The sequence below is a fragment of the Lytechinus pictus genome, chromosome 2 (assembly GCF_037042905.1).
Source record: "Lytechinus pictus isolate F3 Inbred chromosome 2, Lp3.0, whole genome shotgun sequence".
Classification (NCBI taxonomy): Eukaryota; Metazoa; Echinodermata; class Echinoidea; order Temnopleuroida; family Toxopneustidae; genus Lytechinus; species Lytechinus pictus.
Genome location: NC_087246.1, coordinates 50,326,554 through 50,398,642, shown reverse-complemented (window position 1 = coordinate 50,398,642; position 72,089 = coordinate 50,326,554). Strand labels below are relative to the sequence as shown.

General features: G+C 37.3%; 4 protein-coding genes across 6 annotated transcripts; 1 reads left to right on the top strand and 3 right to left on the bottom strand.

Moving 5' to 3' along the window:
- Window positions 1–1,052: 1,052 nt before the first annotated feature.
- On the bottom strand, window positions 1,053–13,858 carry LOC129254071 (tubulin beta chain-like). Its single transcript, XM_054892526.2, has 5 exons — window positions 13,654–13,858; window positions 11,135–11,198; window positions 7,404–7,512; window positions 3,285–3,511; window positions 1,053–3,128 (listed from the first exon to the last, which is right to left on the bottom strand). Exons 2-5 carry the CDS (start codon window positions 11,189–11,191, stop codon window positions 2,181–2,183), a joined length of 1,341 nt encoding a protein of 446 aa, XP_054748501.1. The 5' UTR covers window positions 11,192–11,198; window positions 13,654–13,858; the 3' UTR covers window positions 1,053–2,180.
- A 4,324-nt stretch (window positions 13,859–18,182) lies between these two features.
- On the top strand, window positions 18,183–45,611 carry LOC129270958 (proteasome assembly chaperone 4-like). 2 transcript variants are annotated; one of them, XM_064095050.1, is made up of 4 exons: window positions 18,183–18,288; window positions 40,620–41,000; window positions 42,320–42,395; window positions 43,299–45,611. In XM_064095050.1, the coding sequence occupies exons 2-4, from the start codon at window positions 40,797–40,799 to the stop codon at window positions 43,418–43,420; spliced, it is 402 nt and encodes a 133-aa protein (XP_063951120.1). In that variant the 5' UTR covers window positions 18,183–18,288; window positions 40,620–40,796; the 3' UTR covers window positions 43,421–45,611. The 2 variants fall into 2 exon arrangements, with proteins under 2 accessions (XP_063951120.1, XP_063951121.1); XM_064095051.1 differs by having other exon boundaries at window positions 18,183–18,296.
- On the bottom strand, window positions 43,962–55,696 carry LOC129254072 (uncharacterized). Of its 2 annotated transcripts, none has more exons than XM_054892527.2 (3): window positions 55,564–55,696; window positions 50,748–52,117; window positions 43,962–49,036 (listed from the first exon to the last, which is right to left on the bottom strand). In XM_054892527.2, exons 2-3 carry the CDS (start codon window positions 52,090–52,092, stop codon window positions 48,471–48,473), a joined length of 1,911 nt encoding a protein of 636 aa, XP_054748502.2. In that variant the 5' UTR covers window positions 52,093–52,117; window positions 55,564–55,696; the 3' UTR covers window positions 43,962–48,470. The 2 variants fall into 2 exon arrangements, with proteins under 2 accessions (XP_054748502.2, XP_063951119.1); XM_064095049.1 differs by having other exon boundaries at window positions 55,542–55,661.
- A 4,441-nt stretch (window positions 55,697–60,137) lies between these two features.
- On the bottom strand, window positions 60,138–65,265 carry LOC129278140 (uncharacterized). The gene is made up of 4 exons (XM_064095048.1): window positions 65,127–65,265; window positions 64,450–64,666; window positions 63,729–63,854; window positions 60,138–63,437 (listed from the first exon to the last, which is right to left on the bottom strand). The coding sequence occupies exons 1-4, from the start codon at window positions 65,262–65,264 to the stop codon at window positions 61,792–61,794; spliced, it is 2,127 nt and encodes a 708-aa protein (XP_063951118.1). The 5' UTR covers window position 65,265; the 3' UTR covers window positions 60,138–61,791.
- Window positions 65,266–72,089: the final 6,824 nt, after the last annotated feature.

The window sequence follows — 72,089 nt, the reverse complement described above, 5'->3', positions numbered from 1 at the left end:
GTAGTTTGTCCTGAAAATTTAATATTCTGGGCAATGTTATGTGTGATCCTGAACAAGATTCGTATGTAACTAGATAGTTACTGCGAACGCCAAGCGAGCAAAAATTTTTATTAACTGTTCTAGCATTATCGAAAAGGGACCTGTTAAGGACTGCTCACAGTTACCCACGAAGACGGTATATATTTCAATAATGCGAGCGCGAAGCGCGAGCAAATTTTTTTAAAACATTCCGACATAAAAATGGTCATTCTAAGCACTTTTTGTATTAATAAATGGGATAGGTGTGTAACTAAACAATTGTTTAATGGAACATTATGGAATACACATATTAAACAATATGAACTTGGCAAATCAAACAATGTGACCACGCAGCGTGAGCTTAAAATGCTGATATGTAGACCATAAAACGGACATTTTACAGAGCTAAAATATGTTTTGTATATTGACTTCAAAACTTGCTCCATATCAGCCTATTGAGCAAGATATGAATCTCATCGAACAGGCAATTCTGGCGCGAAGCGCAAGCAAAACTTTTATATGGAAACATGAAAGATTTTTTTTTTGCTAATCTTCCCCTCACATTATTTCATTCACTCGTCTTCCTCCTCTTATTTTTTTTTCTTCTGTCTTTCTTCTTTTTTTCTTTTCTTCTTTCTTCCTTTTTTCTTTTTTTTTGCTCTGCCAATTTTTTTCAGGGGAGCACCTGGGGGGGGGGCACACCAAATCTCAGGGGGGGGGGGCACATGCCCCCCCCCCCCGTAGCTACGCCACTGCTTCCATTCCCATTTAACGTAATATGTCTCGTTTCATGAAAGCGACTTATTTCCAGTGCGGTGCCATCTCTATGGAAAGCCAAGCTGGATAATGATCATCTCTGAACATAATACATCAGCTTTCCATAGAGATGGCCTCGAGCTGAAGTGGGTAGCTGGAGTGATGACGATAATTATCTTAAAACGGGTCCCTGCATGGCAGCGCAACTGGTTTCATCTACTTTCTAGATTTCACTTTTATAACAACAACGGAATAATGAGGTCTGTTTTTATTTCACATTTATCTTCTAATCTATGTATTTATTCATTTTATTTATTTATTTTTTACAAATGAAACATCACCAATACCGTTGCATGAGACCCGTTTAGAATTTCATTAAAAACACAAGACGACACTACTTTCAAGTAACAAAAGAGATTTGAAGGTTCCCAAATCGGTGCTTTTACTATGTCCAGCGAGGTACCATAATACAAAGTAGATAAAATTAACTTTTAAAAAATGCCGAACTTAATTCAGTAATACCCATAAATGTAACAAAATTAAGAGAAACTTTTATGGAAAGATAATGGAGAAGGGGATGACACTATAAGATAAAGAAAAAAAAAGGCGATGGAGTAGGGAAAAAAGATAATAAATTATAACATTATCAATAATACAAACATGTTATAATAGCATATCACTGTAAAATGAGTCCCTATATATATGCGCTGGATTGGATATACCCTGACTTTAGCCCCGCAGCCTTTAACAGCGCGGTGGCATTTCGAGGAATAAATTCCTGCCAGGTACCCATTTACCTCACCTGGGTTGAGTGCAGCACAATGTGGATAAATTTCTTGCCGATTGAAATTGCATGGTTGGGATTCGAACCCCCGTCCATCTGTTTCAATGTCAAATTACTATTCCACTGGACCACAACGCTCCACGACTCTCGTTTAATCCCCCATAGTGTTCCGGCACTACCACTTCTGGTTCAGGAAACATTAAAATGATTATAAAATGGATTATTGGTAAAAAAAAAAAAAGGGATCTATGAATACAAAGTAAAAATATCTGTAAGAATAGTAATCACGTGTCGGTTGGTTGGATGGGCATTCTTCCTACATCTCTCTTCCTTTCTTTTCATTGTTTCTCCTCTATCCCCGCTTTTCACTAACCACCCCTGCCTTTCCGGGGTTCCTCTGGCGTACCGCCCATGCGGAGCATTACTAATGTTACGTGCAGTGATACGTATCTAACTTCCACACTCTTCCTACTGACGACATGCATTCAGTAATAATAAAAAAATCCAACACTTCTGAGCTTCAACTTTCTCATCAAAGTGTGATATCGTAATATTGCACAGTAAAATTAAGTTTTAAATTGTCATTGCTATAAAAGTAACGAATAGGCCTATTGCGTGAAACTCATGCAAGGTCCTCCTCTTCCTCCTCTTCGTCGAAATCGCCATCGTCATCCACGGAGACATCCTGGTACTGTTGGTACTCAGAAACCAGGTCATTCATGTTGCTCTCAGCCTCAGTGAACTCCATCTCGTCCATACCCTCACCAGTGTACCAATGAAGGAAAGCCTTTCTCCTGAACATAGCGGTGAACTGCTCAGAGATACGTTTGAAGAGCTCCTGAATGGCGGTGCTGTTGCCGATGAAGGTGGAAGACATTTTTAGTCCACGTGGTGGGATGTCACAGACGGCAGTCTTGACGTTGTTGGGGATCCATTCGACGAAGTAGCTACTGTTCTTGTTCTGTACGTTGAGCATCTGTTCATCGACCTCCTTCATGGACATACGGCCACGGAAGATGGCGGCGACGGTGAGGTAACGACCATGACGAGGATCACAGGCAGCCATCATGTTCTTGGCATCGAACATCTGTTGGGTGAGCTCTGGAACGGTCAAGGCACGGTATTGTTTGCTTCCTCGACTCGTCAGAGGAGCAAAGCCAGGCATGAAGAAGTGAAGACGTGGGAAGGGAACCATGTTGACAGCAAGTTTGCGGAGATCAGCGTTGAGTTGGCCAGGGAATCGGAGGCAGGTGGTGACACCACTCATGGTGGCAGAGACCAGATGGTTCAGATCTCCGTAAGTGGGTGTGGTCAGCTTGAGGGTACGGAAGCAGATATCGTAGAGGGCTTCATTGTCAATGCAATAGGTCTCGTCTGTGTTCTCAACCAACTGATGGACTGAGAGTGTGGCGTTGTATGGTTCAACAACAGTGTCTGATACTTTGGGTGATGGCACAACGCTGAATGTGTTCATGATGCGGTCTGGGTACTCTTCACGGATCTTGCTGATGAGGAGGGTTCCCATTCCAGAGCCGGTACCACCACCAAGGGAGTGTGTAAGTTGGAAGCCCTGTCAAAAACGGATCACACAAATGATTAGTTTACAACAAACATTATGGACAATGAATGGTGCAGATCGATTGACCACTGATAAAAATATCTAGTCAATGAGCTTTCATTATTAAAGAAATGATAATCTGGAAATCATCAGGATAGGCTCTCTTACCTGTAGACAATCACAATCCTCAGCTTCTTTCCTCAAGACGTCCATGACAACATCAACAAGTTCTGCTCCTTCAGTGTAATGCCCTTTGGCCCAGTTGTTTCCAGCTCCGCTCTGTCCGAATACAAAGTTATCAGGTCGGAAGAGTCGCCCAAAATTGCCAGACCGGACTGAGTCCATGGTACCCGGCTCTAAGTCCACCAAGATGGCGCGAGGAACATACTTCTTTTCTAGAAAGAAGATTAAAAAAGTGAAAATTATATGTGAATCGGTCGGTCTCTGAATATTTTTATTACACTCGGACTTATTATTGGTCGCTAACATTTACAGTGAGGTGTTCTAGACTTCGTCAAACTCCCATCAAATGGTTCCCAGGTGGAGGAGGGCAGGAAGGTTGTAACAAGCCAAACTGAAGGAACTCGTTCGTCATCCAGTCTATGCCATGCCCAATAGTTGAAAACAAGACTCGAAAATACATGCGTTAAGTCATCAATACTACTAGAAAACCATTTTCTATTTGCCAACTTTGCGGAAAAAGTAAGGTGAAAAATCATTATTATGGCCTTATCATAAACGTTCGTCACCCGTCTTGTAACCAGTGGCGATTCAAGGAAATTCGGCGCCCGTGGCACGCATCCTTTGCTACCTCTGACGCCGGAAGCGAATGCAGAAATCGCGTCATTCCAACTTTTGACGCTTCTCTATCTTGTTGAGTTGAACTTTCTATTTTCCCACCCACCTCAGTGACTTTCCCATATTTTTCAATCTTTTTAGCCCCTGAAATAGGATTGTCTGGGACACGTGCCATATTGCCAACAATTCCCAGATACGAGGCTCGAGTCTGATAATGATTGTGTCCAAGAATTTTTCAAACAATCGTTCATAATAATTTTATGTTAATAATACTGGAAATGCATGGAGGCACATCGTTTCATTTATAGGTTTCTCTGGACCCTCTCATTTCATTCATAAGAGGCACGCTCGTCTATGTTGGATCCATTGTCGTCAACCAACTCGGAGACTGCAGATGGGCCGAGATGGGTGACGAATTTTGACTTTGTGAGAAAGTTTGGGAGTTAGGTACACGATTTCTAAAGACAGTGAGACACGTTTAGTTTAATTGTAAATAGTGCGGGTGATCCGAGTTTGGTGGTGAATTCGTACTCTATGAACTGGTGAGCCGTTTTAAAACCTGTTTCAGAAGACATGTAGTGGGAAAGGATTTACTGGTTTGATTTGATATAATACGGAGTGCCTCACAACCAAGGTTTGGTAACCCCCTGACATCAGCCATAATAAGGATAAATTGCCACTTGGCCTACACCCTTTGTCTACTTTCCGTTTGGTTTAAATCCCATATTATAGTATAATCCTAGTTCGTCTTCAACCAGTTCGTCTACTAGCCATTTGGTCTTATTTCCAGTTAGCCCGCAACCACATTGTCTAATCTCAAGTTAGGCTATAGACCCATTCCGTATGATATCCACTTCATATGACGCCATGTTTATGACCTACATTTTTTTTACTATAGGCAGAGTGTAAAATGATAATTATACGAACGTGATGAAGTGGAAATCAGACCATCTCATCATTGGACTAAAATGTCAGTTAGACCAGGGGCCGGTCTTACAAAGAATTGCGATTGATCCGATCAATTGCAACTATGGAAAGCCAGCAAAGTCAACATATAAAATGCATGTTTGTTAAATTTTTTTATAGATATGAATGTATATCCATAAATTCATTGATTTATTGACAATTTGGTGTGTTCTCCTTTGTTTACAGAGGACATTTTGCAAATTTCCTATAGAAAAAATTATGACACTGATGGATTTCCATAGAGTTACTATTGATTGGATCAATCGTAACTCTTTGTAAGACGTGGCCCATGTGAGTATTAGACTAAAATGATGATTGAACAAATCGTTGATTGATTGTAGACCAAGTGGGCCAAGCCACATTGGCGGCGGAAGCTAAACATTTTAGGGGGGCCAACACACAATTTTTTGACAAGCAAAAAAAAAAAAAGGTTACCATCAAAAAATTAAGGGGGGGATCGTCCCCCACCTAAAATTAAGGGGGGGGACACGTCCCCCCCGCTTCCGCCGCCTATATACCAAGCCATAATAGTGTTAGACGCCCGATCATAGAATTGGACCATCTGTTATACAAGTTGATATAAACCCCCCAAAAAGGGGGAATCATGACAGAACTCAATCGACATTGTATATAAATCAGAACTTCACACTGCATGCACTGACCTCTGACACTTTCTCGACTAGTTCAAACCATGGACCTACAAACTAAATATTTACAGTGAGAAATGTCTTCGTCTCCTTTCTGGCATGGACCTACTACTCTAGGTCCATGTTTCTGATAAAGAATAGTTAATATCCAATACCAACGTGGTTAAAATGAGTCTTAAAATTCTCATAATGGATGCCTCACACGGTTTTCTGAATTATCCATCGATTTTCTTTTATTGTTTGGGAAAGGGAGGAAAACTCATATTGGAAAGATGAAGTTCTAAGAACATCCGAACAGTTATGTCAAGTTTATTTTCCGCCCGTAATAGGTATCGACCATACTGGATGTATAGAAAACAAACATGACAAAGGTTCATCTCATTGCTTATGGATATTGTTTGTGCTGCTTGAGCATGGGGGGTGCACATCCTGGAGGAAGTAAAGTGGTATGGGGTGCACATCTTGGGGAGGAGGAACTAAAGTCCCGACTAAAGTTTGGAAAATCAGCTATTGAAAGCAGAAGAAGGGTTATACAAATATCGTTTTGTTTGCCGGTGTTGGAACTCCTCTGCCACAGCGGGAGGGTGCATGTGCACCCATTGCACCCCAGCCTACGCCCTTGTGCATGGTGTGAAATGAGAAGATTCACTTTTACGATTAGAAATATTTTTTTAAATAGACAGAAGGAAATTATAGTAAAAAATACACTCAGATTACATATTTATGTTTTGTTTGTTTTTCTAACGAAATCATTGGGCTTTGGAGAAATGGCCCAGATAATTTTGTCCACTGTCAACCCCTCCGAAACTATCATAAAAGAGAGCCTTATTAAGATGAATAAATCATAAATGCTAACATACTAGACCGAATAATGAACACTGATGAGTATATTCTTTATCAATCATGTCAATGAAAGAAATCAAATTGAGTGCTAATTCCTACCCAATCCTTGCATGGCATCAGTAGAATGTGTGATTATGAAAAAACGCCCCTAGAAACAACCCAATAATTTCGAAATCTTGTATGATTGACAGGAGCGGAACTACTTTTCATAACGATTTTTCTTATCAGTCCTTAACGCCATTCGCCAGTTTCCCGCTTCATAATCTGAGATCAGGGTATAATCACGATATGAAAACGAGTGTTTCCATATCAACGGCTTTGCATGGGGTTGTCACGTTTTGTAGATTTAAGAAGGTATCAATCTGAGTTCATGAATTGTACCTGTATACCCCATAGAGGATGCATGCACTCTTGTGAATACAAAGAGAGAGAGAGAGAAAAAAAAATGCCAATGGTGACGGTACATTGAACGATTGTTTTGTGCAAGGCTAGGCCATAGTCGAGGTTCACAACGGACTCGATCAAAGTTCATTGTCGATATCATTTTGTGTAAACAGTCGTATAGCAACCGCATGAAGTTCCACAATGGTATTAAGATATCAATCTTACTAGCCATGTATTAAGTATACAACGAAATTTGATATTACGTTTTTCATATGAATAATATCATATGCATTCGAAGTTTTGAGAGAGAAAAAAAAGAAAATTACTAGGGGTAGTTTTTTCATCAGTCAGATAGAATTTAGTAGGTTTTTTTTACAAATAAATACACGCAACATTGAAAAAATTAAAAATATAGAATGCTAATAATCCAAATATGCTTATCCATAATTATCAATCTTTATGGAAGCAAATGGTTTTATTTTGGCATGCCTTATTGTTGTGGCAACATTATTGAATGCATGCAATCATTGAGAACAACCAAAACAGTTTGATTTTTTTCACCTCATCTGTGTGGCGTGAAACACAGTCTTTCTCATCACTAATTGATAAATTATTTCCTCGACCAATTAACCTCATTTTAACTACTTACCGGATGCCACTCCATAATAAACGTTGATTTTGTCCAGTTGTAAGGCACTGTCCCCGATGTATGCCCCGCTAGGATCGACTCCATGTTCGTCAGATATCACTTCCCAAAACTATGAGAGGAGAAGAAGAAGAAGAAAATGAAGAAGAAGATGGAGAAGGAGAAGAAGAAGAAGAAGAAAAAGAAAAGAAAAAGAAGGAGGAGGAGGAGAAAAAAAGAAGAAACAGAAGAAGTTATAGAAGGATAAGAAATTATACTTATCATTGGTTAAGATATGCATGCATTAATTTTTTTAGATTTTTTTTTGGGGGGAAGGGGGTTAAAATAGAGCGAATATCAACGATTATAAACTGTAAAGGAAAGAGGAAAAGATATTGTCTATATCAATCAATGGTTCAACCTGAACCCTTTTATCATAATAAATAATAATGATACATAATATAGCGTTTTTCCATTTTGATTAAATTAATGCTCAAGGCGCTTAGAAGAGAACAAAACGTAAAAGTAAAGAGAACTAAGAGAAGTAAAAGAAATGGTAAATTACAAATTGTAAATAAATTACAAATGTATTGTGATTATTAGCAGTAGCGGTACCAATGGGGGCAGGGGAATGGAAGCATTTGCCCCCCCCCCCCCTCCCCCGAAATTTTGAAATATGAAGATTGAAATGTTCTAAAATATATATATATCTATAAAAAAAAAAACAGAGTTCCATCCCTCCCCACCTTCTACAGCTGATAATGCTCACCATAAGCAGATATTAGATTATAGGTGGGCAGATCTGGGATTCTCACGGGGGGGGGGGGGGCATGGCATGAAATAATTTAAAAGAAATTAGGGATCGATAATTCGGTAGATCTCTTCCTGTCTGTAATAATTACTGAGGGTAAAATACAATTATTGCGTATTTGCGTGGTACTCGATCTATGAAGTGTGTAAGATCTCTTTTGCAAGGGTACAAGCTTCCCCAGATCCTTGTTCTGAGATCAACGACATAACGATACGTGCAGTTATTGCCCTTTAACCCCATTTAACGGAATTTATAGTGATTAGAAATTCCAGCGGTATTTAGCAATAGATATATGATATGAATTTCTTTACAATGGCAAGATAAAATACAAGCATGTCTCCATATTAATCTCCCGATTTTGTTCCAAGGATAAGGAAATCCCACATAAGAATGTTTCCTTTCTTGTCGGAAATTGCATGACAGACATCTTTATGCTTTATGAATTTCCTGCTATGATCAAAATAATATCTTGATATTTCCACACAAGAAGATGGTTGAAAATGTTTTGTGCAGTAGGCTATATTAATCATATTCCGATCAATAAACGAATATTATTCACTAAATAAATTCAGTATTTTTCTTCAAAATATGAACGAGTTTGATAATTACAGGACTACTTTCTCACACTGTCAAACAACTTTAAATTGTTCAAGAGTATAGTTGCGGCATGCGTTGTATTTTCTTTAATAATTGTTCAATCGATGGCGCACGTTCGAAATTAAAATAGAGAATACATTAGAATATCATAATATGTTCTATATTACTTTATTTCAAACCATTAAATTGCGTAACCAGCAGCAATATTTATAAAAAATTGTTAATAAAAGTCAAGTCCACCCCAGAAATATGTTGAATTTAATAAATAGAGAAAAAATCAAATTAGCATAACACTGAAAATTTCATCAAAATCGGATGTTAAATAAGAAAGTTATGACATTTTAAAGTTTCGCTTATTTAAAAAAAAAAACAGCGATATGCACAACTCAGTGATATGCAAATGAGACAGACGATGATGTCCCTCACTCACTATTTCTTTGTTTTTTATTGTTTGAATTATACAATATTTCACTTTTCACAAATTTGACAATAAGGACCAACTTGACTGAACCATATAGTATTAAACAATACTAATTCCACATGATCAAGGAGGAATTAACCCTTGTATCACTTGACAGAGAGGAGAAAATTATAATATTTCAGATTTCAGATGATAAAATACAAAAGAAATAGTGAGTGGATGACGCCATCAGTCTCCTCATTTGCATAATATACTGACCAGTATGTGTATATAACTGTTTTGTGAAATCAAGCGAAACTTTAAAATGTCATAACTTTCTTATTTTTCATTCATTTTTTATGAAATTTTCAGTGTAATGCTTGTTAGATTTTGACCTTTTTATTCAAATAAACTTTTTGTTGGGGTGGATTTCTTAGTTTGCTGTTGGAAATGACGAAATATAAATATAATATTAAATCCATATTTTGTATACATGCAATTCCTGTCGTTGTATAAAGGCCTGCATTTGCTCTCTAAAAATATTGAAATATCAAAATTTCATCCCTAAATTACATAGTGCATTTACAAGAAAATTGTCGACATAACGATGTGATGCTCAGACAGAATACAATCCGAAGTCTTTGACATGTTTGAGTTCAAACAGCACTTGACTTGATTTGCTTGTCGAGCTGTATATCAATAGAGCTTTAGAGGTTCTTTTGAATCTACACAATAATGTAATCACAAAGAAACGAACGAACAAAGTTCAATTGAATAAAATTGGGTCAAACTCCAAAACTTTTATGATTATCAGGGGGAGATTTATTGGTTGCTATTGAACTAGAGTGCACCTATCTGCAATGATCTGGAAAATTCAGTTGATCGACTTTTGACACCCCCCTCCCCATATACACAAACGCTCTCTTTTAGCATGTTCAGGTCAATGATTGACATTTGATAATGCAATTTTAATTATTACTTTTTTTTCAAAGCTGAAAACTATTTTTGCTTGTTATTTTCATGTTTTGATTAAGAAACAGCATTCTGTTTTCAGGTAATAATCATTTTAAAATTATTTTAGATAAAATCTTGAGCAGAGAAACCCTGTCCATTGCTTTATAGCGTCTTTCAGCTATACAAAAATCAATATGGTTTAAATTGTATCTTATCAGCTTATATTAATGGCCATGATTTTAATTAGGATTTTTTTCAAGGTCTTTAAAAATTAGTGATAATTAGAGCAGATGTTCATCATTTTTCTCAAACAGAAAATGATGAATAATATGCCTATTGCAGAATTATCATAATGATCGATTTTGGTTGATATTTGTTACCACGTCTCTGACTGGTTTTGTCTGTTAAAATCTTATTTTGAATTAAGTTGGACTAAGTTTCATATATTTTCTCAAACCGAAATGTTCACATATAAAAAGAAACATAGAATTCAAAAGAAGGTTGAAGAATGAAACTGTAGAGGGCGGACTTTCAGATAGCAAATAGGGAGAGAATGACCCTCAAAGACAATGAGTTCTGATGACCAATTGCTGTGCCTATATAAACACGAATTATCATTCCCAACTAAGTGAGACGAAAACAGGTCTAAAAAGTCTTCAAGTGGAAGAAATAATGAGGTATGAGGTAGCATCCTCGAAGCAAAATATAGTTTAACAAAGAAATTGAAATATATATATAAGGATTTAAAGGTCGAACTATTTTTAGAGGGCGCTCTTTTAGATAAGAAAAAGTAGAGAACGACTCCTTAGACACAATTCCACCCCCAGTTTCCACCCCAAACAAGAGAATAACAAAATGCTATGACTGTCATTGTGAGAAACGCATTCTAAAGAAATTATATTGAACTGGTGATATTTTCATTCATACACGTTTTACCATCTATATATCAAAGGGTTTGGGGTGGTTTTTTAAAAAGAGTGACCGAGAACTTACCTTGGCGCCAATTTGGTTGCCGCACTGACCAGCTTGGATATGCACTATCTCACGCATGGTTGTTCTGAAATAAACATTAACGAAACGATAAGATTTCTCAAACAAACAGGAGAAAAATGGTAGCAGCTTGATATCGAGGTATTTTCAAACTTCGACCTTGATGTATAGTGCGTCTATTTTGCACCTAAGTTTTGATGATGATGATGATGATGAAAATAATAATGATAAAAAAATAAATGTAATAATATTAATAATAATAGTAATAATAATGATGATGATGATAATAATAATAAAAATGAAAATTTTGATAATAACACTGATTAACAACAATAATAATTTACTATTATTAATAATCATTACTATTATAATAGTAATAATAATAATGATAATAATAATAATAATAATAATTTATGTTGTCATATTTCACCCAGGCCCTGGGGTGCCACTTTAGTTCCGAAAACTGCTCTCCCAGCGGGCAGAAGATAATGCTAAGAAAAAAAGAGGATAATATAGCAAGGTGTATAAAAAAAAATCACTAATCAATCTATATCTATTAATATATCAATCTTTTCATCCAGTTCTAAATAAATATGTCAGGTTTCAAGATTTATTTCATTTCAACTCTATATCAAAGCAAATTTTTACACAGTAAAACAAGATGAAAACCATCGTGACCATAAGATTCATACATTATACTTTTTTTTCATCTATCATATTAATTTTTGTAAAAGTAAAACTGAGGAAATGGAGGGATCCGCAATAACATCAAGGCCTATTATAAGTCATGCAGGGTTTACTAGGTGCATGTGGATGCCACAAAAAAAAGCAAGAGGTCTCTCTATCAGTCATTATACCTATAGATCTATACCCATAACTGCAAAGAACACAGTGTCCCACAGGGGGTGCATAGTGTGTTCACATTGTGGAACAAAATGTGACATCATAGCACCTTCACACTGTTAAATTTGAGCACTTCAACTATGTACCTCACATAATCACATATAGTGGACCAAGTGGACATGCTGTAAACAGTTACACTGTCGAGGTGTCCACAGTGTGAAAACTTTATATCTTCACACTGTAGAATTTGAGCATTTTAAACAGTGTGAATAATATTTTCACATAGTCCACACTGTGATTACACTGTGTGACACTGTTCCTTCCAGCAGGGACCGCAGTCTGCTGGGCAAACCCTTCACTCGAGTTAAGGGTCTGAATGTGCAGCCTACTCATGCCTTGTGTACTGAAGGCTCCTGTATTGCATGGAACAGCAAGTTTTGTATGTGCTAGTCTTTGCGTGGAGGCACACTTGTTGATCAAATTTCCAATCAGGGTCTGTGCCTGCAGACTACAGGGACCGTGCTAATGCACATGCAGATGATGGATGGGGGGGGGGGGGAGGGGTGGGGCTGGAGAAGGAGAAGGAAAGTGTAATTATGATAATCTCATTTGAGCCCAGCTGATAATCGTGTTTTTGTTTTTTTTTACATTGAAAGAAGATGCCAACATATAAAAGCTACTTTAAAAGCTGCTTCAAGGGTAGAGGTTTAACCGATATAGAACGATAGAATATTCGGCAGCTTATATATGGTTATGAGCTACAATTTATGCCATAACTCCTCTTGTGAGAGGGGAAATAGAGATTTTCGAGAGAGTCGGAGCATAATTCAAATTTCCGTGCATGACGTATGGGGTTTTACAGATGGCAATGGCGATAAGAAAAGTTCAACTTCGAAGAAAATATTTTGGTGTTTTTCAAAAATCAATGTCCAAAATGGCGGGCATGCTGGCTAGGCCTACAAAATACATGATACCAATATAAAATATACCAAATAAAATATTGACATGAATAATTTGAACTTAAAACGAGTATTTTATGAGAAAAAAACGTTAGGCCTACATTAGCCTATATAGCCTATACCTAAATTACCTATAGCCTAAATAGTAAATACTTAAATTATCTTTAATACCTAAATAATGCCTAAATACCTAAATTAGCCTATACCTACATCAGCCTATAGCCTATGAATAGTCTATACCTAAAAAAATCGGCACATATAGTGAATATTTTGAAGGACTGAAACATAATACAATGGTAAAATAATGGTTTATACTGATCGAAAAAGTTGCAAGATTTTCAATTAAAGTTTTCAATTACAGCCTTGACGAATTTTCTTTTAATACAAAATAAACTGTTATATGAATTTGTAAATTTATACAGAAAAAATGAATACATACATACATGAAAATAGTATTTTCCATTTTAAAATACTGTGGAATATGTTTGCCGTAATATACGCACTCCCCCACCCCGAACTGTAAACATTTTGCGGACGGGAGACTAAAAACAAAAATATCATCGCCTTCTCAAATTTACTCAATCCAATGCTTCATGAAGATTTCATGAAAATGTCAAGTATTTAATCACACTCAAATATTGACCTGTATTACTTTGGTCTGGGTAAAAGCAAAATTATTGCAAGCAAGTCATTTAAGAAAATGAAAATTTGCAGACTTACCAAGTTGTTATCCTCTAGAAATAATGTACCGAATCGTTATTTTGAAGCAATCCAGTTTGCTGAATGCCAAGTCACTGCAGTGCATGCATCAACCTGCTCTAACATCCAGGCACTCGAATGAAACCCCTTCCCGATTAGCACATCCTTTTCTACTTAGGAGAAAGATCAGTGTTGTCATCCACTTGTTTCATGCGTCATTTGTTATAATTCGACGAACTGAGTTCTTGCATGAGTTCAGAGAAAAGATGACTGCATGGTTACGGATGCAAGGAGGAGATGAGTTCAACATGACTTTGCGTTTTCTTCCTTGCTTGTCTTGCTCCCGCCCCTCCCCCTCTCTCCCTTCCACTTGCCCCATTTCCCTCCATCTTATTCCCGTTTCTCTCTTCTCATTTGCAGTACGCAGGATTTTTCCTCTCTTTCATGTCTTTCGTTGAAGTGGGGGTATAGGTAAGAATGTTTAATCGTTAAGAACATACTAAGGTGAGTAGGGGGCGGTAGGGGGTTCAAATCGCAATCGAATATTTTTTTCTCCATTTTTCAAAAATATCATTTTTCAATATTGGTACGAAGTTTGGATATAATTTTGTTATTTTTTAGTTTATATAGATTTTCACTTTGAGGGATATCGCTGGAATTAAATTGTGGTAACTTTATCTTTAACTTGAACATCGAATTGATAGAGGTGTTAACATCATAGGCTCATGAAATCCCCGGATTAAATATTCCAGTAGAATGATAAATGCAAATTAACATTATTAACGAACATAATAATATATGTTTTAAGATCAAAAGTTTGGCTGAAATGGTATAAGGGAGTATAGGGGAAAAGGAATTTTCTAAATAAATAAATATTAATTTTCAAAGCTTGGCCAGGATCGTAATATTGTGATTTGGAGCAGGGGCGTTTCGTTTGGGGTCTTGGGGGCAAAGCCAAAATGGGCACCTTTAAATTTGTCAAAATGGCCATTTTGGTGCAACGGATATTTTCACCATGAAATTATCATCTGTGTGAGTCAGATGTGTGTTTTGTACTAAATAAGTTGAGGAAAGCGTTTTAAAAGTGATTTCTGGTTGATAAGATATCGTATATTGTGGCTTTATTCTTTCCGCAAGAGAGTGTAGCGAGCGAGCGCTTTTTCAAAAATTTACAAATCTGAAGATGTAAAACTCGCTTTTTGGTCAATAATGGCGCTAATAACTGTTAAAAGGGTATTCTCACAAGATGTTGCGAGCGCGAACCGCGAGCTCAAACTTTGGGATATTTCAATAAGACATGAAAATTAAAAATTCCAAACAGTTTTTGTAATCATGAAAATCTAACTAAATAATTAACGCGAGCTGAATGTTTTTTATATACCGACCAGAAAAGGAACCTGTTAAAGACTGCATTTAGTGACTCATGAATAGGATACATATCTCATCAATCGAATAATGCAAGCGCGAAGCGCGAGCTGAAAATTTGTGACATTCCAACCTGAAAACTAGACATTCCAAGCATTTTTATAACCAGAAACAGAGTACTTTACAAAACAATAATTTATGCGAGCACGAAACACGAGCCCCGAAATTGTGATATTCCAACCCGACAACTGAACATTCTATATAAGCATTTTTGTTACCATGAACAGGCTGCGAGTACCTTACTAAACAATAACTGATGCGAGCGCGAAGCGCGAGCTAAAATTTCCGATTTTCTAACCTAAAATGTATTATGTTTAACTTCAAAAAGGGTATTTCATTTCGAAAAGGGAACATGTTATTTAAAAAAAGGGATTTTTTCCTACTACGATTTTTTGGGGAGGGGGGGGGGGGGGCAAGTGCCGCCAGCCCCCTGGTTCCGCCGCCCCTGATTTGGAGCATAATTCATCAAGAAGTTTGGATATATGGTTCGTTTTTATCGCTCTTTCTATGACTCTCGAGTCCCTATTAAGGTGTGACAGAGGTATATCCAAGCCACACTGTCAACAGCCCTACCGCTAGACCGGTACTAACTAATATGATGATTCAAACAGCTGATTACACGCGCAGGAAACAAACAGGAAGCCCAGGACCTCCTGCCAAAAGGAGAATGACCTCCATCAACAGGTGCCTATCTAGGCAGAAAATGAGGATGATGCTCAGCATCTAGGCCTATAAGTGTAAGGGCATATCGAGTGGGGGAGGGGACATTTTTGTCAATGGTTGGGCCTACCATAGTTACGGGCAAACATAAAAAAAATACAATACAATAATTCAACCCCTCCCCAAGTCAATGATTCGAACATTGAGGTACTATCCAAGGGGGTGAGGAACTGGGAGTTGCAGCCCCTGCACTTTTCAAGGAATGAGTAGTAAAAGTAATAACGACCATCTGATTTTCTTCTTTTTTTTGCATAGCCAGCCGCCCCGCCCCCTCCTCACTTTCAAAACCGTTCTGCGGTCCACTACCGGCTTTGGGAGTTTGAAGGGCGTAATTTTAATGCTCGCATCGACATTTTTATATGATTTATACTTGCATCGACTTTCAAGTATATGAACATGATATGCGGATGGTGATGAGGGGGGGGGGGGGGGCTAGCTAGCTGTGCCACTTGTTTCAATTGAAAACGGAGTGGATAAAGCCCAGGAGGCTGGAGGGTGGGCTAGTCGCCGGATGGGCTGACTCATATACTAAGGGTGCTAATTTTCCCCGGTAATTTCTCCCAATTTGATTAGCCTGGATGATTCAATGATAATAGAATGTAAAAACTGGAGAATTTTTGGGCTTTTACTGCGAGTGTGTGTGGGGAGAGATAGATGAAGAGAGAGAGGGGGTGGGGTAGAGGGGGTGGGTGAGAGGGAGTTGGGGGTATAAGGGGAATCGGGTTGGGGTGCAGGGATTCAGGGATTCAGGGATATATATATATATATATATATAGGTTCAAACAAAGAAAAGTATAAAAACTCCGTGGACAGTAATATTTTAACGAATTTTCGCCCATAGGGCTTTGTCAAGTTATGACAAATTTATTAGATTGCGTCAAAATAATGCATCATAAAAATGCGCGGTATCCAAGCAGTGAGCAAAAGCGCACAAAGGATGACGAAAAGGATACGTCATAAAGGGGAAACGAAAGAAGACAGTAGGAGGAGTAGATAGAGAGCGCGTGAGAGAAAGAAGAAGAGAGAGTGGGTGAGAAGGAGGGAGATAAGGAAGAAAGAAAAAAAGAGAAGAAAAAAGAAAAGGAAAGAGAACAGGAAAGAAAGACAAGGAAGAGAAGGTAAAATAAAAATAAAAAAAAGAAGAAAACAAATATCCACGTCAAACGAAATGAGTGGAAAGAAACATTGAGAGAGAAAGAAAGAAAGAAAGAAAGAGCGGGTGAGAAGGAGGGAGATAGGGGAGAAAGAAAGAAAAAAGAGAAGGAAAAAGAAAAGGAAAGAAAGGAAGAGTGGGTAAAAGAAAAAAAAATAATAATAATAATAATAATAATAAAAAGAAAGAAAAAGAAGAAGAAAAGAAATATCTACGTCAGACGAAATGAGTGGAAAGAAACATTGAGTCCATTGGGTTGGAGACATCCAAGGCGATGGATAATCTTCTCTTCCAAAAGCTTTCTGTCCTCATCACTTCCTTTGCAAGATAGAATTCCGAAGATCTTCATATCATCTATGGTGTGCCCAGGCAAATTGAAGTGACGGGCCACAGGAAGACCTTGAGTGTTGAGTCTAACGGACCTTAGGTGTTCAGTAGCTCTGTCGGCCATCCTACGCTTGGTTTCCCCGATATAGATCAAGTCACAGCGAGAGCAGACGATGGCATAAATCAGGTTGGTGGTGGTACAGGTAAAATCTTCCCTTATTTCCCACGTGCCATTCGGCCCCTTCAGCAAAGTGCAATCAGAAACAAAACGGCACGTGTTGCACCTACGTCTCCTGCAAGATGTTGTTCCTTGCCGCTGGGATTGATTGACTGCAAGTGGTTTCATTCTGGAGTGAACGAGTAAGTCCCTCAAACTCTTGTCCCTCAAACTCTTGTCTTGCCGTTTTTTATTATTTTGGTTTAGTACCGGCGGCCCCAGTCCACACCTCGCGCAAATCGGACTCTAAACACGTAGTGTTGGGGCAAAAAGGACATCCTTTATAAAACATTTTGATTTTGTTTTATCATCCCCGCATATTTGACCCTAAACACGTATATTTTTCAAAGCGAAATAGATACCCTTTTTTCAATATTTTTGTGTTTTTGACACCCTTATCACGTTACGTACGTAACGTGCCCTATCTTGAAAAAGACATCCTTTTTACGTGTTTTTTTTGGTCGCGCACGGTATCCACTCGTCAATGTAAGTGGCCCCCGGCCCCCGGCCGCCCCCCTGGATCCGCCTATGTATGTATTCGACGTGCCTGCAAGCATGTTCATCCTCGACTCGTCGATCATTTATCTTGTCATCTTGACAAGTCGCGAGTCGATGTCACCGTCTTCGGTAATCAACTCACAAATCTAGCATATTGATATGTAGCTGTCGTCTATATAGATCTGGAAGAAATATATCTCATTCTTGAACAAAGGCTAATTGAGAGTCATCGAGGTATGTCATGCAAGTAAGAAGGGATTTTAAAATCGTGAGATTGTGAGTAGAAAAATAACCAGATATTTAAGTCATATACCAAGTAAGTATGTAAGTATATTAGGTATAAACATGACGTCTTCGATTTTCTTTAGAATACGTAATCATTTGTGAAAGTAGAAATTCCGACTTCATATTTTTCTCGTGATCAAACGAGTGCCCCACGTATTCATAATTGTGTTATGTTTGTCATGTCAAATTTTACAATAATGAATGTGCATGATCATGAATAATTTGTTTGAATTTGGATATGGTTTATCATGGGTAGCAATATGTTCAGTCTTTGTTGATTCTATTCCTAAGTTACAATACACTTCAGAACAAAAGATCATCTTTAAGATATCACCTAGCTTAGGAAGTACAAAGTCAAAGAAGACAAATTGGGCAATTTGTGACAATGTCAATGATTGATTGGTGTCTGCAATGACTGCAACTTGCAAGCTTCATTGGGGAATGGGGATTATATTTTTTTTAATTCACCAAACATTATAGTCTAGTAAATTAAAACAAATATAATCCCCAATATTTCTATAATGAAAAACAGATTATCAGTGAATGGAATGAAGTCTTAAGTTTTAGTTTTTGTTAAAAGTGACATACCAGAATGTTCAAAAACTGATTTTGATTAGTACTGACTTGCACTCCTAGTACCAATGAGGTCCAAACATTAACATGTATGGACCTCATAGGCGACAATGCGTTAAAAACAGGTTAGAAGTCCTGCACCCAAGTATTTTTATGATATTAGTGATTATTACTCGAAAAATGCAAGCTTTGAGCCTTTGTCCTCATTTGTTTAGCATTTATTAAAAAATTACCCATTAACTATAATCCTACTCATATTCTAAATGTTATAAAATAAAGGGAAACTTACATTTGAGTCCTTTTTCGATCTTTTCTTGGCAGTCAGTCCGGTCCCGTCGAGTGCGATCAAAGCGGTACGAAGCTGATTTTCAGATCACGTGATACGAGTAGTCATCACCTGATCGATCGACTATCCTTTTTTAAAGACCGCAACAATTATAAATTTTATTATAAAATATATATAGAATAAATAATTGCATGATATTATATATATTTCTACAATTAAAAATATTTTGTGAGATGAATTTAATATTTGACGTAAAAATCGCTATTCAACAAAATATTTATTAAAAAATAAAAATCAAACAAAATAAAAACGCCTTGGACACAGTGCAAAAAACCTAACAATTTGGCCGCGTTCTTAACAACTATCGTAAGGGGCGCTCTATTTATAAATAAAGTTGCATATGTAGCTGTCTACCGCGACAGGAACAGCCGCAGAATTGAAGCCAGAAGCGTGGGAAATTGCCAGAAAATTCAAGAAAAGAACCGGTGAGTACCGATTTAACAGTACTAATTTATTAAGTAACATTTATTGAATCATTACAAGATTTATTTTTTAGTAAAACAAAGCTTAGTTCTAAGCTAGGGCGGCCCAAATGCGCGTGAGTGGAGTCCCAGTTTATTAGCACGGGTAAGTATTGGGGTGTCGCCTAGAGTGGTGACTTGGTACATATTCGAGTCTTTTGAGAGGCCCTAGCCTTCCACTCATTTAATAAACAAAGTTGCGATAGGCCTTGTTCTCTGTTGTTAGGAATCTCTGTGTGGGGGAAATATGGTTGGCAATGTTTGGATTATTTTATCTTGTTCTTGCCTTTTTGGGGATCAGCAAATGCTTGATTTTGTTTTACAGTCAGTTTCCACTACAACTACTGTATTCATCATATAACTTGGCTCTGAAGTAAATTGAGTTCTTTTAATATTTCATATGAATTAAAAATAGAGATTGTTAAATGACAATTTTCTTGCAATTTTACTTTACACAATTAGAGGCCGAGACAAAAAATGCTCAAAATTAGTTTTTGAGCGCTTTTGTGAATGAAAAAAAATTATCCCCAAGTTACTAATGAAAAATAAATCACAACCATATGGAAAGTTTTTTGGGTTACAAAAGTGATATTTTTAATTTTGTTAAATTTTTAAATTAAATAGGTAGGGTGGTTGCAGTGAACAAGTGTAGCCTTCATGCTATCGGTGGAAAGTAAAATAAAGTAGCACACAAATTTTTTTAATTACAAACAAAGAATTCAATGTAAAGGCATGCAATGAACTTCGAAACCATCTGTGCCAAAAATCAAGAGAAAATAAGCACTATTTGTAATATTACAATTGGAAGAAAAGTTACTGAGTTGTTCCATGAAACCTGTCCTGTAGTATTTTTTTGGGGGGGAAAGCAGTACAAATACTGTAAAAGATGACTAACAGTCAGGATCTCTGTACGGGTACAAATACAATACACTATCTGCATAATTGAAGTCAAAATACATCACACTATTTATTACCTTGAAGCACCACACTTCCATCTTCATGGAGATAGATAATAGTGTGGCAGGGTTTGGGGGCTTTGTAGTCCATTAATAACCCAATTTTGATAGTCTTTGTTTAAAGGTGAGGAGTGTGGATGACTTGATGGCTTCTCCTGGGAGTTTATTCCAGCTGTCAATGACTCTTTTATTGAAGAATTTAAATTGAATATAAATCCTAAAGACAGAAATATATCTTTGACAAAAGCAGGTCTTTATCACTAGTGGTTCAACTGTTATTGGGAATGTAAACAAAGGAATGGATCCACTGGTCAACGGATCTTTGTTAAGTCGCCATTTGCTCATTGCACGAGAGATGCTGAAAATATCTATACCACAATTTCAATTTATTTGGCAAAATAGTGCACTTACAAAATGATGTGCTTCCTAACACATCCTGCCACATACATGTAAAGTTAATGCAGGATGTGATCATGAAATTCTTATGGCTCATTGAGTAGCTTCACAAACTTCTGCAATGCCTTGGTTATGAAGTGCTGCTGTCAGGTTTGGTACAACAAATTCTCTTTCGTGGTTATTTTGAAGAATTGCCTACTTAAACTGCAATGCAATACTAGGGTTGTTGTTCCATCCACCGCTTCATCAAATGTGACAAAAACATTTTAAGATGGTCTTACGTAAACAGGCATATATGCAAATGGATCTGTCAAAGCAGACAAAAGAAAAGATTCTGGCATATTTGTACAACAGACTCAATGGTGGTCATGAAGGCCAACCAGGCAGTTTCCATTGACTCTTTGTGAGAGGGTTTCCTGATTTATCTCTTAACTCTGTTAGGTAGGATTTGGTCTCCATCAGCTAATTCCTTCTAAAAGTTAGATTGGATATCTTTTAGCCTTTTTGCCTTACATGACTTACAGTTCATGAAGTTGTATACATGTAGCTTCTCAACGTTTCAGATGAAATCTGTTGTCTTTGGCTTCCAGGAAATTGTTGCATGTACACGTATGTTTGCCTTCTTAAAGAAGAGTGTATTGCATCAGCTACTGGTGAGCTCAAATCCTGGGCTGCCACCTCAACATTCATTTTGTGTTTTTTCCACTGAACATCCTTTGCCTTCAGTCTGATGTAAAGATTTTGTTGTACCTCATGAAATTATTTGATGTATGACCAACATATTGCCTATCATCTATTTTCTGAATATCAAAATCTTACAGAAACTGAGATTTTCATTGTGAAAAGGTAAAAGTTCTTTCACTTTTAATGGAAATTTTGCCCTACATGTTTATCTAATGTTGGTTTATCTAACGGTCAGTCAAATTGGGTTCGTCCTAGCCACTAATCTGTCTCTGTGGTCTAGTCGAAGCTGGGGGGCCTGGTTTGATTCCTGGCAGAGACATTTTTTTGAGTCTCACCAAGATTTTCAAAATGGATATCTTTTACAAAAGCAGGTCTTTATCACTAGTGGTTCAACTGATATTGGGAATGTAAACAAAGGAATGGATCAACTGATCAAGGGATCTTTGTGAGATAGCCATTTGCTTATTGCACGAGAGATGCTGAAAATATCTATACCACAATTTCAATTTATTTGGCAAATTAACACAATCAAGTTACAAAGTAAAAAAACGGATACATATAAATGAGCCAGGACCTCTGGAAAGCAGCCTGTGCTTTTATATGAGGCCCTAAACAAGAAGGACTTGATCCTACCCAATGATATTCTCATCACCGGCATGATGAAATGTGGTCTGAGATCGCACTAGATGTATCGTGAGTTTTTGTGGAGAACGACACAATATTGAATGCGCTTACAATCACCCACGATGTGCTTCCTAACATATCCTGCCACATACATGTAAAGTTAATGTAGGATGTGATCATGAAATTCTTATGGCACATTGAGTAGCTTCACAAACTTCTTCTATGCCTTGGTTATAAAGTGCTGCAGTCAGGTTTTGTACAGCAAACTCTCTTCCGTGGTTATTTGGAAGAATTGCCTACTTAAACTGCAATACATTAGGGTTGTTGTTCCATCCACCGCTTCATCAAACACGACAGAAAACCATTTTAAGATGGTCTCACGTAAACAGACATATATGCAAATGGATCTGTCAAAGCAGACAAAAGATTCTGACATATTTGTACAACAGACTCAATGGTGGTCTTTGTGAGAGGGTTTCCTGATTTATCTCTCAACTCTGTTAGGTAGGATTTGGTCTCCACCGGCTAATTCCTTCTAAAAGTTGGAATGGATAGATTCATGGGTATCTTTTAGCCTTTTTGCCTTACATGACTTGGAGTTCATGAAGTCGTATACATGTAGCTTATCAACGTTTCAGATGAAATCTGTTGTCTTTTGGCTTCAAGGAAATTGTTGCATGTACATGTATGTTTGCCTTCTCAAAGAAAAGTGTATTGCATCAGCTACTGACGAGCTCAAATCCTGGGCTGCCACTTTAGCATTCATTTTGTGTTTTTCCCACTGAACATCATTTGCCTTCAGTATAATGTATAGATTTTGTTGTACCTCATGAAATTCTTTGATGTATGATATTGCCTATCATCTTGGTAGATTGTGCCAATTGTTGCCAAGCAATTTCTCTTTAACTTCACGAGACGACATGCATAAAAGAAAAAGTGGAAATTCTCTTTGGGAAGCAGCAGGTGACTTAAATAGGGAGTCAGTTATTCTGCTTACATTGTAGATGATGCATCACAATGATGATGCTGTTGATTGATATGCATATCACCCATCACACACTATACCATGTACTTCCGTTCCCACTTCATCGAGAGAGCAAATCAGCTGATTGATGATCTCTTTGCTTGCATTGTTCAAGGTATGTGATCTACAAGAAGTATGCAATATGGAATGTCCAACGATTGGTCAATATAACCACCATAAAGACCAGTCTCCATAGCAAGTTTATTATCGATGGAAGAAAATTGCCAGTTGATAAATCTACCTTATTTGCCCGTCTTCTGTTCAAAAGCAGATTCTTTCTTGATGGCCATCAAGCATTAGCATACTGTATATGGTATTATTTTCTTAATATCAAAATCTTACACAAACTGAGATTTTCATTGTGAAAAGGTAAAGATTCTTTCACTTTTTATGAAAATTTTGCCCTACATGCCATGTCCTGCACCCTGCAAAATTTTGAGTGCATGTAGCTCTCTCATTCGCAACTACAATTATCGTCAAACACAGTTCACATTATTTTAGTTATTAGTAAGTTAAAAGAAATTAATAAAATAATCACACAATTTCACATTCATATAAAATATTTATTTCATCAATTCAAAAGCACATTTACTTCTACTCACCAGTAAGCCGTTGTAAAACTTTCTTTTTCCAACATAACAATTCAAATAATATTCAGATGATAAAAGGTCGGTGATCAGCACAAGAAAATAAGTTGCACCTGCTTTCGAGAGGAAATCTATTTCTCTGACAAAACAAGCTTGAAAAAGAAAATATGTTGACATCGCAATGCATCTAACAACACGTTGCAGGTTGATGCAAAAGGCGCGCAACTCTATGCAACCAGTGATGTCACGTAAAAATAAGTTTCGTAACAATCGCATTTACCACATTACAATTGGAAGAAAAGTTACTGAGTTTTTCCATGGAATCTGTAGTAGTTGTTTGGGGAAAAAGCAGTACAAATACTGTAAAAGATGACTAACAGTCAGGATCTCTGTACGGGCACAAATACAATACACTATCTGCATAATTGAAGTCAAAATACATCACACTATCTAGTATTACCTTGAAGCACCACACTTCCATCTTCATGGAGATAGATAACAGTGTGGCAGGGTTTGGGCGGCTTTGTAGCCCATTAATAACCCAATATTGATAGTCTTTGTTTAAAATTAAGGAGTGTGGATGACTTGATGACTTCTCTTGGGAGTTTATTCCAGCTATCAATGACTCTTTTATTGAAGAAATTAAATTGAATATAAATCCTAAAGACAGAAATATATCTTTTACAAAAGCAGGTCTTTATCAATAGTGGTTCGACTGATATTGGAAATGTAAACAAAGGAATGGACCCACTGGTCAAGGGATCTTTGTTAAGCAGCCATTTGCTTATTGCACGACAGATGCTGAAAATATCTATACCACAATTTTAATTTATTTGGCAAAATAACACAATCAAGTTACAAAGTAAAAAAAAACGATACATATAAATGAGCCAGGACCTCTGGAAAGCAGCCTGTGCTTATATTTGAGGCCCTAAACAAGAAAGACTTGATCCTACCCAATGATATTCTCATCACCGGCATGATGAAATGTGTAAATGTGGTCCGAGATGGCACTAGATGTATCTGAGTTTTTGTGGAGAGCCACAAAATATCGAGTGCACTTACAATCACCCATGATGTGCTTCCTAAGGTATCCTGCCACATACATGTAAAGTTAATGCAGGATGTGATCTTGAAATTCTTATGGCTCATTGAGTAGCTTCACAAACTTCTGCAATGCCTTGGTTATAGAGTGCTGCTGTCAGGTTTGGTTCAACAAACCCTTTCGTTGTTATTTTGTAGAATTGCCTACTTAAACTGCAATACATTAGGGTTGTTGTTTCATCCACCGCTTCATCAAACGCGCCAGAAAAACATTTTAAGATGGTCTTACATAAACAGACATACATGCAAATGGATCTGTCAAAGTAGACAAAAGAAAAGATTCTGACATATTTGTACAACAGACTCAATGGTGGTTATGAAGGCCAACCAGGCAGTTTCCATTGACTCTTTGTGAGAGGGTTTCCTGATTTATCTCTCAACTCTGTTAGGTAGGATTTGATCTCCATCAGCTAAATCCTTCTAAAAGTTGGATTGGATGTCTTTCAGCCTTTTTGCTTTACATGACTTGGAGTTCATGAAGTCATATACATGTAGCTTATCAACGTTTCAGATGAAATCTGTTGTCTTCTGTCTTCAAGGAAATTGTTGCATGTACATGTATGTTTGCCTTCTCAAAGAAAAGTGTTTTGCATCAGCTACTGACGAGCTCAAATCCTTGGCTGCCACTTTAGCATTCATTTTGTGTTTTTCCCACTGAACATCCTTTGCCTTCAGTTTGATGTAAAGATTTTGTTGTACCTCGTGAAATTCTTTGATGTATGACCAAGATATTGCCTATCATCTTGGTAGATTGTGCCCATTGTTGCCAAGCAATTTCTCTCTAACTTCACGAGATGACATGCATAGAAGTAAAAGTGGAAATTCTCTTTGGGAAGCAGCAGGTGACTTAAATAGGGAGTCAGTTATTCTGCTTACATTGTAGATGATGCATCACAATGATGGTGTTGACTGATATGCATATCACCCATCACACACTATACCATGTCCCTCCATCCCCACTTCATCGAGAGAGCAAATCCGATGATTGATGATCTCTTTGGTTGCATTGTTCCAGGTATGTGATTTACAAGAAGTATGCAATATGGAATGTCCAACGATTGGTCAATATAACCACCATAAAGACCAGGGTCTCCATAGCAAGTTTATTATCGTTTGTTGGAAGGAAATTGCCAGTCGATAAATCTACCTTATTTGCCCGTCTTCTGTTCAAAAGCAGCTGTTTTCTTGATGGCCATCAAGCATTAGCCAACTGTATATGATATTATTTTCTGAATATCAAAATCTTACAGAAACTGAGATTTTCATTGTGAAAAGGTAATAATCCTTTCACTTTTAATGGAAATTTTGCCCTACATGTTTATCTAATATTGGTTTATCTAACGGTCAGTCAAATTGGGTTCGTCCTAGCCACTAACCTGTCTCTGTTGTCTTGTCGAAGCTGGGGGCCCTGGTTTGATTCCTGGCAGAGACATTTTTTGGCCTCACCAAGATTTTCAAAATGGATATCTTTTACAAAAGCAGGTCTTTATCAATAGTGGTTCGACTGATATTGGGAATGTAAACAAAGGAATGGATCCACTGTTCAAGGGATCTTTGTAAAGTAGCCATCTGCTCATTGCACGAGAGATGCTGAAAATATCTATACCACAATTTCAATTTATTTGGCAAAATAACACAATCAAGTTACAAAGTAAAAAACAATATATAATGAATGAGCTAGGATCTCTGGAAAGCAGCCTATGCTTATATTTGAGGCCCTAAACAAAAAGGACTTGATCCTACCAATATAATATTCTCATCACCAGCATGATGTAAATGTAAATGTGGTCTGAGATCGTTCTAGGTGTATCTGAGTTTTTGTGGAGAGCCACACAATATCGAGTGCACTTACAATCACCCATGATGTGCTTCCTAAGATATCCTGCCACATACATGTAAAGTTAATGCAGGATGTGATCTTGAAATTCTTATGGCTCATTGAGTAGCTTCACAAACTTCTGCAATGCCTTGGTTATAGAGTGCTGCTGTCAGGTTTGGTTCAACAAACCCTTTCATTGTTATTTTGAAGAATTGCCTACTTAAACTGCAATACATTAGGGTTGTTGTTTCATCCACCGCTTCATCAAACGCGACAGAAAAATATTTAAAGATGGTCTTACATAAACAGACATACATGCAAATGGATCTGTCAAAGTAGACAAAAGAAAAGATTCTGACATATTTGTACAACAGACTCAGTGGTGGTCATGAAGGCCAACCAGGCAGTTTCCATTGACTCTTTGTGAGAGAGTTTCCTGATTTATCTCTCAAATCTGTTAGGTAGGATTTGGTCTCCATCGGCTAATTCCTTCTAAAAGTTGGATTGGATAGATTCACGGGTATCTTTTAGCCTTTTTGCCTTTACATGACTTGGAGTTCATGAAGTCGTATATGTGTAGCTTATCAACGTTTCAGATGAAATCTGTTGTCTTTTGGCTTCAAGGAAATTGTTGCATGTATATGTATGTTTGCCTTCTCAAAGTAAAGTCTATTTTATCAGCTACTGACTAGCTCAAATCCTGGGCTGCCACTTTGACATTCATTTTGTGTTTTTTCCACTGAACATCCTTTGCCTTCAGTTTGATGTAAAGATTTTGTTGTACCTCATGAAATTCTCTGATGTTTGCCCAAGATATTGCTTATCATCTTGGTAGATTGTGTCCATTGTTGCTAAGCAATTTCTCTTTAACTTCACAAGATGACATGCATAGAAGAAAAAGTGCAAATTCTCTTAAATGGGAAGCAGTAGGTGACTTAAATAAAGAGTCAGTGATTCTGCTTTGATGATGCATCACAATGGTGATGCTGTTGACTGATATGCATATCACCCATCACACACTATACCATGTACTTCCATTCCTGCTTCATCGAGAGAGCAAATCAGCTGATTGATGATCTCTTTGCTTGCATTGTTACTGGGGCCCGTTGCATAAAACTTTTTACCTGAGAAAACTCTGGTAAAAACTGAAAACTAAGGTTAGTCTGATTTCTGCCATTGACTTTAACACAGGGCAAAAACTCTGGTAAAAACTACCTGAGTTTTCTCAGGTAAAAAGTTTTATGCAACGGGCCCCAGGTATGTGATTTACAAGAAGTATGCAATATGGAATGTCCAACGATTGGTCAATATAACCACCATAAAGACCAGGGTCTCCATAGCAAGTTTATTATCGTTTGTTGGAAGAAAATTGCCAGTCGATAAATAATAATAGATGCTTATATAGCGCGTAATATTCGACAGAATCTCTATGTGCTTTACAAAAGAGGTAATTAAGTCTAATACAGGTATACTTAGAATAAAATAGATAAATACTAAATGTATCTACCTTATTTGCCCATCTTCTGTTCATAAGCAACTTCTTTCTTGATGGCCATCAAGCATTAGCATAATGTATAAGATATTACTTTCTGAATATCAAAGTCTTTATACACAAACAGATTTTCATTGTGAAAAGGTAAAATTCCTTTCACTTTTAATGGAAATTTTGCCCTACATGCCATGTCCTGCACCCTGCAAAATGTTGAGTGCATTTATGTTTATCTAATGGTCAGTCAGATTGGGTTCGTCCTAGCCACTAACCCGTCTCTGTTCTCTTGTCGAGGCTGGGGGCCCTGGTTTGATTCCTGGCAGAGACATTTTTTTGGCCTTACCAAGATTTTCAAAATGGATATCTTTTACAAAAGTAGGTCTTTATTATTAGTGGTTCAACTGATATTGGAAATGTAAACAAAGGAATGAATCCACTGTTCAAGGGATCTTTGTTAAGTAGCCATTTGCTCATTGCACGAGAGATGCTGAAAATATCTATACCACAATTTCAATTTATTTGGCAAAATAATACAAGTTACAAAGTAAAAAACCGGATACATATGAATGAGCCAGGACCTCTGGAAAGCAGCCTGTGCTTTTATTTGAGGCCCTAAACAAGAAGGACTTGATCCTACCCAATGATATTCTCATCACTGGCATGAAGAAATGTGTAAATGTGGTCTGAGATCGCACTAGATGTATCTGAGTTTTTGTGGAGAGCCACACGATATTTAGTGCACTTACAATCACCCATGGTGTGCTTCCTAACATATCCTGCCACATACATGTAAAGTTAATGCAGGATGTGATCATGAAATTCTTATGGCTCATTGAGTAGCTTCACAAACTTCTGCAATGCCTTGGTTATAAAGTGCTGCTGTCAGGTTTGGTTGAACAAACCCTCTTCCATGGTTATTTTGTAGAATTGCCTACATAAACAGCAATACATTAGGGTTGGTCCATCCACCACTTTATCAAACGCGACAGAAAAACATTTTTAAGATGGTCTTATGTAAACAGACATATATGCAAAATGGATCTGTCAAAGCAGACAAAAGAAAAGATTCTGACATATTTGTACAACAGATTCAATGGTAGTCATGAAGGCCAACCAGGCAGTTTCCATCGACTCTTTGTGAGAGGGTTTCCTGATTTGTCTCTCAATTCTGTTTGGTTGGATTTGGTCTCCATCAGCTAATTCCTTCTAAAAGTTGGATTGGATATCTTTTAGCCTTTTTGCCTTACATGACTTGGAGTTCATGAAGTCATATACGTGTAGCTTATCAACGTTTCAGATGAAATCTGTTGTCTTCTTGCTTCAAGGAAATTGTTGCATGTACATGAGTGTTTACCTTCTCAAAGAAAAGTGTATTGCATCGGCTACTGAGAAGGTCAAATCCTTGGCTGCCACTTTAACATTCATTTTGTGTTTTTCCCACTGAACATCCTTGGCCTTCAGTATAATGTAAAGATTTTGTTGTACCTCATGAAATTCTTTGATGTATGATATTGCCTATCATCTTGGTAGATTGTGCCAATTGTTGCCAAGCAATTTCTCTTTAACTTCACGAGACGACATGCATAAAGAAAAAGTGCAAATTCTCTTTGGGAAGCAGCAGGTGACTTAAATAGGGAGTCAGTTATTCTGCTTACATTGTAGATGATGCATCACAATGATGCTGCTGTTGACTGATATGCATATCACCCATCAAACACTATACCATGTACTTCCATTCCCACTTCATCAAGAGAGCAAATCAGCTGATTGATGATCTCTTTGGTTGCATTGTTCCAGGTATGTGATCTACAAGTATGCAATATGGAATGTCCAACAATTGGTCAATATAACCACCATAAAGACCAGGGTCTCCATAGCAAGCGTATTATCATTTGTTGGAAGAATATTGCCAGTCGATAAATCTACCTTTTGCCCGTCTTCTGTTCAAAAGCAACTTCTTTCTTGGCCATCAAGCATTACCATACTTTATATAGTATTATTTTCTGAATATCAGAATCTTTCACAAACTGAGATTCTAATTGTGAAAAGGTAAAAATTCTTTCACTTTTTATGAAAATTTGCCCTACATGCCATGTCCTGTATCCTGCAAAATGTTGAGTGCATTTATGTTTATCTAACGGTCAGTCAGATTGGGTTCGTCCTAGCCACTAACCTGTCTCTGTAGACTTGTCGAAGCTGGGGGGCCTTGTTTGATTCCTGGCAGAGATATTTTTTGGGCCTCACCAAGATTTTCAAAATGGATATCTTTTACAAAAGCAGGTCTTTATCAATAGTGGTTCAACTGATATTGGAAATGTAAACAGAGGAATGGATCCTCTGGTCAAGGGATCTTTGTTAAGTAGCCATTTGCTCATTGCACTAGAGATGCTGAAAATATCTATACCACAATTTCAATTTATTTGGCAAAATAACACAATGAAGTTACGAAGTAAAAAAACAGATACATATAAATGAGCCAGGACCTCTGGAAAGCAGCCTGTGCTTTTATTTGAGGCCATAAACAAGATGGACTTGATCCTACCCAATGATATTCTCATCACCGGCATGATGAAATGTGTAAGTGTGGTCTGAGATCGTACTAGATGTATCTGAGTTTTTGTGGAGAGCCACACGATATTGAGTGCACTTACAACCACCCATGGTGTGCTTCCTAACATATCCTGCCACATACATGTAAAGTTCATGAAGGATGTGATCATGAAATTCTTATGGCTCATTGAGTAGCTTCACAAACTTCTGCAATGCCTTGGTTATAAAGTGCTGCTGTCAGGTTTGGTTCAACAAACCCTCTTCCGTGGTTATTTTGAAGAATTGCCTACTTAACTGCAATACATTAGGGATGTTCCATCCACCACTTCATCAAACGCGCCAGAAAAACATTTTAAGATGGTCTTATGTAAACAGACATATATGCAAATGGGTCTGTCAAAGCAGACAAAAGAAAAGATTCTGGCATATTTTTACAACAGACTCAATGATGGTCATGAAGGCCAACCAGGCAGTTTCCATTGACTCTTTGTGAGAGGGTTTCCTGATTTATCTCTCAACTCCGTTAGGTAGGATTTGGTCTCCATCAGCTAATTCCTTCTAAAAGTTGGATTGGATATCTTTTAGCCTTTTTGCCTTACATGACTTGGATTTCATGAAGTCGTATACATGTACATGTAGCTTATCAACGTTTCAGATGAAATCTGTTGTCTTTTGGCTTCAAGGAAATTGTTGCATGTACATGAATGTTTGCCTTTTCAAAGGAAAGTGTATTGCATCAGCTACTGACGAGCTCAAATCCTGGGCTGCCACTTTGACATTCATTTTGTGTTTTTCCCACTGAACATCCTTTGCCTTCAGTTTGATGTAAAGATTTTGTTGTACCTCATGAAATGCTTTGATGTATGACCAAGAATCAAGATATTGCCTAATCATCTCGGTAGATTGTGCCCATTGTTGCTAAGCAATTTCTCTCTAAATTCACGAGACGACATGCATAGAAGAAAAAGTGCAAATTCTCTTTGGTAAGCAGCAGGTGACTTAAATAGGGAGTCAGTGAATCTGCTTCTGATGCATCACAATGGTGATGCTGTTGACTGATATGTATATCACCCATCACACACTATACCATGTACTTCCATTCTAACTTCATCAAGAGAGCAAATCAGCTGATTGATGATCATCTCTTTGCTTGCATTGTTCCAGGTATGTGATTTACAAGAAGTATGCAATATGGAATGTCCAACGATTGGTCAATATAACCACCATAAAGACCAGGGTCTCCATAGCAAGTTTATTATCATTTGTTGGAACAAAATTGCCAGTCGATAAATCTACCTTTTTTGTCCATCTTCTGTTCCAAAGCAACATCTTTCTTGATGGTCATCAAGCATTAGCCGACTGTATATGGTATTATTTTCTGAATATCAAAATCTTACACAAACTGATTATCATTGTGAAAAGGTAAAAGTCCTTTCATATTTAATGGAAATTTTGCCCTACATTCCATGTCCTGCACCCTGCAAAATGTTGAGTGCATTTATGTTATTTTAATATCGGTTTATCTAACGGTCAGTCTGATTGGGTTCGTCCTAGCCACTAACCTGTCTCTGTGGTCTTGTCGAAGCTGGGGGCCCTGGTTTGATTCCTGGCAGAGACATTTTTTTGGCCTCACCAAGATTTTCAAAATGGATATCTTTTACAAAGGCAGGTCTTTATCAATAGTGGTTCAACTGATATTGGGAATGTAAACAAAGGAACGGATCCACTGTTCAAGGGATCTTTGTTAAGTAGCTATTTGCTCATTGCACGAGAGATGCTAAAAATATATATCTATACCACAATTTCAATTTATTTGGCAAAATAACACAATCAAGTTACAAAGTAAAAAAAATGATACATATGAATGAGCCAGGACCTCTGGAAAGCAGCCTGTGCTTTTATTTGAGGTCCTAAATAAGATGGACTTGATCCTACCCAATGATATTCTCATCACCGGCATGATGAAATGTTTAATTGTGGTCTGAGATCGCACTTGATGTATCAGAGTTTTTGTGGAGAGCCACACAATATTGAGTGCACTTACAACCACCCATGATGTGCTTCCTAACATATGGTGCCACATACATGTAAAGTTCATGCAGGATGTGATCATGAAATTCTTATGGCTCATTGAGTAGCTTCACAAACTTCTGCAATGCCTTGGTTATAAAGTGCTGCTGTCAGGTTTGGTTCAACAAACCCTTTTGTGGTTATTTTGAAGAATTGCCTACTTAACTGCAATACATTAGGGTTGTTGTTCCATCCACCACTTCATCAAACGCGCCAGAAAAACATTTTAAGATGGTGTTACGTAAACAGACATATATGCAAATGGATCTTTCAAAGCAGACAAAAGATTCTGACATATTTGTACAACAGACTCAATGGTGGTCTTTGTGAGAGGGTTTCCTGATTTATCTCTCAACTCTGTTAGCTAGGATTTGGTCTCCATCGGCTAATTCCTTCTAAAAGTTGGAATGGATAGATTCATGGGTATCTTTTAGCCTTTTTGCTTTACATGACTTGGAGTTCATGAAGTCGTATACATGTAGCTTATCAACGTTTCAGATGAAATCTGTTGTCTTCTGGCTTCAAGGAAATTGTTGTATGTACATGTATATTTGCCTTTCAAAGGAAAGTGTATTGCATCAGCTACTGACCAGCTCAAATCCTGGGCTGCCACGTTAACATTCATTTTGTGTTTTTCCACTGAACATCCTTTGCCTTCAGTTTGATGTAAAGATTTTGTTGTACCTCATGAAATTCTTTGATGTATGACCAAGACATTGCCTATCATCTTGGTACATTGTTGCTAAGCAATATCTCTCTAACTTCACGAGACGACATTCATAGAAGAAAAGTGCAAATTCTCTTTGGGAAGCAGCAGGTGACTTAAATAGGGAGTCAGTGAATCTGCTTCTGATGCATCACAATGGTGATGCTGTTGACTGATATGCATATCACCCATCACACACTATACCATGTACTTCAATTTCCACTTCATCAAGAGAGCTAATCAGCTGATTGATGATCTCTTTGCTTGCATTGTTCCAGGTATGTGATCTACAAGAAGTATGCAATATGGAATGTCCAACGATTGGTCAATGTAACCACCATAAAGCCCAGGGTCTCCATAGCAAGTTTATTATCGTTTGTTGGAACAAATTTGCCAGTCAATAAATCTACCTTATTTGCCCATCTTCTGTTCCAAAGCAACTTCTTTCTTGATGGCCATCAAGCATCAGCATACTGTATATGGTATTATTTTCTGAATATCAAAATCTTACACAAACTGAGATTTTTATTGTGAAAAGGTAAAAATTCTGTCATTCTTTTTATGAAAATTTTGCCCTACATGCCATGTCCTGCACCCTGCAAAATGTTGAGTGCATTTATGTTATTTTAATATCGGTTTATCTAACGGTCAGTCTGATTGGGTTCGTCCAAGCCACTAACCTGTCCCTGTGGTCTTGACGAAGCTGGGGGCCCTGGTTTGATTCCTGGCAGAGACATGTTTTTGGCCTCACCGAGGTTTTCAAAATGGATATCTTTTACAAAAGCAGGTCTTTATCAATAGTGGTTCAACTGATATTGGGAATGTAAACAAAGGCATGGATCCACTGTTCAAGGGATCTTTGTTCAGTAGCCATTTGCTCATTGCACGAGAGATGCTGAAAATATCTATACCATAATTTCAATTTATTTGGCAAAATAACGCAATCAAGTTACAAAGTAAAAAAACCGGATACATATAAATGAGCCAGGACCTCTGGAAAGCAGCCTGTGCTTATATTTTAGGCCCTAAACAAGAAGGACTTGATCCTACCCAATGATATTCTCATCACCGGCATGATGAAATGTGTAAATGTGGTCTGAGATCGCACTAGATGTATCTGAGTTTTTGTGGAGAGCCACACGATATTGAGTGCACTTACAACCACCCATGATGTGCTTCCTAACATATCCTGCCACATACATGTAAAGTTCATGCAGGATGTGATCATGAAATTCTTATGGCTCATTGAGTAGCTTCACAAACTTCTGCAATGCCTTGGTTATAAAGTGCTGCTGTCAGGTTTGGTACAACAAACTCTCTTCCATGGTTATTTTGAAGAATTGCCTACATTCGAATTGTTCCATCCACCGATTCATCAAAAGCGACAAAAACATTTTAAGATGGTCTTATGTAAACAGACATATATGCAAATGGATCTCTCAAAGCAGACAAAAAAAAGATTCTGACATATTTGTACAACAGACTCGATGGTCGTCATGAAGGCCAACCAGGCAGTTTCCATTGACTCTTTGTGAGAGGGTTTCCTGATTTATCTCTCAACTCTGTTAGGTAGGATTTGGTCTCCATCAGCTAATTCCTTCTTAAAGTTGGATTGGATATCTTTTAGCCTTTTTGCCTTACATGACTTGGAGTTCATGAAGTCGTATACATGTAGCTTATCAACGTTTCAGATGAAATATGTTGTCTTTGGCTTCAAAGAAATTATTGCCATGTACATGTATGTTTGCCTTCTCAAAGAAAAGTGTATTGCATTAGCTAGTGGTGAGCTCAAATCCTGGGCTGCCACGTTAACATTCATTTTGTGTTTTTCCACTGAACATCCTTTGCTTTCAGTTTGATGTAAAGATTTTGTTGTACCTCGTGAAATTCTTTGATGTATGACCAAGATATTGCCTATCATCTTGGTACATTGTTGCTAAGCAATATCTCTCTAACTTCACGAGACGACATGCAGAGAAGAAAAAGTGCAAATTCTCTTTGGGAAGCAGCAGGTGACTTAAATAGGGAGTCAGTTATTCTGCTTACATTGTAGATGATGCATCACAATGATGATGCTGTTGACTGATATGCATATTACCGATCACACACTATACCATGTACTTCCGTTTCCACTTCATCGAGAGAGCAAATCGGCTGATTGATGATCTCTTTGCTTGCATTGTTCCAGGTATGTGATCTACAAGAAGTATGCAATATGGAATGTCCAACGATTGGTCAATATAACCACCATAAAGACCAGGGTCTCCATAGCAAGTTTATTGTCGTTTGTTGGAAAAAAATTGCCAGTAGATAAATCTACCTTATTTGCCCGTCTTCTGTTCAAAAGCAACTTCTTTCTTGATGGCCATCAAACATTAGCATATTTTATATGGTATTATTTTCTGAATATCGAAATCTTACACAAACAGATTTTCATTGTGAAAAGGTAAAAATTCTGTCATTCTTTTCATGAAAATTTTGCCGTACATGCCATGTCCTTCACCCTGCAAAATGTTTGAGTGCGTTTATGTTTATCTAATATTGGTGTATCTAACGGTCAGTCAGATTGGGTTCGTCCTAGCCACTAATCTGTCTCTGTGGTCTAGTTGAAGCTGGGGCCCTGGTTTGATTCCTGGCAGAGACAGTTTTTTGGCCTCACCAAGATTTTCAAAATGAATATCTTTTACAAAAGCAGGTCTTTATCAATAGTGGTTATACTGATATTGGGAATGTAAACAAAGGAATGGATCCACTGGTCAAGGGATCTTTGTTACACGTAAGCAGCCATTTGCTCATTGCACGAGAGATGCTGAAAATATCTATACCACAATTTCAATTTATTTGGCAAAATAACACAATCAAGTTACAAAGTAAAAAACAATATATAATGAATGAGCTAGGATCTCTGGAAAGCAGCCTATGCTTATATTTGAGGCCCTAAACAAGAAGGACTTGATCCTACCCAATGATATTCTCATCACCGGCATGATGAAATGTGTAAATGTGGTCTGAGATCGCACTAGATTATCTGAGTTTTTGTGGAGAGCCACACAATATTGATTGCACTTACAGTTACAATCACCCATGATGTGCTTCCTAACATATCCTGCCACATACATGTAAATTTCATGCAGGATGTGATCATGAAATTATTATGGCTCACAAACTTCTGCATTGCCTTGGTTTAAAATTGCTGCTGTCAGGTTTGATACAACAAACTCTCTTCCATGGTTATTTTGAAGAATTGCCTACTTAAACTGCAATACATTTGGGTTGTTGTTCCATCCACCGCTTCATCAAACGCGACAGAAAAACATTTTAAGGTGGTCTTGCGTAAACAGACATATATGCAAATGGATCTGTCAAAGCAGACAAAAAAAAAAATCTGACATATTTGTACAACAGACTCGATGGTGGTCATGAAGGCCAACCAGGCAGTTTCCATTGACTCTTTGTGAGAGGGTTTCCTGATTTATCTCTCAACTCTGTTGGGTAGGATTTGATCTCCATCAGCTTATTCCTTCTAAAAGTTGGATGGGTTAGATTCATGGGTTTCTTGTAGCCTTTTTGCTTTACATGACTTGGAGTTTATGAAGTCGTATACATGTAGCTCATCAACGTTTCAGATGAAATCTGTTGTCTTCTGGCTTCAAGGAAATTGTTGCATGTACATGTGTGTTTGCCTTCTCAAAGAAAAGTGTATTGCATCGGCTACTGAGAAGCTCAAATCCTTGGCTGCCACTTTAACATTCATTTTGTGTTTTTCCCACTGAACATCCTTTGCCTTCAGTATAATGTAAAGATTTTGTTGTACCTCATGAAATTCTTTGATGTATGATATTGCCTATCATCTTGGTAGATTGTGCCAATTGTTGCCAAGCAATTTCTCTTTAAGTTCACGAGACGACATGCATAAAAGAAATAGTGCAAATTCTCTTTGGGAAGCAGCAGGTGACTTAAATAGGGAGTCAGTTATTCTGCTTACATTGTAGATGATGCATCACAATGATGATGGTGTTGATTGATATGCATATCACCCATCACACACTATACCATGTACTTCCATTCCTACTTCATCGAGAGAGCAAATCAGCTGATTGATGATCTCTTTGCTTGCATTGTTCCAGGTATGTGATCTGCAAGAAGTATGCAATATGGAATGTCCAACGATTGGTCAATATAACCACCATAAAGACCAGGGTCTCCATAGCAAGTTTATTATCGTTTGTTGGAACAAAATTGCCAGTAGATAAATCTACCTTATTTGCCCATCTTCTGTTCCAAAGCAACTTCTTTCTTGATGACCGTTAAGCATTAGCATACTGTATATGGTATTATTTTCTGAATATCAAAATCTTACACAAACTGAGATTTTCATTGTGAAAAGGTAAAAGTCCTTTGACTTTTAATGGAAATTTTGCCCTACATGTTTATCTAATGTTGGTTTATCTAACTGTCAGTCAGATTGGGTTCGTCCTAGCCACTAATCTGTCTCTGTGGTCTAGTCGAAGCTGGGGGGCCTGGTTTGATTCCTGGCAGAGACATTTTTTGGCCTCACCAAGATTTTCAAAATGGATATATTTTACAAAAGCAGGTCTTTATCAATAGTGGTTATACTGATTTGGGAATGCAAACAAAGGAACGGATCCATTGTTCAAGGGATCTTTGTTAAGTAGACATTTGCTCAATTGCATGAGAGATGCTGAAAATATCTATACCACAATTTCAATTTATTTGGCAAAATAACACAATCAAGTCACAAAGTAAAAAAAATGGATATATATAAATGAGCCAGGACCTCTGGAAAGCAGCCTGTGCTTTTATTTGAGGCCCTAAACAAAAAGGACTTGATCCTACCCAATGATATTCTCATCACCGGCATGATGAAATGTGTAAATGTGGTCTGAGATCGTACTAGATGTATCTGAGCTTTTGTGGAGAGCCACATGATATCGAGTGCACTTACAACCACCCATGATGTGCTTCCTAAGATATCCTGGCACATACATGTAAAGTTCATGCAGGATGTGATCATGAAATTCTTATGGCTCGTTGAGTAGCTTCACAAACTTCTGCAATGCCTTGGTTATGAAGTGCTGCTGTCAGGTTTGGTACAACAGACTCTCTTCTGTGGTTATTTTTGAAGAATTGCCTACTTTAACTGCAATACATTCGGGTTGTTTCATCAAGACGACAGAAAAACATTTTAAGATGGTCTTACGTAAACAGACATATATGAAAATGGATCTGTCAAAGCAGACAAAAGAAAAGATTCTGACATATTTGTACAACAATGGTGGTCATGAAGGCCAACCAGGCAGTTTCTATTGACTCTTTGTGAGAGGGTTTCCTGATTTATCTCTTAACTCTGTCAGGTAGGATTTGGTCTCCATCAGCTAATTCCTTCTAAATGTTGAATTGGATATCTTTTAGCCTTTTTGCCTTACATGACTTGGAGTTCATGAAGTCGTATACGTGTAGCTTATCAACGTTTCAGATGAAATCTGTTGTCTTTTGGCTTGAAGGAAATTGTTGCATGTACACGTATGTTTGCCTTCTCAAAGAAAAGTGTTTTGCATCAGCTACTGACGAGCTTAAATCCTGGGCTGCCACTTTAGCATTCATTTTGTGTTTTTCCCACTGAACATCCTTTGCCTTCAGTTTGATGTAAAGATTTTGTTGTATCTCATGAAATTCTTTGATGTATGACCAAGGTATTGCCTATCATCTTGGTAGTTTGTGCCCATTGTTGCTGAGCAATATCTCTCTAACTTCACGAGACAACATGCATAGAAGAAAAAGTGCAAATTCTCTTTGGGAAGCAGCAGGTGACTTAAATAGGGAGTCAGTTATTCTGCTTACATTGTAGATGATGCATCACAATGATGATGCTGTTGACTGATATGCATATCACCCATCACACATTATACCATGTACTTCCATTCCCGCTTCATCGAGAGAGCAAATCAGCTGATTGATGATCTCTTTGCTTGCATTGTTCCAGGTATGTGATCTACAAGAAGTATGCAATATGGAATGTCCAACGATTGGTCAATATAGCCACCATAAAGACCAAGCTCTCCATAGCAAGTTAATTATCGTTTGTTGGAAGAAAATTGCCAGTCGATAAATCTTCCTTACTTGCCCATCTTCTGTTTCAAAGCAACTTCTTTCTTGATGGCCATCAAGCATTAGCATACTGTATATACTGAATCTAAGCATTCTCTTTGATCCAGCTGAGGCATGGTGGCTTGTCATTGTTCAAAGCTCGTATCTAAAACCGATAAAGGATAAAATAATTTGCGAGATTAAAAATCTGTTTATCTGACTGTTAATCAGATTGGATTAGTCCTAGCGACTAACTCGGCTCTGTTGTCTGGTGGTTAAGGCACCGGCGTTCTTAGCTGGAGGTCCAGGTTCGATTCCTGGCAGAGACATTTTTTAGGCCTCACCAAGATTTTCAAAGGGGATAAGAACTCTGGAGAACTTTTGCTTAAGCTATGCCAACCATTGTTATTTTCACATTTTTTATGACACACACACACATTCATAACACATTTATACACAGTGCATCATGTAGTTGGCCGATACAGAATTATCCCCCCTGCCAGGTATGAAGAACAGGGCTTGAAGAACCTTCTATACCCCTGTCCTCTGTGATATCATGTCTTGTTGGTAGGAGGATGCTGTTGACTACTTTCAGGTGTAAGCGGCTTTCATGGTTTGGGGAGCAGTCAAAATCACTCTTTTTGCTCTCCTTATGTAGATTCTACTATGTAGATTCTACAATTCTATGTATTTTTTGTACTGATATATATCGTCTTTATTTCATAGATTTTTTTTCCTTTTTTTTCCTTTTTTCTGTATAACTTGAATGATACTTTTTTTCCAAATAGGTTATTGTCCAATTTTATTGTATTCTCCTAGATTCATCAGTGTATTTCATATGTCTTTTTTGTGTGTCGTTTTACAGATCCCACAACTAAAGTTAACAGGAAAATCGAAGTACAAACCAAACACCAAGGCCAAGGAAGATTTAATATTAATTCTTACCCAGTTGGTTCAGAAGCTAAATTCAAACATTTCCACAATCCAGGACAATAGCAGCATCAACAGCTCTGAGAATACTGATCAACGATCGTTTGGCAAAATGACGAATGAAGACGTTACAGCAAAGAATACCCCAAGCATCGAAGCTGCCGAATGCAGACTGTCCGTGCACAGCTTTTCAGAGCAACTGCTGGATCAAGAGATTTTCTTTCATGTGACCAAGATGACGGACAGTTTTGTGTTATGGATTGGAAAGAAGCCAGCGACCTTGAAAAACTTTGCAGTTGCCATCAGTACTAAATTTGTGAGTCTGATTGTTGGTTTAACGTTGGCAAAAAATATGAAATTCACAGGTAACCTTGCGCAAGTCGACTTTTCCATGAGTAAAATATTTGTCCGAGTCAAACCATTTTTTTTCAGAACAGGGCCCTGTAACACAAAGGTTAGCGATTAATCGCTAATTTGAAAGAACAAGTCTGGTTAGTTCCTAGTCAATCTACTGAGCAAAATGTGCACGGACAATGAACTTGAAAGGCCATTTCATTTAGGGATTAATTGGGCAAAAATGTGTTATATTCTTCTCTAAAGTCAACTTTCAAAAAAATATACAGGCATCTGTGGTCTCAATAGATTTTACTTTGGCAAAGTACTTCAGTTCAGGGGAGCGCTTCATCAACATTTTTCATCCTTCAGGATATCAGATCTGACAACTTTCATTGATTTTGATTGGCTGAGCACTATTAATATGTAAATGTCGGATAAATTTTACGAAAGGCTCCCCTGGTCGTGAGATTGAGTAATGGGAGTAACTTGCTCAAAATGTTTGGAAAATGTTTGATATTATTAATGCATCAAATAATTACTTAATGCACTTTCTTGAGTACTTTTTTTAGTACAAGACCTTTTGTAGTCTCATACTACTGTATTTTTTTTGTTTTACACTCACAAAATCATCCATTACTGCTAGTGCTTAGCCTTTACTTAGCAAAACTGGACGTTTTGCATTTTCTTAGTCACTCCTGTTCATGTCCAAAATCAAATTGCCTTGTTGGGGTTAACTTGGCATTTTTAAAGGAGTAAATCATGCTGGTTGCCCCTTTTTTATCACATTATTTTTTAAATGCAGCTCAAATTAGAATCTGTTGCTGAAGGATTTTTTGGGGTACTGCTTTTCACAGCTTACTGTCTAATTCTGCAACATTGGATAAGCTTTAATACTGAGATGAATGGAGATTTCCAGGGGGGTGTTTCACAAAGATTTAAGTATGACTTAGAGTCGCACCTAAATGCCTAGCTGTGCTCGGTATAAAAGCCATGACCACATTGGTCAGATCATGCAAAGAAGAAGCGCACTATTGCGTATTGACCAATTAGATTGCGCGTTGCATTTCAGATACGCGTCGGCATTTAAGTGTGATTTAAGTCATACTTAAATCTTTGTGAAACACCCCCCAGGTCTCTCCTTTTTTTTGGGGGGTTCCAGGGCTCTTTTGATCATTTCGGGGGCTACATTACCCCCAGCCCCCATGTAATTTTTCCCCCTGGTTTGAGCCCATGACCATCTCTATTTATCCATCTCCATGGAATAATACTGTTTTCTAATGTCTATTTTCATTCACACAGGATAGTGAACCTAGCAGTAGTATGTTAATGGGTGAAGTTACAGATGTTCAACCTACAACTCTGGCTCAAAAAATAGGTGAGAAGGATTCTATCTCAAGTCTAGCCCACTTCGTAAGCCCACCCGTTCACTACACAATCAGACTATGACCCAATTTTTTAACATAATGGCATTTTCAATTTTTGCATTGAATGTATGAAAAATTCCAAGATGAAAAATATTCAATTTGCAAGGGCCCTGTCCACGCAGGATTGTTCTATTGTTACTGGGGGTGCATTGTCACAGCACCCCCAGTAACAATAGATAATCTCTGTGGCCAGGTCCATGTCTATTTGATGTTCAGCATAATGCTAGGAATACCAAAATTAGAATTCTTCATTGCTTGCAAGCCTTTTGGTTTGAGTAAAGTCCAAATCGGCTTCAAGTTGCAGCTAATGAAGAAGTCGTTACGATTTTAAATTGGATTTGCTTCTATCCCTGCAGGGAGGCTTGAAATAGATTGGAATTTGGATTTTAGTATTCATACCACTATTCAAAACTTTGATCGTTAAGATTTTTCGTTGCAATGTTCATATCTCAGATGTAATTATATTTTCTTTGAAAATCAGACTGCAACGGATCATGTTGCGTGCGCTGGACTTAAGCAATCTAAACTTTATTGTTCCATTACCTAATATCTAAACAGGGATGGTGGATGTACAGGAGAAAGAGTAGATGTCTATTGCAAAAAAAGATTGCTTCATATTTTGAACTTTTCAATTGGAGGCTAAGTAATTTAAGGGGGTAATTTCAAATAAAGCACTGTTTTACTGAACATTTCTTGTTTCAGAAATTTTAATTTCTATGTATATATTTCATCTGCAAGATTACTCTGATATGATTTGATTTCATCAATTTGTAAAAAAAAAGATTATAACATATTTTCAATTGATTTTCTCTAGATCATCATTGTTTTCAAATTTTTCTTAATTTTATTTCCAGCAAAGTCCACCGGCAAACAGGTCTTTGTGAGTTGCAATCTTCCTATGGCAGATCCACTGATGCTTTCCCTTGTGGAAAAAAGATTAACGGAAGAAATGAAAGCCAATCCAGACAAATTCTGACAGCATACGGCAAAGACTGTGCCTCAAAAGACATTCCAGTCCAGGAGACAAGTGGAATTATCTATCCTTCTGGATGATTTCAGTACTTTTACCAAATACCTGTACATTTGGATTGTTCGAAATCACATGATGTTCATGCTGGCTGTACCAAAAGAGGGATCTTCTTGATGAGATATGACCTTTGACCTGAGCAATCTGATCATGAATGCTTGGTGCTGAACTTTCAAGAACAGAGTGTTGAGTTGATCAAAGGACTGTCTGCTCACGATTCTTTGCACGTCAAGAGAGACAGAGTGTCTTCAGACAATTAAATCTGTTCAGAATCATGGAATCAGAAAGAGCCCCCCCCCCAAAAAAAAAAAAAAAATGGCTCTGCAATTTCTAAATAGCCTTGGCTAGAATGTGTAAATTCAATTTCACAAAACAGACTTAATTTTCTTAAAGCTATGATTTATCAAAATAATATTGTAAAAATGGAAATGATACAATGACACTATTTTTAAATCAATAAAATAATGAACACATTCTCAGCAAAAAAAAATACAGCACAATTTTGTTTATTTCAGTCTGAACAATTTCATTTAGACAACATTAATTTTAGACTTGGTACTCTGTATGCTTTCTTAGTGTAAGTTGACTCGTGATTCTCATACATGAATGTGTGATTTCTCATCCTGGGCCTTTTCAAATGGATATGATCAATACAATTGATCTCAGTTTATGGAAAGCCAAAGATACCATCATCTAGAATGCACAATATGTTCATTCAAAGCATTGAAAGAAAGTATGGAAAATAGAAGCTTGCTTATTATGGTTTACAAAGGGACAGTGTATACATGTTATACATGTATGTGAAGAAATATGACATTGATTGCTTTCCATAGTTGAAGTTGATTGTATCAATCACAAGGTGTTGACCTCTCCTGCAATGAAATCTGATCATTGGTAAAGCCAACAACACGATTAAGGCATGTTTTCTGTAACTTTGGCAGAGTTTGATCTTTTCAGAGTAAACCATGAATGCCGGCAAGAGTTTGTACAACATGTATACAGTGCATATCAAATTCAAAATAAAAGTAATCTGAATTTTTTTATTTAGAATAATACCCAGGGTAGCCACTTCAGTACCGAAAACTGTTCTCCCAGCAGGCCCAGCTTAAAGGATAAGTCCACCCCAACAAAAAGTTGATTTGAATAAAAAGAAAAATCCAACAAACATAACACTGAAAATTTCGTCAAAATCGGATGTAACATAAGAAAGTTATGGCCTTTTAAAGTTTCGCTTAATTTCACAAAACAGTTATATGCACATCCTGGTTGGTATGCAAATGAGGGGACTGATGACGTCACCCACTCACTATTTCTTTTGTATTCTACTATACGAAATATGGAATATTTTGATTTTCTCCCCCTTGTCATGTGAAATTGAGTTTTATTCATCCCTGAACATGTGAAATTAACATTGTTTAACATTATGTGGTTCAGTCAAGTTCTACATTATTGTCAATTCTGTAAAATTTCAAATATTGTATAATTCAAACAATAAATAACAAAAGAAATAGTGAGTGATGGACATCATCGACTCTCTCATTTGCATATCACTACTGAGTTGTGCATATAACTGTTTGGAGAAAAAAAAGTGAAACTTTAAAATGTCACAACTTTCTTATTTTAAAATCCGATTTTGATGACATTTTCAGCATGATGCTTGTTAGAATTTTCTATATTGATTCAAATCAACATTTTTCTGGGGTGGACTTGACCTTTAACATGATGTTATTTATATGATGAATATGAAACAAATATTGAATGGTGCATTTGAGATTTTCCAAATTATAAACCTTCAGGCCTCCGCACACCTTACGACTGGTCCACCATCTGATTTTGAACAAGTCGCATTTTGCAGATTTTCTAAAAATGTGAATTTGAGGTTCAAATTACTGTACAAATACTTATATAACAATTTGGATGATTTTGGAGTAAAGGCCGCATTGGTTTTGAATCATAGCATATCGTACCATTGCTATGACATCATTACGAAGAGATATTCCATTCTCTTATTCTAATAAGGATGGTAGCATGTAGTCACAGATTTGAATATATTAAAGGAGAATGAAACTCTTGGAGCAAGTTAGCTTTTGTGAAAGCAGAAAAATCAAAGAATAAAATCAACAAAAGTTTGAGTAAAATAGGACTAGCAATAGAAGAGTTATGAGCATTTGAATGTCGAGATCACTAATGCTAATAAGAGAGAGAAATAGACTGAAAAGAAGGGAGAGGGGAATTGAAGGAAAGGGAAAAAGAGAAGCTTAAAAATGGAAATGGAGAGAAGAAAGAAAGGGAACAAGAAGGGACAGGGGATGGGGAAGAGAGAGAGAGAAAGAGAAGTGAATAAGCGCAAGGGAGAGAGGACACACTCGAGCATACAATAGGAAAATATGAAAAACACTCAGAATCACGGAAGAGCAAGGTGGTGAACTTGATCCAGATTACATTGCTTTCATCATGATGCTCTATCCATCAGCGATGTACACAGAGGCTTTGCCTCAGCCTCAGTCTGTACAAGTGGGGCAGCTTTCAATCACTTCTCAAGGAAAGTGGTAGGACGTGCAGTGCTGGTCGACGCAGAATACCCATGGATATTCAAACAAGGTTGTTCGCAAACCAAAAGTCTCGCCTGATTTCGCGATCAATAAAATATGCATATGATCTTTTGACCCCTAGATGACCTTTGATCACATCATCCTCAATAACACACATGGTATTACCCAAGGATCATTAAACCAAGTGTGATCAAAATTGATGCGGAAATAAGAGCAAACTGAACAAATTTTTTTTAAATGATGGACATGACCTCATATCTTTGACTATTAGATGACCTTTGACCCCATCATCCTCTACAACACATATGTGGTATTACCACCCAAGGATCATATGCACCAACTATGAACTTAATTGATGCAGAAATAAAGAAATGAGAACAAGTTGAACAAAAACTTTAAAGGTCAAGTCCACACCCCAGGAAATCGATAGAGAAAAATCAAACATGCATAACGCTGAAAATTTAATCAAAATCGGATTTAGAAAAAGAAAGTTATGACATTTTTAAGTTCCGCTTATTTTTCATAACTAAGTGATATGCAAATGAGTCAATGATGTCCCTCACTATTTCTTTTGTTTTTTATTGTTTGAATTATACAATGTTTCAGTTTATACAGATTTGACAATAAGGACCAACTTGACTTAACCACTGTTGAAATAATGGTAATTCCACATGTTTAGGGAGGAATAAAAATGTTGTTTTACATGAGAAAATTAAAAATTTTCAGATTTCATATGGTAACATACAAAAGAAATAGTGAGTAGGTAATGAGTCGGCTCATTTGCATACCAACAAGGATGCGCATGTAATTGTTTTGTGAAATTAAGCGAAACTTTAAAATATCATAACTTTCTTATTTCACATCTGATTTTGATGCAATTTTCAGTGTTATGCTTGTTGGATTTTTCTCCTTTTATTCAAATCAACCTTTTTGTTGGGGTGGACTTGTCCTTTAACATTTTTGTAACAGACCAAGAGGAAAAGTGATTGCTACGTCTCTGCCGAAATTCATTCAGGCAAGACAATAACAGACTAACAGACCAAGAGGAAAAGTGATTACTAGGTCTCTGCAGAACTTTCTTCAGGCGAGACAAAATGTACTTCGGATCTCCTGTTGCAAATCCATTGAGGAAAATTTGATCTCGATCAAATGCGAAATTAATGTAATATAATTTCATCAGTCTAAGAGCACATGATTTCTTTTCAGGTAATTGAACTCATGGGAGACATTCTACATAAATGAGAACTGTTTGCATCCATTTTTATTGGCATGACAAAACCTTGGGAACACTCGCATGCGTAAACCATGATGGGCATGGCAGTTTACATGAGACTTCATCTACTGGAAGTAATATTGAATTGATGTGACATAAAATTTGGCAAATTATCAATTTTTTTCTAAAAATCACACAAATTTGTTATACTTGATGAACCTATTATAAATGGACATTCAACAAGAGCATTTTATGGCCACCACTTGTTTCCAGCTGTCAAAATTGCTGTCACACAGTTGACTTTCTCTTTGCGCTTTTTTTACGATTAGCGCCCGGGGCGATTGTTTACTCTATCCCTTGTCGGACCATGACAGTCACCGCTCGATCTCTGGCCCTCTTTCGACCAGATGTGGTCATGTAAGCTCGATTGCTGCGATTAGGGAAAGTCCCTGCATTATCTATAATGCAATGCGCAATTTATTTCCGGTTTTCAATACATTATTTCACGCTGTCAATATTGTGCAATTGTCGTCTGATCATCAGAAAAAATCCTATTAAATTTCGCCAATCCTCTGGAATTTTACGCCCAAATGAAAATCAACTTCTGACCGAAGGTAAGCACGACTATCGACATCAATACTGTCCGAAAAAGATGCACTTTAAACGTTTTTCCGCACATTTCTCCATCGAATTTTAACTGTTTTTCTGCTGTAGATATACTGATCTGCACAGTGATGTCAATGCATTTTGTGAGCGGTTGTTAGCGATGTACGTAAGAAATACGTTTATGCACGCCTGTTTTCTTGTTTCTGCGATCATTTTCATAGTGCTAACGTTTGCTGCTGTGTGTTGCTTTTTATAAAGTGAACGAACAACATCGCAATGTGTAGGAGCAGCACACAATTGATTTCCGCAGTCCATCAGTGACAGCGTGTTGTACAACCGGCTTGATGGGCGTCAGCTGCCAGCGCTCTGTTTATAAATGGATTAGCGGTGACGGTCTTTGGCCGAAAGGAGGAGATTCGTTGAATGTCCAGTTGTAATAGGTCCATGACTAAACGGTCTTTAAGGACCGAGTCAAGAAATAATTATTTTCTTTTGATTCCAATGGCGACTTCCTGGATGAATTCGGATAGATGGATGTCAGAAATTCGAACACAATAAAATAAACATTTAAAAAAATAGTGGATATTCAATGTTTCAAGCGAACTAAAGATTCTAATATCTTTAATTTTTAAAACTTTGAGTTGATCCTAATCATATTCATACGTAGCTCGTGTTCCTCTCGCTTCCACACGTGTTCTTCCAACATCCATGCATGCTCCTCTCTCATCATTTGCACCCGAAGATCATGTTCTTGCTGCAAGAGACGCTTCCTTAAAGTGCCGACACTTTCTTTCCTCCTCTTGAGCCTGGATCTCCGAGAACTGTCTCCATCTTTTTTGGGTTCCAACAGGCGGATGCCACTGTCCTGCATCTCGGTTGAGATATCCGTCGTTAGTCCATTTGTGGAGCAGCTTGAATCGTGGGAGAAGAGTTGGTTTTGAGAAAGAAACTGGGAGCTACTCTGTATGAGATAGCCAGAAGAGTTTGGAGTCTCCTCACAGGGGAGTGTGGATGAAAAACTTGACGAAGGGATGTTACTGGTTCCTTGGTTCTGCTCCATGGGGTTTTGGTGACCTCCCTGATCTCTGTGGACAGTGATCTGCACATTCCTCAGACCATCCTTATCACTGGAAGACTCTGCTCGTTGGGGCAGTGTAGACTGGGCAGGTGATGCCTTTTTGACTTGGTTCACACCTGCATCATATCAAGTTAAGGTAAGACAATCAGAATTAATGAACAGCTTGAGATTTTTTATAACAGCAAAACATGAGAGGGAGAGAGAGAGAGAGAGAGAGAGAGAGGATAAGATCAACATGAAACAAATTAGAACCATTTCAGTGAATGTTGAAAAGAAGAGCACATTAAAGAAATATTCTGACAGAATGCAGGTAAATTAAAAAAAAAACGCTATTAAATTTGTCTGGAGGAGTCTTATTTTGGGTAAGGGAATCACATCTTAAAATCAATAATTTAAATAATCAGAATATAATTTCTCAATAATATGCCCTTACCCTGTGAAATAATTAGTATTAATGCAACAAATGTGACTCTGAAGGCAAATGAGTTTTCAAATTATGTCTATAAATTTGCTCTGGCAGAGGAAGCATACACATTACTTCGAAAAGTGTGCGCCAGAGATAACCTTTCTTGTGATGGATCAAACTGTGCAGTAAGCTGTGCTGATGAAAGCAGGGAATATCAAGATGCTCAACATATAATCAGCTTTAAATTAGCTTGTTTGTGTTCTGGAATTGCATTTATAAACATAATTCATTTTGCTGTTTAAATTTAACAAGTGGAACGCCTCTGGCAGTCTCGCCTGCATTACGCAATTCGATATAACAGCAGTGCTTCCTTTGAAAACAGCCAATGAATAACTATTCACAGAAGAAAACACTAATATGATAATAAAATATATCAATTGACCCAAAAATGACCTTTGACCATGATCATGTGACCTAAGTCGACATGTGCAAAACAACCATTCATACTTGATTACCCTTATGTCGATGTTTCATGAGCTAGATCCATAAACTTCTTAAGTTGTGGTGCCAATTCAACACATACTCCCAACACGGCCAGAGTTCATTGACCTTTAAATGACCTTTGATCTTGGCCATGTTCCTGAAACATACACAGGGTATTCAGGGATACATTGCTGCTCTTACATGTATGTCCAAGTTTCATGAACTAGATTCATAGACTTTTAACGTTATGATGACAATTCGACAAATACCCCCAACATTTTCAAAGTTTGTTGACCCTAAATGACCTTTGACCTTGGTCATGTGACCTGAAACTAGCACAGGATGTTCAAAGGTACTTGATTGCTCTTATTTCCAAATTTCATGAAATAGATCCATAAAATTTCAAAGTTATGACAATTCTTCAAATTCCCCCAATATGGCCAAAGTTTGTTGACCCTAAGTGACCTTTGACCTTCAGCGATACACTATTACCCTTATGTCTAAGTTTTATGAACTAGGTCCATATACTTTCGAAGTTATGACAACATTTCAAAAACTTAACCTTGGTTAAGATTTCGATATTGATTCCCCCAACATGGTCTAAGTTCATTGACCCTAAATGACCTTTGACCTTGGTCATGTGACTTGAAACTCAGGCAGGATGTTCAGTAATACTTGATTACCCTTATGTCCAAGTTTCATGAACTAGGTCCATATACATTCTAAGTTATGATGACATTTCAAAACTTAACCTTGGTTAAGATTTCAATGTTGACGACGCCGCCGCCGTCGGAAAACACACCCCCACACTCATTGTTATCATAGCGACTTGTTACATCTTCAATAAATGGATTTAATCACAACTTGTATTCTTAATATTGTCTTGTGCCATACAAATGCTGTTGAAAATTAAAAGTGCAATACGTGACAATAATTACCTGGAATCAAGAGTTGATCTCCATATCTTGGTGATATGTCTATTGGGGATTGGTGGACCTCCATTGTGGATGACTCGCCCTCAAGCCCAAAGACTTCTTCCGGTTCAGAGCTACTCTCCTCTTTGATCTCAATGACACAGTCATCACCAGTGTCTCCTGTGGGTTTACTGGTAGAGGGAGTTCGATGATGCGGTGATGGATTGTCAGGGATCCAACCTGATGATGTGAGGACAGAATCTTGCGGTGGAGGTAAAGGTACAGGCATGGACTGCAAAGGTTGTAATTGAGATGTATGGACTGAAACTACAGGCTGTCCTGTTGATGACTGCACCTGTATGGCTGAACCCGCCTGCATCATGTGAGGCATTGGCATCTGGGAAGGTTGAGTTGATACAGATGGAGATAGCTGTGTTGAAGTCATAGATACTTGCGGAACAGATATTGTTCGAACTGGTTTTGCAGGATTTTGAATGTTATTCTGTGGTAGGGACATTTGCATGCTTTGGGAAACAGTACATGTACCCATCAGATCGGGTGTTGACTGATTTGCGAAAGTTGATGGTGGTACACCTGGAGGCTTGGGCAAGAGGAATCTATGTTTGGCCATTTGATTATTACTCTGGCCTTGTTGAGAATTCTTGTGAGACTTTGTGCCTGATGATTGCATGGTGCCATCAGTGGGTGACTGCATCGGGCTCTGTGCAACACTATTCCCATGAACGTTAGTTACAGGATGTGAAACACCCCCTAGGACTACAGTTCCTTCCAAGTGTGGCTGCTCAGCAACATTAGTTTGCTTTGCATATCCTGGCATTTGAGACTTAAGGAATTCATCAACCTCTTTGTTTCTGTTTGTCATGTTGACCATGCAGTTCTTAATCTCCCTTGCCGTGCGCTGAGTCTTGATGCCAGGGGTTTTGTTGAATGCCCACATTATTTCAGTCCATGCCTTTCTTTTCATTGCCTGTGTCTTTCCATCTTTCAGCTTGGAGAAGACAACCGGTCGCTGCTTTCCCAGGTTGAGAATCAAATTCTTCTCGAAAATTAAGAAGTTGATCTTGCGATATGACGGCTGAGTGGTGCACGCGCCAGCCTTCTTCTGAAGTGTCTTACGCATGATGTTCTGCAGGCAAGACTTCAGCTGGGCCACAGATCTAGAGCAGGACGTGGATTCATTGAACTTTGTCATTATGAGGTCCCAAGTACCAGGCCGTATACGTTTGACAGCGCCAGGGTGAAGTAAAGCAGGAGCCTCCTGTCGAACAAGATCCAGTAAGACTCTCCTTTCCGCCTGGGTCATCCCAACAAGGGTGAAAGGCCTAGCATCTTGACCTTGTCGAATCATTTTCTCTCTTTTCAGGCAAAACAGGCTGTAGGAAAGAAAATATAATGCTTCATAGATGACAAAACACAACACACACACAAAAAAACATGAAATAGTCTTGGATTTTTTTTTAAATCATGAAAATTGCAAATATTAAGTGAATTAATAGAGAACCTCTTGCACTTAAGAACATAGAAGTTCGAAGAAAAAAAGGGGTTTGTCTGTACTATGACGATAAAACTTTTGCATTTTTTTAAATTCGCTTCTTCTTTGTCCACAACTTGAATATGCTCATGACGTTTGGAAGTTCTCCTTCTCAAAACATATCAATGCATTGAAAAATGTCAAAAGCAGGGCGACTACTGGGGCAAGTAATTTATGGAATCAAAGGAACTTCCCAGTGGACAAAGACTGATGTGACTGAGATCAAAAGGATGAAAAACATTATGGCTGATAAGACAGATCCTTTTAAAAGTTTTTTTTTAAAGACAGGGACGAAATTGCACATTAATCCCATATTTTATGATAACTTCAACATGCCCATGCTACATGAATTTGGACCTCCTACAAAAAAACCCACATTATGCTAAATTTAGAAAACGTTGAAAGAGGGACTATGAATTATTCTGACATAAATTGCTCATCCCCTAATCTCTTTCTCACGCCTGTATCACAGCCCACATGTATATAATATATACACAATGCCTTGTGATCTCACGCCAAGTCACAATTCCCTGCCTAAAATCTTGTGCATCGCTGGCATCTGAAACTCCTTTTCGAGACCTGGCTGTAGCGTGAATATTAGGCTTAAATCAAGGCAGATTTTACGTCTATATAGGCCCTAGACATTTTCTGAGACATTTTGGTGTGTTGTGTGCTGCATAACAAGACAAAGTGATTTTAACAACCCTAGGTAAATTTTAACGGGTGCCAGGTAACTCAGCATTTTGAATAAGGCCCCACCAAAAGATTAGGTGCCGTGTTGTCTAATTAGCCAAATCAGGTATGTATCGATCGTGGATCGGATCACTACTTGATGAAAAATGTTTATTGAATGCAAATTAATTGCAATGCTTTCTTCTATGATTTCAATTGATGTTATGTATTTTAGAATACATTTATTCATCATCCCAGTATATAGCTTCCTGTATGAGCTGCCAAAGGGATTATTCTATTAAGTATCAAATATCAAGTGAGTATCAATCTTGATCAAGGATTAGGGTTAGGATTTTACGATGGTACTTTCATTTCGTGCTGCTGCAGCCAAATCGGGACAACAAAATAAAGTCAGGTAAATTGCTTTAAATAAATTCAAGCAAGTACTAAGAATTAAGTATTAATATAAACATTTGTCAATAAAATTGCGATCCAATTAATCCTCGATCGCTGCACAGTCAATTCAACTCAGCAGTCACCACCTAAATTGTTGGCGGGGCTGAGTGGGTGTTTCATAAAGCTGCTTGTACAAGTTATGGCTGACTTTACAAACGGCTAGTGATCTTTCCTTTGGTAAATTATATACATGTACACCAAATTTTCATTGATGTTGATTAAAGCATGGACCTACTAGAGATCTCTAGTAGGTCCATGATTAAAGGGGAAGTTCACCCTGAAGAAAAGTTTGTTGCAAAAATAGCAGAAAAAATATTGGTGAATGTTTGAGGAAAATCTGTTATTAGAATTTTAAGTTTTGGATTTGTGATGTCCTAAACAAGCAGCTGCCCCATATGTTATGTAATATAACAAATGCACGAATTTCATTTTTCAATGGTTCCTGATGACTTTTTTTTCATTTCATGACCGGGTGTGGAATAATTTGTCTATTGATATAAAAAAGGTACAGTAAAAACCATTTTCGATTTTCTAAAAAATGACATTTAATTGATTTTTTACAATTTGCTAAATGAATGCTGCTTGCATATGATGTCACAAATCTAAAAATTAAAATTCTAATAAGTTTTTTATCCTTTGATGGATTTTTCTCAAACCTTTGGCAATATTTATTATTATTTCTGCTATTTTACAATAAACTTTTGTCAAGGTGAACTTCCCCTTTAAGCACCTAAGAAATGATCACCAGTAACTTGAAACAGTTTTATCATCAGTGGTGAGTGGTTGTTATGGTAACTCATTTTACGATCAGCTTTTTGAAAGTGTTTTCATAAAGCCGTTTGTAAGTTACAAGCAACTTATGAACGACTGGTGATCCCTTTTTAAAACGCTAAGTCCACGTCAATGAAAACTTGGTGTAGATCTAGAATAGATCTAATGAAGAAAGCAACACCAGTCATTTGTAATTGTATTAAAATGTGCTTGTAACCAACAGCTTCTTCATGGAATGCCAACCAAGACCCATTCAAACAGCAAAATCAACAATCGTGGACATGATTTAGGAAATCACTCATCGATTTGTATTTTAGTCTGGTTTGTTCACTTTGTTGTATGGTAGTGGTAGTAGGCGTTGTATGGTAGTGGTAGTAGGCATTGTACTATTTGTAGTGGATCGTATTAACGAACATTTTTCATGAATTCAAATTCAATCATATCAATATTGTCATGAAATTCACCAAACTTTCACCATAAATACACAAATACCTACAAAATTTAAATATCTAACAATTTTGCCGAAATCTATTTTCTTTTTTTTAACGATATCAGCTTCCAATGAAAACCCCTCGTCGCATGTGAAATATTTTGGTCACTTGAAAATGATATTACCGAATGTGTTTTTTATAGGAAAAGTTTAAGAAACAACAAAATCACTGATGTCTTGGTTAATTTTTCCGTTGTATTCCTACTGTTTTTTACATATTTTAATTTTTAGTTTTTCCTTTTTCTGTTTCGTGTTCACAAAACAGAAAATTCAATCCAAACTCTTGACTGTTTCCTATTTCTGTTTTGCATTCATGAAACAGAAAATTGAATTGAAATCTTGTTTCCTTTTTCTGTTTCGCCTTCTTGAAACAGAAAATTGAGCACATAGAACGGTTCCTACGAAAGACCCTTTCATGCAACAGGCCCAGACGATTGTCTTCTTCTTCTTCTTCTTCAAGCTACACTGCCTCCTTCAATCCTGAAGATTCTTGCAGTATTGTAGTACCGGGGACCGCCAGGTGCAATACACCGGGTGAACACCCTACTCTTTGACGAATAGTGTATTGGTTTTAACGTGCATAGGTTGTGACTCTCCTATACACGGGACCAACATTGTATGATTGTATGGCAATCAAATGCAGCCAGGCCAGCTGAGCTGCGTAAACCATGATAAAGCGAGTAAGCGACCAGAGTCTCTCCTCAGACCGAGGCGAGGAAAACTCGTTTACTTACGCAGCAGCGCGCAGGTCTCGCAAATGATTTAATTTGCAATTTCCATCTACGGTACCGATCTACCGATCTACCGGTATTCGAGATAAATTAACTGGGGCCTGGGCTAGGCCTACTCTATCAGAAGATATCTACTTAAGACTCACAATCACATCAAGTTAAACATACCAAGGTCAGGAACTGGAACATCAAGTTTTTGCTTTGGACGAAGACGGACTACCGGTATGTTCCGAGCACAGTCTTTTTCTTTAGAAATAAACAATAATGCAGGGCCGGTACGGTCGGCAGGCCGGCGCGAGCTGAGGGGCCGGTCGCGCAAGTCGATCAGAGTTGAAATAATATAAATGCCTAAAAAAATCGTCAAAAACTCTTAACTATACAAGTCAGAGCAAACTCAAATGTACCTAGAAATCATATAATGTATTGTTTCATAAAACTTCTCCCCATGCAAGGGAGCAGCGATATGGTGTTGTCTCTTTACTTTTATAATTCCACTTGTTTTTCATTTCATCCTGAAAAATCAATAGCTATATAGGCCCTATAGGGGCGGTCAATTATACCCTTGCCCCCATTTTTAGTACTTGCCACCCTCTCTCCATGCCGGGTCTCCATGTCATCATCATCATCATCATCGTGCATCGATCATCATCATCATCATCATATTATCATCATCATATCACCACCATGCATTAATTATCATCATCATCGTCCCGAATTCAGCATTATGATGATGATGATGATCATCATCATCATCATGTATCATGCATCATCATCATCATCATAATAATATCATCATCATCATCATAATATCATCATCATCATCATTGCCTCATCATCATCATCATCATCATCATCATATCATCCAATCATCGATCATCGTCAAATCTATATCATCATCGATCAATCATCATCGTCTATTATAAATCTATATCATCATCATCATCATTCTCCTCGTCATCATCATCAGGGGCGGCGATATCCTTGGGGTGGGGGCACAGTGCCCCCACACTTTTTGAAGCACTTTTTCATGCAAGAAAAATGCCCCTCACTAACGTGTACTGTGCCCCTTTCACCTAAAGAGGACACGTTTTATTGTGTTACCAAGTGCCCTTTCTCGTTTAAGTGCTAATTAATTTCTTACAAATACATGCCCTCTCACGAAGGTGTTCTGTGCCCCCTTCACCTCAGAAGGACCCGATTTATGCCTTCTTATAGGTGCCCTCTCTCGTATCAGTGCCCATTTTTACCCCCTGAAAAGTGCCCCTCACGAACATGTTCTATATATGCCCCTTTCATCTGAGAATGATCTATTTTATGTTTTAAACGAGTGCCCCTTTGAAACAAGAAAACAATATTCTCATTTTTATATGTTACTACTTATGAAGGAAAAAAATCCTGTAAGAATTATACTATGATTCCATATATAAATTATGATTTAGTCATATTTTCTTTGATGAAAGCGAATGAACAATACCACTGGCGAACGATTCAAGTTCTCGAGTCGCCAGTTGGGGTGAATGTTTGTGGAGAAAGTATGACTTCATCATAATTTATGGAATCATGTATAGTTTATAACTAAACTAAGTTTCTTATTAAAAGGAACACAACTTTAATTATCAATTTGCTGAAAGTTTATTATTTCATGCTTAAGTTGCTTGTTTTCGTATTACATTTCATATAATTCAATATGTTCCTACCCCAAATTACGCAAAATAAACTCCATAAGCATTTATTCATCTTTTCAATGTATATGCTGATTTAGGATATCAGAATATTGAATTAAACAGTTGAATAACAAACGTCAAAAAGTACTTATCGTTTCTCATGAATTGTTAACCGTGTTATTCAACTTAGTAACAAGTAAATTGGTTTAAAATTGAAAACAGGCAACAAATTACAAGTGACAATCATCATCATCATCATCACCATCATTACCATTATCATCATCATCATCATCATCACAAGATCATAATCATCATATATCATCATAATCATCTAATCATCATCATCATCGTCATCGTCGTCGTCCAATCATCATCATCATCATCATCATCATCACCTTTATCATCATCATCGTTTAATTCAGCATTATCATCATTATCATAATAATAATAATAATAATAGGCATTTATATATAACGCCATCTATATTCTATTCCGAGGCGATGATGATTCATCGTCTATTATAAATCTATATCATCATCATCATCATTCAATCAATCATCGTCCGGGTCATCATCATCATCCATCACCACCATCTGATCAAATTCCTTTAATTCACTGATTACTGAAAATAACTCCTATACGAAATTGCGATTATAATATTGCAAGTCTATTTTAGGCCCCTAAATCAACCATGAGTTTTAAAATTAATTGCAAATTTGCAATCGATTGTCTGCTCCTTGAAACATGACGTGTAATCTGATTTACTACAGCTGAAATTGATCTATCAACTGTAAAATTTGAACAGAATATTTGTAACACCTCCAAGACTAGCTCGATTTCAACTCAACGAGTATCGGCATTTATGATTGTCATTAATTTTCTAGGTTGGAATGTCTTGATTTTCAAGCAATCTGCTTTCATTCTGCAAATTGTGAATCGTATATAGTAGATCATTTTTGTTTGGATTTATATTTTAGTACACTTTTTTTTCATTCCAAATACGTAATCACCATTTTGTATTTGTTATGTAATGAAAAATGTATCATGAATAAATGATATGAATGCAGAAGTAAAAACTTCAATCATATCATATCAAATCGAAAAATATATAAACAGACAGAATCGTCATAAATCATGAGGCCTATATTTGGATCACTGCTTTGTCCTCTTTCTGAATGCAGTTCGATATTACACAAGGGGGCGCTATAGCAGAAATAATATCTTTTCAGAATTCGCGTTCCACCCCAACAAAAAAATTGTTTTGAATAAAAAGAGAAAAACCCAACAAGCATAACACTGAAAATTTCATCAAAATTGGATGTAAAATTAGAAAGTAATTTATGACATTTTAAATTTTCTCTTCATTTCCCAAAACGGTTATTATGCACATCCAGGTCGGTATGCAAATGAGGAAACTTATGTCATCCACTCACTATTTCTTTTGTACTTTACTATATGAAAAATGAAATAATATAATTTTCTCCTCATTGACAAGTGAAACAACGATCCTCCCTGAACAGTGTGCAAAAGTCAAGTTGGTCCTCAATGTCAAATCTGTAACACAAAAATGAAATATTGTATAATTCTAATTTGTATGTTACTGAGTTGTGCAGATCACTGTTTTGTGAAAATAAGCGAAAATTTAAAATGTCATAACCTTTTTTTATATTTTACATCCGAATATGATTTAATTTTCAGTGATATGCTAGTTTGATTTTTCTCTATATAGGGTGGACTTGACCTTTAAAGGCATGAGTGGTGCCCATTCATATATAGAAATAGGCGGCGGAAGCGGGGGGACGTGTCCCCCCTAAATTTGAGGTGGGGGGACGATCCCCCCCTGAATTTTGTGTTGATACTTTTTTTTTTTTTTTTTGCTTTTCAAAAAAAAATTTGGTTTAAACCTTTTTATTTTTACTCGTCTATTTTGTTTCCTGCGCCCCCCCTATTTTTTTTGGGGTGATAACCTTTTTTTTTTTTGGGGTTGTCAAAACTTTTTGCTGGTCCCCCCTAAAATGTCTGGCTTCCGCCACCAATGTATATAGATATCATCCTTAGAGGTGGATCCATCTCTATGTATATCTCTATGGGCCCACACTGCGCCCCCACCCGCCTGGACCCGCACTTTCGAATTGAACGTTAGGCCAACACGACTTAAAATATAGCCCAAAGCACACTCACGCTTTTGCTTAAAAAGAATATTCACCCTACCCTTATAGGTAATGCCCACCTCCGTTCTATCATGAACAAAAAATCAATCTCAATATCTCTATGGGCCCACTGCGCCCCGCCCGCCTGGATCCGCCCTTTTAAACTGAACATTAGTGGGACATTAGGCCGACACGACTTAAAATAGCCCAAAGCAAGCTTACGCTTTTGCTCAAAAAGTATCTTTACCCCCACCCTCATAGGTTATGCCCACCTCCGTTTGAACATAAAAAAATAGCAATTCGCTTCAAAAGGGGCCCTTGTTACGTCAGACTGCCATATTGATTCCTGTATTTTTCCCCCTATAAGTTCTGGAAGGAAAATTGCCCGCCTTTCTCCAGGCATGAACAAATAGAAACCATGGGGCAACAATAAGAAAGGTCTTTATAATGCATCTATCAACATAAAGAAAATATGTGAAATGTGAAACAGAGAACTTATCTGGTAAATCTAAAACGAAACCTCGGTGTGAGTTAACAAAATGATGATGTGTTGAAATTTACATCATGAATCATCTTGCACTAGCCACACCTCCGGATTTTCTCACGGAAAACATAATTGGGGGTAGACTTTGTGTTCCAAGATGTGGGTATGATACTCATTAAGCCGCCAAACCAGATTAAATCATTTTGATGGGTTTTTTCGGTGGAAATTACATCAATTTTGATTTGAAAATTTCAGCTCCAAAATGGGCGAAAATATCGATTTCAAATGGGGGAAATCGGGGAAATGTTAGGCTCCCATAAGGATTCTTCGAAAAGGGGTTGGCCATTATAGTCTAGAGTACACATCCTTGATCCGATTTATAATTCAAGTTTCCACTAGTCATAATCACACACAACAATACAACACAGACAGGCGAAAATGAAATAAAATAATTTAAATTAATCATTTATTTATAAAAATGCTTTCATTCGGATCAGCAGGTATTGCTTATTATAAATCATAATTATTACTGTATGAAGTCATAACACAAATGTTGTCATTGTTTCCACTAAATATAAATACATTAATGATAATTAAATCTTTGTCATTTCAGATTAAAGCAGCAACTTTTGACCAGTCTCCAACTCCTCCATATTACCATCGTGTTAGTAACTTTCAGGTCAAAACATATTTTGTTTAAAATAATTTGTTTTTAAAATCGACTGGAACAACACACAACAACTCTCATTGAAATCAGACATATACAGTGTTTAAGCCTATATATTTTTTGAAATACATCTTTCTGATTTAGGATTAAATAAGTAAATAAATATAACTAATCGTCTAAATTAGACAAAATCTCACATTCAAACTTCAATCCGAGGACAAATGTCTTTAATTCAAAGGGAATTCGCACCAAGTGACAAGTTAAAAAAGAAATCTGAGAAGCAAAATGGTGAAAGTTTGAAGAAAGTGAGAGAAATCATAAATTATTGATTACAAAGGCAATTTCTACAATACTTTATGGAGTCTCTAACAGGCTGAATAAATAATGTAATATCATTGTGATGTAGAAGATTCCTTATAAGCTGGCCATGTACCACGTCATCAAAGTGTCCCCATTACCTTTGTTAACAATCTTCCATTAATAAACTTTTGTTAACAAACTTTTGTAAGAACAGTTCTCAAAGTATAGCATATAAAATGGGCCAAATACTATGACTGAAAAGTATATCTCTGCATTAAAAAATATGGGTATGCAAACAACAAATGGTAGAATACGAAAAATAGAATCTCCCCAAAAGAATCTGAGCAGTTATTAAATGACTTGAAACTGATCAACTCTCCTGGGGCCATATTCTGAAAATTGTCTTAAGACAAAATATATTCTTGTATCCAGGGGAGGATCCAGGATTTTCTAAAGGGGGGGGGGGATTTCCGGAATAACAAAAAAAAGGTCCTCACTTGTGTAGGAACGACATATTTCCATTAAAAATATGCTGTAACTTTCAAAAGAGGGGAACGGCATATTAACATTAAAAATATTGACTATGGCTCTCAACTCAAAGGGGGGGGGGCGGCATGGGCCGGATGTGACCCCCCCCCCCCCTGGATCCACCACTGCTTGTATCTTCAGAGTTACAAGAAAATCGTAGCTATGCATACAGATTTGTGATTCCAAGATGCCGGCTGCCTAATAGGTATATAGGAACTGCTCTTTAATCTATACCTCAAATCGGCACTGTGTCAGAACCTATATCTTATTTTCACAAATTCATGGCAGCGTTAATCAATTATTCACATCTCAGATCGGAAAGTTGTTCCAGTCATTAACAGCTAAATGTCACTCATTGATTGAGACATGATGGCTCTTGTGTATGCTTCCAACCAATTCACTCCTAGTTTTGGAGTTATTGAGTTTAAAAAGTGTTATGCTTACCTAAATAGACACATTCAATTTACCTCAATTTCTTGTTGACTCTGCTAATATTGAGGCCAAGATATACCGTATAGTCACACACAAATCTACTTCCCTTCATTAGTTAAAAATCAAACAAAGTCATACATAATCAAAGTCAATTAATGCATTGCTGTGTTGTCATAGATGAGAGATATACGAATATGTCCCATGTTTTTCGTCCCAGAATTTGACGCTGGTAAACCCATGGACAGTAGCTGGTAAAGCAGGGAGATCATCCTCACCATCAGGACTGTCTAAGGACGCACCCTCGCTAGCTCTGCGAACCCGTCCACGGCTCGATTGTTTGGTGTACGAACGAGTGCCATCAGGTAGGGTTTCAAATTTCTTCAAAATGCTTATAAGTTTCTTTGGCTCTGCATCCTTTGGCTCTTCTTCTACCCTCTGCACTGTGAAACGACTAGGATTTTTCTTCGCAGGTACTGACATTTTATCGCCAACATCTGATTTGACACCAGAATCAATCTCTGTACTTTTTTCTGAATCATTTTTAAGGCTGCGATCTTTTGAATCAGTTGCTTTTTCCTGAAGAGGGTCTTCAACAAGTTGCATGGCGAAGCGGCTCGATGGTTGCTTTGAGACAGACGATACTGTTCTTCCAACACCAGCGAAACTTCTCCGATGTGAAGGCACTTGGAGATATCTATCTGCTGGGATATCTCCATCAGGAACATCACTAGCTCTTCTTGCCTGCGATGCATCTCCCTTCCTCATTTCACTCTCATCAACTGAACTAACACTAAATTTGGACGAAGTAGGTGTTGAACTAGATCTTTGAATTTGGGGTTGTACCTGGGTTTTGTCTTCAGGAATCCTAGACACGCTAAACCTCGTTCTAGATGGTGAGGATTGTACCAGAGTGGATGAATCATCCTGCACTGATTTAGATGACATATCTTCGGGAACTGACTTAACTTTAAAACGGGAAACACCTTTACTCCGACTTTGATCTGAGTTTGATTGCAACTTATCTTCAGGAACTGCTTTAACACTAAACCTGGAAAACGTTCCAACCTTCCTAGGGTCAGTAGAAGGATCTCCTCCTGAATGTGAAGGCAATTGATCTTCCGGAATAGATGAAACACTAGATTTTGAAGATCGTTTCTTGTATAGACCATGTAAGGAATTTCTAGGCATACCCAGATCTTCAGCAGGATCATACAATACTGCCTTTTTGTTCTCCTCGCCATCCTCGCTAACTACAACGCTTGGAATGTATTCAAAAGATAATCTATGCTCACTTTGAGGGCTAGGAACGTAGTGATAATTGTCTCGACCATGGTCAGAATGATTATTGTTCTCCCTATCAATAAGATGAATCAATTCGGTAGTGCTATTAATTTTGTCATAACTGTAATTGACGGACCTTTGCATTGCGGCCTGGGGATTTGACCGACGATGCCCAGGGTCTGTTCCATTCTCCTGGATCTTTCGAAGTTCTAACTTGAGCTGCCGGGCAAGCTCCCCACCGGTGATGGTATTCAGGGTAGTATCATAAGGCTGGCTAACCCGTCTATCATACATTTGACTACCCATTAGTGCTTGTCGAAGCTCTGCCTCAAACTCGTCTTCGGTTGGGACCTTGTCCTCTTCCGGCTCCCTGGTTGTTAATTTCTTCACCCTGCGTTTGATTTGTTTGCACGTGTCCCGGGTGCAAACAGCTGCGAAGTAGATGGCAAAGATGGCAGTGAAACCAATGGCAAGCCCGATGTAAACAGCTTCATTTTTCTTTATCACCCCATCTCCAAGGTAATATGGAAGCTCATCTGTAAAGTCAAAAAATAAAATAAAATCATAGGAATTATTTTAACTAACCACCATTAAATACAGACAAATCTGCCAAAGTGTAATCTTTTGGGTCCACAGAAAAAAAGTTTGATTTAGGAGAAGTTTTTCTTGGAAGAAGTCAACACATGTTTTGAATTATTTTGTCTAATAAAATTGCTAAGACTTCAGCAAATAGGTGAAGGTCGCATAGAGTATGTATATTTCTGACCAAGATATATATGTTTCTTAGATCAGCACCCCTCCCCTAACTAATGGAATAAACCTGTTACCTTCACACCCAATTGTTTCATCCGAGCTATCGCCACAGTGGTTGACTGAGTCACATCGAAGAACAGAAGGTATACAACGACCGTTGCTGCATTGGAATCTATCATAACCTAGACAGAGGGAGATACCTGCAAGGAAGATGAAGAAAAACATCAAGGTGTAAAAATCAGTTTTCATTTTATATCAACCATACACTAAGATTCCTGAAATTAAAGATTTGGAATGCAGTGATGCTCAAATAATATTCTATTTTCTGTTTTGTTTGCAAGTGTTGTAAATTTATCAATGTATCTAACCTTATTCTTCCTGAGCTTGTGGTTTGTTTTTCTTCCAAAGTGTGATACTCTTCAGTTTCGTCTACTGAGGTCAAACAGATACCATTGATTCATTTGTCTATTCATCCATCCATCCTTTCATTCATTCATTCATCCATTTGTGCGTTCTATTCTTCATTCGTTTGTTTGTTCATTAATGAATTAATTCCTTCATTCACTTGTATGTTCGTTCGTTGTTCATTAATTCATTATTTATTTATTTATTTATTTACACATTTCCAATCTTACATCTACCATTCAACATTTATTTGTAGAACAGACTGAAAAAAAAAAAAACATTTTCGCCTAAACAGCCGAATAAATTTTTTATTTTAGAGCACAACCTGTTCTTCCCACTTCCCAGACCTCACTCAACATGCTCAAATCAATGGCACAGTCAGTCACCCACCTGCTGGCAGAACGCTTGTGAAAACCCCAAACCAGCCACGTCCATTCCCGATCCCGTCAGAGACCAGATGAAGACGGAGAAAGGAGCCCTCAGAAATCACTTCCATGGGCGACGTCGTGCCACAGATCCGCCTCTTGTCGATGGCATTACTGATGTCATCGATCTCAAGGTAGTCATCATTGCAATCTTCATTTGAATTTAATTCACTTTCAAGGAGCTGAAAAAAAGTGTATAAATATTTGTAAAGTTTTATTTAGAATCCCTGAAAGTTCAATATGGATCCTGTGATAGCTTCAAAAATTTTAATCATGAAAAAAAAAATACACACACTTTAATTCGATATGAGACATCATTAAGGAAATCATTACAGACATCAATGGGCCAATAGACATATTTTAGAAATACATGTCTATGTTTATGCTCGTTGAATAACTTATCATACTTTACAACTGACTCTAAGTTTGGCAGAAAAAAAATCAATTTGTTAAAAGTAATTCATCAAAAATTCAAACAATGACATTATATAATTCAGATTCAGATTCAGTTTTATTTCCAACAGAAATGACATAAATATTGATACAATCATTTTCATACATTTATAACAAATATTTACGGTACAAATCATAATCTACAAAATAATGATTTTATTAATCATATATAATTTATCTTGTACCAACCTGTAAGAACACTCGACCATCACCAGTGGGTGTTGCTATGGTAACCGTACAGTTGGTATTTGGAGGATAGTAAAGCCCGCCTTGTGAGTAGATGATATCGCCTGCTGAGTGGATAGTTCGTCCGCACTGGTTGATCATATAAACTAAGAGATGAAGAAACAAGGAAATTAAGTTAACCCTCTCAGCAGGACAAGAGTGTAAGAATGTCTTGGGTGAAAGGGTTGCAATAGACTTGAATCACAGAGATTGATCTAAAATAGGTCCCTTTACTGTGATTCAGATTTGTGGTTTCGGATGTTCTGTTCTTGGAAACCTACGACAGGTATTCCTCTACCCTACTAGACAAAAAAATACAATATTTGGAATCAGTGTTCATACATCAATTGTTGCTATGTCTGGCAAGCTTTCATGTGGGGGTTGTAAATATCATCTTTGATTTGAAAAGTGTGCATAGAACTTGAATATATGAGTAAACAGGCTAGAAAACGAGATCAATATCAAATTGAATTTTATCTTGATATATTGCAACTCTCTGTCAGATGGGATCCATGTAGGGCCCCATCCTACAAAGAATTGCGTTGGGATCAAATCAATCTCAAATTTCAATTAATTTAAAATTGTGTACTTAAGAGATGGGAATTTTAGATCAATGGCAATGGGGGTTTAATTTGAATCTATGACAACCTAATCACAACTCTTTGTCAGACTAAGGGGGTGTTGCAAGAAAATATTTGCAATCAATTGCAAATATTATTAGTAAATTTACAAGTTATAGATCAGTTTTAACTAAAACAAGTCAATTTATATATAGTTGTTGATGCAAGAAGGAGACAAGCGACCAATCGTAAATTCACGATTAATTGCAAACTTACGGTTGGTTTGGGACCTAGAATTTAGATCGATAGCAAGTTTCTTGCAACACCCCCCAAGGCTCCTGGTGCCACGTGAAGGATGCACACCACTGATGGGATCCGGCAATTTCGGGATTCCCCTTTAGACCCGAACCTAAAATTACGTAACGGCTAGAAAAATATTCATATAAAATCAACGGTGTGCGTATCTTTTTCTTCATACGGGCATAGAGAGGAATTACTACTGGATCTGTTCAGTCCCATGGGAGAGCAGTAATTTGTCAATGCTGGATTTCATGGGAACTTCATTAGTTGCCCCAAAAACCCTGTGAGCACTGTGACTGCAATCAAGTTTACATGTAGTCTGGGTTTGAGCCCCTGTGGCGCGAAAAAATGCTGAAGACCCCATTTTCATATTTATAGCATTTGAAGGATATTGGATGAACTACCAAATGATAAAGGTTTATATGGTGTCATTTTAAAGACTTATTTTTTGGCGATTTTTTTCAAATCTCATTTTTGACACATCAGTCTTTGGCGCGCCAGGGGGAATATTTAGTGGTGTGTGGCCAGACAGGCGGTTGTTTGAGAGGGATTGCATGAATGACTCATGGTGTGTCGAAAGTTTGTAAGTTTACACTCTTCCCCTGAGAGTGCTTTGTGTATGTGGCATTGAAATATCATAGACAAGATATCAGCTAATCATACATTCATGATGATACTTGAGTTCTGACCGTGATTACTTGGTATGAATAATTATTGTTTGAAACAAATCAAAACTCCGTTTTGATGAGTAAAAAGAATACTTAAGCTGAAAATGAAAGTTGAACAATTTGATAAAATATGAAACTAAATTCATCAAAATAATTCTGGTCATTAATTAAAATTACACGTAATATTAACCCCACAATCATATTTTCAAGTTAGTTGGGTTCTTTTTCGCATAAAACAAAACATTGAATTACTTCGCCTGTGCTTAGTTTTGCCTGTAAAGTGAAATTATTGACAGCGGAATACTTTCACCACAAGCAACATTCAAAAGTCAAAACAATATCATATTCTCATTGAAGTTACTCCTCCTGCAGACCTACTAATATGTTTTACAATCTATTTAATGAAGGGGAGGGGGTAACAAGATATCATGTTTTTGTTTTGTGTAATGTACGTATTAATTGAATGCTTATAATTTATTAAAATTTATTTACTCTTTGTATAATGTTTTTGTATGTTATTATGTTATGTAAACATGTATATTTCAGCCACTTGGCTGCCAATCAGGTATTATCAATAAACCAATTCTATTCTATTCTATTCTATCATGGAGTGGAGTGAAACAAATTTTTCCTAAAACACCGTTAATAATTTAGCTTCAAACAAAGTTAATCACTCCATCACTCTGCTTTGTGGTTTTTCTTCATAATCTTTGTGCTATACATCTCAAGTTTCTCGTAAAATTTGAAGTTTTCAATATCCAGTATGACGTCAGTACGATCGACCCCAACCCGAGAATTGAACTGGCCATTCCAGAAGAATCTACGAAAATCATGATTCATACCCATATTGGGGAATCCCGCTACTCTCACTCTGCCTCTATAGTTTGTGTTTCCATTATTGTATTATCCATCCGATCTTTATTACGAAGCAATTTCTGTTTCCTAAATTTTGATCACTCTCCTCTTTCAATTTCCACATCCGTTGTGACTAAATGCCATGAAAAGGGCGGTGTCCCTGGCTGAGCCAACGCGGGGTTCATGCTAACGTTCAATAATTTGTATTTCACATTCATGTACCTAGTGCGACAGCTTTTTGATATAATCAACTTCGATGAATGAGAAAACAATATATCAGTATTTCTATAAAAAAAAAGAATTATTCAGAAAAATTTCCCCTTGTGATAATGACTTCGACATAAAGTTATTAATATCCATGAATGGTTCAACAAATAGCAGTGGCGTACTGATGGGGGGCTGGGGGCGCTTGCCCTACCCAAAAAAATCAGGACCAAGAAATAAAAAAAGAGAAAAGGAAAGAAAGAAGGGTGAAATTTAAAATTATCTTCTGAATTTCACGTCAAAATCTATCACAAAATTTGATTTTTGTAATAAAATGTCGAACATTTTGCCCGATGCGCCATATCTTGCCCCCTCAAAATGTTTGGCTCACTACGCCACTGACAAATAGTTCGCGATTATCCGTGAATTCATAAGAGACTTTACGATTCAAAACGGAAATCTTCCCGACAACGATTAGGAGATCGAATACTCCTTTTGCGCTCGCGAGAACCTAAGATATACTCCGATCAGACTCGGAGTCTATAGTTTCTGAATGAATATATCCGACACTCTGATTGAATCAGATGACGCAAAAAAAAAAAAAAAAATCGAAATCCCATAACGACTTTCTTATCAAAATATTTATTATATTTTCATTTATATTATTTATAGGTAAGAATGGACACAGTTTGAACAATAAGCTTTGCAATCGGAAGCAAACCGCATCCCATACTACTATCCCTAAGTTAGATCATGAACCATGGTTTGATCATGTACCTTATACTGACTATCATTTTAACCACGGGAAACAATCGGCTCTTATTCAAACTGATCATTGCTCCGCAGGGAAAAAGACATTAATCGCAAAGACGGATATCTGGATGATGCAAGATTGTCGGAGATCCATCAAACGTTTATAGCAATCTAAAAAAAGTCATTGTTAATGTCTCATTTCTGGATATTTGCACTGTGATGAAAATTAATGATGCGCTTGCATGAACTTTCACAATCATGAATTATTTACAAAGAAATACAGAATTTTCAGATTTTTTTTCATTCCAAATTATTTTCGTGAGTAATGAAAATATTTTGCATATTAAAAAATGGGATTTTCGCTTGGGGTGATTATGAATAATTAAAAAAACCAGGAATGGAAAGTTTAAACGGGTTTTTATCTTCATCCATAACGAATCGCATATGTATTACTTTTCAGTGTTTCAGCTTCTTTCTTTTTTGTATTTATGTATTTAAACGTATTTACAATATAGTTAAAAAGATCTTCACTGAGAAGTTCGGATCAGCGCGGGTGTGGGGGGGGGGGCGGTTGTATTTTTAATTAGTAGGCAGTTTCTCATACATGCCGGAAGAATATTTCCGTTCTCCTCTTTGAATGGAGGGTGGTTTGAATTCTTAACTTACTCTGAATTTCATTTCGTTGATATGACTACGACATTTTCCCCAGTGACGTTGTATCCCCCAAGTGATGGCGTTCTTTAGACTTGCACATACGGGTTTCATCAAGAAGCCTTCAACGGGAAAGTGAATGCCAGCAATGTAGGGACTGAATGTATGGATTGATCTCTCAAGAATGTATTCGATGAAGGGGGCCAGAGAGGGGTCGTCGGTTTCAAGCTGAACATTACGTCAGCAACACAACGATGGAGCTGTGATTGGAGTGGTGTTTTTATTTTGATGATGCGTATACATGCAGGCATGTAAAATCAGTGCTGGCGAATTATAAAATGGTTGGTCCTACATGTAGCTTTTGGAAATCAAAATGATGATCACAATTTCGTTTGCAGGATCAACTGTTCAATATATAAAGAGGATGAATCAGTCTCTGAGTATGATGTCCATTGAATTCTCCGCTGGTTTAATTTGCCCTTGATAATGATGATAATGGTGATGATGGGGATGATAAGGATGATGATGATGGGTCAACATGGCAGTGATGATTATAATGATGATGGTGCTGATGACTGATGATTATGATGATGATGAGTGATGATGCCGTGATGATGATGATGGTAATGATGGTGGTGGTGGTGGTGATGATGATGATGATGATGGTGGTGGTGATGGTGATGTTTGTGGTAATGATGATGATAGAGGTCAGTGCTGATGGTGCTGCTGTTGCTATTGATAAAGTTGATGATGATGATTGTGATTGTGATGATGATGTTGATGATGGTGATGGTAATGATGATGACGACGACGATGATGGTGATAATGCTATTGATGGTGACGATGTTGGTATTGATGTTGATGGTAATCATGATGGTGATGGAGATGATGGTGGTGACGAGAATGATGGAAGCGATGGTGATGTGGTGATGATCTGATGATAATGATGATGATGATGTTGATGACGACGACGACGATGATGATGATGATGAAAATGATAATGATGTTGGTGAAGATGATAATATTGTTGTTGATGATCATGACGTCGACAATAACAATGGTGATGATGAAAAAGATGATTTATTTCAACGATGTTCGTGGAAATGAAGAAGACTTTTCCAAATGAAATTAATGATTAAGATAAGATTATCAATTATTTGATTAAAGTGTACTGTTGCGATAAAAAATATGACAGTTACTCTACAGACAAAGAAAAAAATCTTCGTCACTATGTAGTATGTAGTATTGCGTCGATGCACCTTCCTCGATATCAATCACGAACGTACTATGTTCGAATACATTACGAGGGGCCAAAGATACAACACCACAACCGGGCATTTCCCTGACACAACAGAGAAGTGATACAAACCAATATTAATTAAACATACGAAGAGGAATGATTGGGAGGAAGGTTGTAAACATTAATTGAATATATTCCTGTAGGGGTATTGTTTTACCAGGAGAGACAAGGGGACAGGGGCGCGACCGCCCTCTGTTATATTGTAGGTAATGAAAAAAAGAACAAAACATGATGGGAAAAGGGGAAGGAAAGGAACGAAAGAAGAGTATAAAAGAGTGCCATTAAAAAATATAATTGGAGAAGAATGGCAGGGAATGGCATCGCATTGAGGTCGTCATGTCCCCCATCGAAATACACGGGCACCGCCCGCCCGTTCTTGTGCTTTGAGTAGTGGCTTTTGTTGTTGTTGATGGTGGTGGTAGTGGCAATACACTTGCTCTCCCCCACCCCACGCCTGTTTAGCTCTCTCTTTCCCTCTCTCTACCCCTCCCACCTCTTTATCTGTGTGTGTGTATCCAAGAGAGCTATGACATAAAGAACCATCAATTAATTGATCCGAGACAAATTATATCTGACGGTCACGGCTGTAGACCTTTCATCATCACGATGATGTATGCATTGTGCATACGAGTAATAGGGGTTTCTGGTGATACATGCATGCATGCACTAGATGGATATGAAGGTAAACTGGGGTGGGAGTGACTGCTCATAAAAGATTTCGAACACTCGGTATATAGCAAGTTAAAATAAAAACAAATAAGTAAGTTATTGCATACACAACTGAAACTAATGGAAAACCAATGAGATGATCGATACGCAGGGCATAAACCAAAATGATGAAAATCATCATAATCATCATGGTCTTCATCGTCGTCATTTTACGAGTGACATTAAACTAAACGTCATCATCGTTTAATATCCATGCATGATTACTTATATTTTATTTATTGTAATATACGATTCCCTTATTCCTCTTTAACACTGATGTCACGTTGCTATTATTTGTAATGATCTTATTTTATAGTTTTAGACATACATCAATAACTGATTGTCATTGTTTCACTCGATTTTCTATTTATTTCCTATAATGCCATAATTAATTCATTGCTATAATTTCAGTGTTTTTTATCAGTGAATAAATTATACAATTAGTAGTTTCATAATTAGTAACTGTTCCCTTTTGATAACTTAAATATTTCAGTTTTATTCATATTATCATTTAAGTAAAAATATTTGTTTATTTATGTTACCAAGCATTGTTATCTTTGACTCAGATTTTGACTTTATTTTCATGTATGATATGATTTTTGTTCTATGTTTTCATCAGATCATTGATGAAAAACAGTTTTATGCTGATCTTTTGTACCTGAATAAATATGTTCTAATAAATAAATAAATAAATTTCACCACAACCAGGGCCCTGTCACACAAAGGTTAGCGATTAATGCTAATTTGAAAGAACAATTCTGATTGGTTCCTTAGCAGTCTACGGAGCAAAACGCGCATGCAACGATGATCTTGATTGGTCATTTCATTTAGCGATTGATCGCTAAGCTTTGTGTTACGGGGTCCAGGGCTCCGTAACACAAAGCATAACGATTGATCGTACTCTTGATTTTGACGATTGATTGTACCT

Excerpts from the sequence above, each read along its gene's own strand:
- LOC129254071 (XM_054892526.2), bottom strand. The coding sequence starts at position 11,191 with ATGCGTGAGATAGTGCATATCCAAGCTGGTCAGTGCGGCAACCAAATT. Across the intron at positions 3,512-7,403 it reads TTATTATGGAGTGGCATCCG|AAAAGAAGTATGTTCCTCGC; the intron begins GTAAGTAGTTAA and ends TCTTCTTTCTAG. Across the intron at positions 3,129-3,284 it reads AGGATTGTGATTGTCTACAG|GGCTTCCAACTTACACACTC; the intron begins GTAAGAGAGCCT and ends CGTTTTTGACAG.
- LOC129270958 (XM_064095050.1), top strand. The coding sequence starts at position 40,797 with ATGACGAATGAAGACGTTACAGCAAAGAATACCCCAAGCATCGAAGCT. Across the intron at positions 41,001-42,319 it reads TTGCCATCAGTACTAAATTT|GATAGTGAACCTAGCAGTAG; the intron begins GTGAGTCTGATT and ends TCATTCACACAG. Across the intron at positions 42,396-43,298 it reads AACTCTGGCTCAAAAAATAG|CAAAGTCCACCGGCAAACAG; the intron begins GTGAGAAGGATT and ends TTTTATTTCCAG.
- LOC129254072 (XM_054892527.2), bottom strand. The coding sequence starts at position 52,092 with ATGATTCGACAAGGTCAAGATGCTAGGCCTTTCACCCTTGTTGGGATG. Across the intron at positions 49,037-50,747 it reads AGATCAACTCTTGATTCCAG|GTGTGAACCAAGTCAAAAAG; the intron begins GTAATTATTGTC and ends GATATGATGCAG.
- LOC129278140 (XM_064095048.1), bottom strand. The coding sequence starts at position 65,264 with ATGATCAACCAGTGCGGACGAACTATCCACTCAGCAGGCGATATCATC. Across the intron at positions 64,667-65,126 it reads ATGGTCGAGTGTTCTTACAG|CTCCTTGAAAGTGAATTAAA; the intron begins GTTGGTACAAGA and ends ACTTTTTTTCAG. Across the intron at positions 63,438-63,728 it reads TGAAACAATTGGGTGTGAAG|ATGAGCTTCCATATTACCTT; the intron begins GTAACAGGTTTA and ends TTGACTTTACAG.